The sequence below is a fragment of the Etheostoma spectabile genome, unplaced genomic scaffold (assembly GCF_008692095.1).
Source record: "Etheostoma spectabile isolate EspeVRDwgs_2016 unplaced genomic scaffold, UIUC_Espe_1.0 scaffold00000159, whole genome shotgun sequence".
NCBI lineage: Eukaryota > Metazoa > Chordata > Actinopteri > Perciformes > Percidae > Etheostoma > Etheostoma spectabile.
The window spans coordinates 34,380-106,468 of record NW_022602562.1 but is presented as its reverse complement, the minus strand read 5'-3'; the positions used below and the strand labels follow the sequence as shown (position 1 = coordinate 106,468).

At 42.5% G+C, this 72,089-nt stretch overlaps 3 protein-coding genes across 3 annotated transcripts in view; all 3 read right to left on the bottom strand.

Annotated features, from left to right (window-relative positions):
- Positions 1 to 10,090, bottom strand: part of LOC116674403 (NLR family CARD domain-containing protein 3-like) — a 13,513-nt gene extending 3,423 nt beyond the window's left edge. The window contains exons 1-6 of the mRNA XM_032506887.1: positions 10,024 to 10,090; positions 9,246 to 9,412; positions 8,086 to 8,688; positions 7,605 to 8,047; positions 6,790 to 6,963; positions 6,350 to 6,523 (exon numbers count right to left, since the gene is read on the bottom strand). Coding sequence (XP_032362778.1) covers positions 6,350 to 6,523; positions 6,790 to 6,963; positions 7,605 to 8,047; positions 8,086 to 8,688; positions 9,246 to 9,412; positions 10,024 to 10,090 — 1,628 coding nt within the window. The remainder of the gene's footprint in view (positions 1 to 6,349; positions 6,524 to 6,789; positions 6,964 to 7,604; positions 8,048 to 8,085; positions 8,689 to 9,245; positions 9,413 to 10,023) is intronic.
- An 18,404-nt stretch (positions 10,091 to 28,494) lies between these two features.
- LOC116674400 (NACHT, LRR and PYD domains-containing protein 12-like) lies at positions 28,495 to 35,315 on the bottom strand. Its single transcript, XM_032506885.1, has 3 exons — positions 35,057 to 35,315; positions 28,939 to 28,985; positions 28,495 to 28,817 (listed from the first exon to the last, which is right to left on the bottom strand). The coding sequence occupies exons 1-3, from the start codon at positions 35,281 to 35,283 to the stop codon at positions 28,606 to 28,608; spliced, it is 486 nt and encodes a 161-aa protein (XP_032362776.1). The 5' UTR covers positions 35,284 to 35,315; the 3' UTR covers positions 28,495 to 28,605.
- Positions 35,316 to 49,342: 14,027 nt separating this feature from the next.
- Positions 49,343 to 60,456, bottom strand: LOC116674401 (NLR family CARD domain-containing protein 3-like). Its single transcript, XM_032506886.1, has 7 exons — positions 60,400 to 60,456; positions 60,035 to 60,242; positions 58,133 to 59,900; positions 55,301 to 55,474; positions 54,306 to 54,479; positions 50,238 to 50,284; positions 49,343 to 50,116 (listed from the first exon to the last, which is right to left on the bottom strand). The coding sequence occupies exons 1-7, from the start codon at positions 60,400 to 60,402 to the stop codon at positions 49,587 to 49,589; spliced, it is 2,904 nt and encodes a 967-aa protein (XP_032362777.1). The 5' UTR covers positions 60,403 to 60,456; the 3' UTR covers positions 49,343 to 49,586.
- Between the last annotated feature and the right edge of the window lie 11,633 nt (positions 60,457 to 72,089).

Below are 72,089 nucleotides of genomic sequence, written 5' to 3'. Positions count from 1 at the left end.
GGATAACCAACAGCCAATAAGCAACCAGCTAACCTAACCCTAACCCCCCAGGACAGGATGTATTTACAATAACCTAACTCTAACCCCCCAGGACAGGATCCATCCATCCATCTTCATCCGCTTATCCGGTATCGGGTCGCGGGGGCAGCAGCTCCAGTAGGGGACCCCAAACTTCCCTTTCCCGAGCCACATCAGCCAGCTCCGACTGGGGATCCCGAGGCGTTCCCAGGCCAGGTTGGAGATATCATTTCTCCACCTAGTCCTGGGTCTTCCCCGAGGTCTCCTCCCAGTTGGACGTGCCTGGAACACCTCCCTAGGGAGACGCCCAGGAGGCATCCTTACCAGATGCCCGAACCACCTCAACTGGCTCCTTTCAACGCGAAGGAGCAGCGGCTCTACTCCGAGCTCCTCTCGGATGACTGAGCTTCTCACCCTATCTCTAAGGGAGACGCCAGCCACCCTCCTGAGGAAACCCATTTCGGCAGCTTATACCCTGGATCTCGTTCTTTCGGTCATGACCCGGCCTTCATGACCATAGGTGAGGGTAGGAACGAAAATTGCCCGTTAGATCGAGAACTTTGCCTTCTGGCTCAGCTCTCTTTTCGTCACAACGGTGCGATAAACAGAATGTAATACCGCACCGGCTGCTCCGATTCTCCGACCAATCTCACGCTCCATGGTCCCCTCACTCGCGAACAAGACCCCAAGGTACTTAAACTCCTTCACTTGAGGTAAGGACTCAATCCCTACCCGAAGAAAGCACTCCATCGGTTTCCTGCTGAGAACCATGGCCTCAGATTTAGAGGTGCTGATCCTCATCCCAGCCGCTTCACACTCGGCTGCGAACCGATCCAGTGAGTGCTGAAGGTCACAGACCGATGATGCCATCAGGACCACATCATCTGCAAAAAGCAGCGATGAGATCCCGAGCCCACCGAACTGCAACCCCTCCCCGCCCCGACTACGCCTCGATATCCTGTCCATATATATTACAAACAGGATTGGTGACAAAGCGCAGCCCTGGCGGAGGCCAACCCTCACCTGGAACGAGTCCGACTTACTGCCGAGAACCCGGACCCAGCTCTCGCTTTGGTCATACAGAGATTGGATGGCCCTGAGAAGGGACCCCCTCACCCCATACTCCCGCAGCACCTCCCACAATTTCTCCCTGGGAACCCGGTCATACGCCTTCTCCAGATCCACAAAACACATGTAGACTGGTTGGGCATACTCCCAGGCCCCCTCCAGGATCCTTGCGAGAGTAAAGATCCTATCCGTTGTTCCACGACCAGGACGGAATCCGCATTGTTCCTCTTCAATCCGAGGTTCGACTATCGGCCGAACCGAGTAGACTTTACCAGGGAGGCTGAGAAGTGTGATACCCCTGTAGTTGGCACATACCCTCTGGTCCCCCTTTTTGAAGAGGGGAACCACCACCCCGGTGTGCCACTCCGTAGGCACCGTCCCAGACTTCCACGCAATGTTGAAGAGGCGTGTCAACCAAGACAGCCCCTCCACACCCAGAGCCTTCAGCATTTCTGGACGGATCTCATCAATCCCTGGGGCTTTGCCGCTGTGGAGTTGTTTGACTACCTCAGCGACTTCCACCAGGGAAATTGACGACAATCCCCCATCATCCTCCTGCTCTGCCTCCACCACAGAGGGCGTGTCAGCTGGATTTAGGAGTTCCTCAAAGTGCTCCTTCCACCAATCTATTACCTCCCCACTTGAGGTCAACAACGTCCCATCCTTACTGTATACAGCTTGGATGATCCCTCGCTTCCCCCTCCTGAGGTGGCGAACGGTTTTCCAGAAGCACCTTGGTGCCGACCGAAAGTCCTTCTCCATGTCTTCTCCGAACTTCTCCCACGCCCGCTGCTTTGCCTCTGTCACGGCAGAGGCTGCAGCCCTTCGGGCCCGTCGGTACCCTGCAACTGCCTCCGGAGTCCTCCGGGATAACATATCCCGGAAAGACTCCTTCTTCAGTCGGACGGCTTCCCTGACCACCGGTGTCCACCAGGGTGTTCGTGGGTTACCGCCCCTTGAGGCACCTAAGACCCTAAGACCACAGCTCGCTGCCGCAGCTTTAGCAATGGAAACTTTGAACATTGTCCACTCAGGTTCAATGCCCCCAGCCTCCACAGGGATTCACGAAAAGCTCCGCCGGAGGTGCGAGTTGAAAGTCCGTCGAACAGGGGCCTCTTCCAGGCGTTCCCAGTTTACCCGCACTACACGTTTGGGCCCGAGTGTCCAAAACATACGGCCTCAGATCAGATGAAACGATTATAAAATCGATCATTGACCTTTGGCCTAGGGTGCTCTGGTACCACGTACACGTATGAACATCCCTATGTTCGAACGTGGTGTTTGTGATGGACAATCCATGACTAGCACAGAAGTCCAACAACAGACAACCGCTCTGGTTTAGATCAGGGAGGCCGTTCCTCCCAATCACGCCTCTCCAAGTATCTCCATCATTGCCCACGTGTGCGTTGAGTCCCCCAGGAGAACAATGGAGTCCCCCACTGGAGCCCCATACAGGACTCCATTCAAGGTCTCCAAGAAGGCCGAATACTCCGAACTCTTGTTTGGTGCATACGCACAAACAACAGTCAGAGTTTTCCCCCCCATCACCCGCAGGCGTAGGGAGGCGACCCTCTCGTCCACCGGGGTAAACTCCAACGCAGCGGCGCTTAGCTGGGGGCTTATGAGTATCACCACACCCGCCCGGCGCCTCACACCCTGGGCAACTCCAGAGTAGGACAGAGTCCAACCCCTATCCAGGAGTACGGTTCCAGAACCGAGACTGTGCGTAGAGGTAAGCCCCACCAGATCTAACTGATAGCGCTCCACCTCCCGCACAAGTTCCGGCTCCTTCCCCCACAGAGAGGTGACATTCCACGTCCCGTGAGCCAGCCACTGCCGCCCGGGTCTGGTCCGTCGAAGCCCCTGACCTTCGCCGCCACCCATGTGGCAGCGCACTCGACCCCTTTGGATCCTCCCACAGGTGGTGGGCCCATGGGCTGGAGGGAGAAGTGCCACGTTGCTTCTTCGGGCTGTGCCCGACCGGGCTCCGTGGTAAACCCGGCCACCAGGCACTCGCTCACGAGCCCACCGTCTGGGCCTGGCTCCAGACGGGGGCCCCGGGCTTCCATTAGAGTTTTTGAAGGGACATCCAGGACAGGATGTATTTACAATAACCTAACCCCACAGGACAGGATGTATTTACAATAACCTAACCTGGGGGCGGCTGTGGCTCAGTGGTAGAGCGGTTGCCTGCCAATCGGAAGGTTGGTGGTTCGATGAATGTTTCCTGTAGATGTAAAAGCGCATTGAGTAGTCGTTAAGACTAGAAAAGCGCTATATAAATACAGCACATTTACATTTAAACCTAACCCCCCAGGACAGGAAGTATTTACAATAACCTAACCCTGACCCCATAGGACAGGATATATTTACAGTAACCTAACCCCCCAGGAAAGGATGTATTTACAATAACCTAACCTTGACCCCCAGGGCAGGATGTATTTACAATAACCTAACCCTAACCCCCAGGACAGGATGTATTTACAATAACCTAACCCCCCAGGACAGGAGGTATTTACAATAACCTAAACCTAACCCCCCAGGACAGGATGTATTTACAGTAACCTAACCCCCCAGGACAGGATGTATTTACAATAACCTAACCCAACAGGTCAGGATCTATTTACAATAACCTAAACCTAACCCACCAGGACAGGATGTATTTACAATAACCTAACCCTAACCCTAACCCCCCAGGACAGGATGTATTTACAATAACCTAACCTTGACCCAGACAGGATGTATTTACAATAACCTAACCCTAACCCCCCAGGACAGGATGTATTTACAATAACCTAAACCTCTAGGAAAGGATGTATTTACAATAACCTAACCCTAACCCTAACCCCCCAGGACAGGATGTATTTACAATAACCTAACCTTGAACACCCAGGACAGGATGTATTTACAATAACCTAACCCTAACCCCCCAGGACAGGATGTATTTACAATAACCTAACCCCCCAGGACAGGATGTATTTACAATAACCTAAACCTAACCCCCCAGGACAGGATGTATTTACAGTAACCAACCCCCCAGGACAGGATGTATTTACAATAACCTAACCCCCAGGACAGGATGTATTTACAATAACCTAAACCTAACCCCCCAGGACAGGATGTATTTAAAATAACCTAACCTTGACCCCGACAGGATGTATTTACAATAACCTAACCCTATCCCCCAGGACAGGATGTATTTACAATAACCTAACCCCCCAGGACAGGATGTATTTACAATAACCTGACCCTAACCCCCCAGGACAGGATGAATTTACAGTAACCTAACCCCCAGGACAGGATGTATTTACAAATACCTAACCCTAACCCTAACCCCCCAGGACAGGATTTATTTACAATAACCTAACCTTGACCCCGACATGATGTATTTACAATAACCTAACCCTAACCCCCCAGGACAGGATGTATTTACAATAACCTAACCCCCCAGGACAGGATGTATTTACAATAACCTAACCCCCCAGGACAGGATGTATTTACTATAACCTAACCACCCAGGACAGGATGTATTTACAATAACCTAACCCTAACCACCCAGGACAGGATGTATTTACAATAACCTAACCCTAACGCCCTAGGACAGGATGTATTTACAATAACCTAACCCTAACCCCCCCAGGACAGGATGTATTTACAATAACCTAACCCTAACCCCCTAGGACAGGATGTATTTACAATAACCTAACCTTGACCCCCCAGGACAGGATGTATTTACAATAACCTAACCCTAACCCCCAGGACAGGATGTATTTACAATAACCTAAATCCCCAGGACAGGATGTATTTACAATAACCTAAACCTAACCCCCCAGGACAGGATGTATTTACAGTAACATAACACCCCAGGACAGGATGTATTTACAATAATCCAACCTAACCCTAACCCCCCAGGACAGGATGTATTTACAATAACCTAACCTTGACCCCGACAGGATGTATTTACAATAACATAACCCTAACCCCCCAGGACAGGATGTATTTACAATAACCTAACCCTAACCCCCAGGACAGGATGTATTTACAATAACCTAAACCTAACCCCCCAAGACAGGATGTATTTACAGTAACCTAACCCCCCAGGAAAGGATGTATTTACATTAACCTAACCTTGACCCCCCAGGACAGGATGTATTTACAATAACATAACCCTAACCCCCAGGACAGGATGTATTACAATAACCTAACCCTAACCCCCCAGGACAGGATGTATTTACAATAACCTAAACCTAACCCCCCAAGACAGGATGTATTTACAGTAACCTAACCCCCCAGGACAGGATGTATTTACAATAACCTAACCCTAACCCCCCAGGACAGGATGTATTTACAATAACCTAACACTAACCCCCCAGGACAGGATGTATTTACAATAACCTAACCCCCCAGGACAGGATTTATTTACAATAACCTAACCCTAACCCTCCAGGATAGGATGTATTTACAAAAACCTAACCCTGACCCCCCAGGACAGGATGTATTTACAATAACCTAACCCCCCAGGACAGGATCTGTTTACAATAACCTAACCCTAACCCCCTAGGACAGGATGTATTTACAATAACCTAACTCTAACCCCCCAGGACAGGATCTATTCACAATAACCTAACCCTGACCCCTCAGGAAAGGATATATTTTCAGTAACCTAACCCCCCAGGACAGGATGTATTTACAATAACATAACCTTGACCCCCCCAGGACAGGATGTATTTACAATAACATAACCCTAACCCCCCAGGACAGGATGTATTTACAATAACCTAACCTTGACCCCCCAGGACAGGATGTATTTACAATAACCTAACCCTAACCCCCCAGGACAGGATGTATTTACAATAAACTAACCCCCCAGACAGGATGTATTTACAATAACCTAACCCTGACCCCCCAAGCCATGAAGCAGGCAATTACATTGTATTATTATTATAGTCATGTGTATTTATATATTAATGTGTATTATATTAATGTGTCTTATTATATTAGTGTGTATTAGATTAGTGTATTATTATATTAGTGTGTATTTAGGAACGGCAAGATCATGTTTGTTTAACATTTCTCTCTTTGTGTAGTTGAAACTGATTTGATCCCAGGAAAGAGGAAAAAGATGTTTCTTAAATCCACAGACAGATATCTGTCCAAACTCCATCAACTATTAACAAAGGGAGTTATGATTTTAGTTTCTGAAGATGTTCTCCTTTAAAACGTCCTACACTAATATCTCCTTCTTGTTGATCAGTGTGTGTACCTGAGAGTGTCCAGTCTCCAGAGAGGATCCTTCAGTACCGCTGACAGCAGCTTCACTTCTGAGTCTCCCGGATGATTGTAGCTCAGGTCCAGCTCTCTCAGATGGGAGGGGTTGGAGCTCAGAGCTGAGACCAGAGAAGAACAGCCTTCCTCTGAGATCAGACAGCCTGACAGACTGGAAACACACAGAACAACACACAGGAAGCCTCTGTCAACACGTGGAGCCATGTGCTAGTTCTTTCTTTGCTTGTTGTCCAGGTACATTTTAGTCCAGATTTTGAATAATCTTTAGAATCATCTGCAGGATTTAATTATTGAGTCTCAAAACTACTGCTAAAGTTCATCACATCAACAGACACAAAGCTCCACGTCAGCTGTTTATGAACTAAAGTTAGTCAGAGTTTAAATGGTCATCAGTTGAACGGGTTAATGAAGCCTGACCTGAGAGTCTCCAGAGTGCAGTGTGGACTCTTCAGTCCATCAGAGACCAGCTTCCCTCCTGAATCCTGCAGGTTGTTGTGACTCAGGTCCAGCTCTCTCAGACTAGAGGACTGGGAGCTGAGAACTGAGGACAGAGCTTCACAGCTTCTCTCTGACAGGTTACAGCCACTCAGCCTGAAGAGACAACAGGAAACAAGACAGATAACATCTGTAGGTTTAAATGTTGAGTCTGGAATTTATAGATTTATTATATTAAATCCTCTTTCAGTTCAAGTCCTTTCTGTTTAATTCTAAACAAGTTGCAGATAACTAATCAAGACTGAACCAGGTATCAAAGTCACATGATAATAAAATAAAAAAAATATTTCTAGAACTCAGCCACAATTCATATTTCAGGCTTTATGACATATGATTATAAATAAAAACAAAATACTTAGGAAACATTCAAAGACTATCTGAAATTAGTCCTGACATGAGAAGGGTTGTTTAAATGAAATTATCTAAAGAAACAACTACACAAACATCTCAAATTAAAGACAAAGAGTAAGTTGGTCTAACCTGAGAGTCTCCAGTGTACAGTGTGGACTCTTCAGTCCATCAGAGACCAGCTCCACTCCTGAATCCTGCAGGTTGTTGTTACTCAGGTCCAGCTCTCTCAGACTAGAGGACTGGGAGCTGAGAACTGAGGACAGAGTGTCACAGCTTCTCTCTGACAGGTTACAGCCACTCAGCCTGGAGAGACAACAGGAAGTTATTTATTATTAACTCCTGTTGTAAAAAGATAGAGTATTTATTGATGAATAAATCCCACGTACAGAGCTTTTTTGGAGGCTTTGACCACTGGCAGCAGCCTCAGAAGAGCCTCCTCTGAAGCAGAGTATTTCTTCAGGTCAAACACGTCCAGATCTTCTTCTGATGACAGTAAGATGAAGACCAGAGCTGACCACTGAGCAGGAGACAGTTTATCTGTGGAGAGACTTCCTGAACTCAGGTACCGTTGGATCTGCTCCACTAGAGAACGATCATTCAGTTCATTCAGACAGTGGAACAGATTGATGCTTCTCTCTGCAGACTGATTCTTATCCATCTTCTTCTTGATGTACTTCACTGTTTCCTGATTGGTCTCTGAGCTACTTCCTGTCTGTGTCATCAGACCTCGTAGGAGACTCTGATTGGTCTGCAGTGAAAGACCCAGGAGGAAGCGAAGGAACAAGTCCAGGTGTCCATTTAGACTCTGTAAGGCCTTGTCCACAGCTCTCTGGTAGAAACGTGCTGATGATGTTTGTTTAGTCTGACTCTGAAGAATTTAGAAAGCTTGGATGTTGTTTGTTCTTCAGCCAGAAGGTTGACTCCAGAGTCGGTGAAGGTCAGATGGACATGAAGAGCAGCAAGGAACTCCTGAACACTCAGATGGATGAAGCAGAACACCTTGTCCTGGTACAGTCCACTCTCCTCTTTAAAGATCTGTGTGAACACTCCTGAGACCACTGAGGCTGCGTTGATATCGATGCCACACTCTGTCAGGTCTGATTCATAGAAGATCAGGTTGCCTTTTTGCAACTGCTCAAAAGCCAGTTTTCCCAGGGACTCAATCATCTTCCTGGTTTTTGGACTCCAGGTTTGATCTGTCTCAGTTATTCCATCATACTTGACATTCTTCTGTTTGGACTGAACCACCAGGAAGTGGATGTACATCTCAGTCAAGGTCTTGGGCAGTTCTCCTCCCTCTCTGATCTTCAACACCTTCTCCAGAACTGTAGCAGTGATCCAGCAGAAGACTGGGATGTGGCACATGATGTGGAGGCTTCGGGATCTCTTGATGTGGGAGATGATTCTGCTGGCCTGCTCCTCATCTCTGAATCTCTTCCTGAAGTACTCCTCCTTCTGGGTGTCAGTGAACCCTCTGACCTCTGTCACCATGTCAACACACCCAGGAGGGATCTGATTGGCTGCTGCAGTCGTGTGGTTATCCAGAGGCGAGCAGAGGGAAGCAGATTCCCCCTGATGAGGTTTGTCAGCAGCACACCCACTGAGGTGGACTCTGTAACATCAGTCAGGATCTCAGTGTTGGGGAAGTCCAGAGGAGGTCGACACTCATCCAGACCGTCAAAGATGAAGACCACCGGGACCTCTTCAAACCTGCTGAGTCCTGCTTCTTTGGTTTCACTAAAGAAGAGATCAACAAGTTCCACCAAGCTGAACTTTCTCTCTTTCAGCACATTCAGCTCTCTGAAGGTGAATGGGAATAAGAACTGGATGTCCTGGTTGGCTTTGCCTTCAGCCCAGTCCAGAGTGAACTTCTGTGTTAAGACTGTTTTCCCGATGCCAGCCACTCCCGTTGTCATCACTGCTCTGATTAGTTCATCTCTTCCAGGTGGGGTTTTAAAGATGTCTTCTTGTCTGATTATTGTTTCTGGTCTGTCTGGTTTCCAGGATGCTGTTTCAATCTGTCTGACCTCATGTTGATCATTGACCTCTGCAGCCCCTCCCTTCATGAGGTAGATCTCTGTGAACATCTGATCCAGAACAGTTTGGTCTCCTTCTTTAGCAATCCCCTCAAACACACGCTGGAACTTCCTGTCTAGCTTAGATTTGAGTTTTCGATGACACGCAGCACGAATCTCTGAATGAATAAAACAATGATGTCAATGAGGGTTTGTTCTGGTGAATGTGAGTGTGCACATTTCTGTATTCATCAAATCTATTCACAAAAACAACCGATATGTTGGGTGTCTCAGTCAAAAAGTATAGAAGTAACAAGAGGCCAAACTCTAGAGAAGGTTGTGTGGGTTCAGTCCAAGATGGCGGAGCTGCAGCTCGGTCATGGGTGCGTTCTGTTGAGTTTCTCCTCTTGTTACTGCTATACTGTGTCTCAGTCATACGTCTAGGAACTCTTCATTTCCAAATAAACCAGAAGGTATATGACTTAATAACAGAGGGAATTAATATTGCCCAAGCAGTTTCTTCCAGTGACATCAGAGTGTGCCGACTCTAACCAGCAGTTACCAAAACAGTCTGACTGGGTTTCATCATGTTTTGTTGTCAGAGACCCTTTAAATGTAGTTCCTCTGGTGGAGGATTGGGAGCTTGTTCTCTTCTTGTCAACACAACATATGTATCTTTGTAGATAATAGGGAGACATAGGTAACGCAGCTTTGGTTGTTGAAGACTGGGATATACAAGTTTGATCTTTGTTACATCCACTTTTTTAAATTGATAATGAATATGACTTACCTTCAACTTCTGGGGTGTTGACTTCTCCATGACGCGGTAACTTCTTCACCAGATCATATCGATTCATCTTCACTAAAACTATTCTGGTCACATCAATAATGTTTTACTGTAGGTCTGGAGCATCATATCCACGGTGTTAAGCCGGGTTTCTTTCTCCAGTTTACACCTTGGGATTGCTGGGAAGTCGTTGAGGGCTCCTTCCTGCTGCAGGTGCCAATTAAACGTTTCAAAGTCCTCAGCTCCCAAGGCTTGTAAGATTCTTAAGACGACTTCCTGAGGCGTCTCCATCTTTTGTTCCTGCAAACGTCCAAAACATCCAAAAAGAACAAGGCCACTTAACAGAAACGTTTTGGGATATTAAGTTACAGACCAGTTTTGTAGATTATGTTATGATCATAATTCAAGATTCATTCATGGATCATTACATAATGGTAATTATTAAACCAAAGTAAGGGTTCTGCATTCATTAAGTCGACAGCAGTGTTTTATCTGAGAGGCTCAGGCAGGAGATGACATGATTGGATCAGCTTCTCACCTTTCAGACAGGAGCTTCTCAGGTATTGGTCATTACTGAGCTCCTCATCTAAATCTACGTCTCAAGGTTCTGGTCTGAGTCCGATGCTGTCAGCTTCATACACTCAGCTCTGGTTTCTCTGGGTCAAATAAGAAGGATTCAACAGAAATCTCCACAGAACCAGACTTGACTTTAGTGTCACTCTAAGTAGATAGAACAAACATGTGAGCTACACCATGGTGCAACATAAAAACATGAAATAATAACTGATGTGTTCATTTCCTCTTGTCTTAACTACTGCAGTTCTCTGTTGCTCTGCCTCAGTAAGACCTCCCTGAGTTACTTGTAAGGGGTCCAAATGCTGACACCAAACCTTGGACCAAGTCCTTTAAAGAGTCTCATGTTATACGGTTACTACGCTCCTTAACCCTACCAGTCAGATTACCATGAAGAGGGGGACCTGGGTGTCATTTTTACCAGATGATCATCATATACCTGATCCACGTTATTTAACCCTCCATCATCCTCCTCAGCATTACCACACATACACACACATACACACACACAGACACACAATTATGGTTACACACACACAGGTTTGAGACAGCGGAGACTGTGTAGGCGTTAACACGTGACCAGGTGTGCTGGGTCCCCTGATCAGACAGGTTGGTCCTGTTAGCTGATCACACACACACACACACACACACACACACACACACACACACACACACACACACACACACACACAGACACACAATTATGGTTACACACACACAGGTTTGAGACAGCGGAGACTGTGTAGTAGTCTAACACGTGACCAGGTGTGCTGGGTCCCCTGATCAGACAGGTTGGTCCTGTTAGCTGATCCACACACACACACACACATACACACACTCACACTCACACACACACACACACACACACACACACACACACACACCACCACACACACACGTTTGAGACAGCTGAGACTGTGTAGGCGTCTAACACGTGACCAGGTGTTCTGGGTCCCCTGATCAGACAGGTTGGTCCTGTTAGCTGATCTCACACACACACACACCACACACACACACACACCACATACACACACACACACACACACACACACACAAAACACACACATTAAGAAGAAGACTTCTAGCTAAAATACCAAATATAAATAAGGCCTATCTTCCTTCCAAGACCTTGATAAAGTCCTCCATGCTATAAAATGAGAGTGTATCTTACCTCCTAACCCCCCCCCCCCCCCCCATTAAAATGAGAGTGGATCTTACCTCCTAACCCTTCATCTGGAGCTCCACTCCGAGAGGAGAACTGCGTCTCAGCCTCACTCGACGTTTCTTCAACCAGTCCAAAATATCCCGATCAACAACTCAGGTGAGTTATTTCCTGATGAGTCACAGCCCCACCTGGCAGGAAGTACTTTCACAATAAGAGCTTTAAGGTTCACTTTTAAATGAAGGAGGAACAACAGTCTAGAAAATCATGACAGCAAACTAAAACCTAGAGTGGCCCAGACACTGTCAGACCTCCACAGAGTCCAACCTGCAGGACCCTGCAGACCACCAAAGAGTCCAACCTGCAGGACCCTGCAGACCTCCACAGAGTCCAACCTGCAGGACCCTGGAGAGCTCCACAGAGTCCAACCTAGAGGACCCTGCAGACCTCCACAGAGTCCAACCTGCAGGACCCTGGAGACCTCCACAGAGTCCAACCTGCAGGACCCTGCCAGACCTCCACAGAGTCCAACCTGCAGGACCCTGCCAGACCTCCACAGAGTCCACCTGCAGGACCCTGCAGACCTTCACAAAGTGTCAATGTCCATGGAAACAAATTACATTTAACATTTAAAATCAATTTATATATTATATTAAAAAACAACAGATTTCTTTGTATAAATTACATTTAGAGCACAAACCCAAAAGAAATGAGAGAAGTTAGGAGCAACACTTTGACTCTCTGTTGAACTCTTTAGAAGCTCAGTGAGTGAAGAGGGGAGACTGTCCAGATCTCTGACCCTCTGGAGAATAATACTATAATATATACATATAACATAATCATAATATAATGTTATCTATACAATACACTGAACTGGGTTTGAGTCGTACCAGAGTGGGGGGGCCTAATAAGACCACTACGAGTCGGATACTGATGAAACTCATTATTAAAAGTAAAAATATCACAAAGGTGCTGGAAATAACTTCTTTATAGAGCTATAAACAAATGAAGCAGTTTGAAGTTGATTCACTTGATAAACACTAAGAATACTAGCCTGAGTAAACAATAATTCAGGGGGGGGGTCTACGATTAACACTAAATATTATTCTTATTTTTAATTTTTAATTTTCATTTATTTGTTTATTTGAAAAGGGGACAATGTACACTGATCAACATTCGAAGCAAATGTAAGCGTACCCGAGTTAGCCATAGGCTAGTTTTCATCGGCAGTCCCCTAGCCAGATGTTATTAGGCATCCTAAAATAATAAACATCCTAAAATAATAAACAGTTATAATGCAATGAAGATATTTATACAATAGACAAAAGGTTAAAAATTACAATGTTAAATCCCAACAATCGAATAAACCAGATAAGCAAATAAAATCTAAAATGGAGGATCCAGTTAATGTTGGACCAGCGTCAGTGTGATTTTCAATCATCCATTTCTTAACATTACTCTTAAATGAGGGTTAGGGTGAGTCGCGTTGAAAATGACATCATCACGCATAGCTATGGTTACCAGCCACGCTGAGGCATTACTCAATCTGCAATGGAAAACGGACGCAGAATGCGTCGAGTCGAGTAGAGGCGAGTCGAGGCGAGTTGAGTCGGGCTGTTACCAGCAGTGGAAAAACGCCATAAGTGCATTCCTAAATACTTGTATTCTGAGACCACCATTAGTCTGTGTCCTGAAATGGAAATGTCTTGCTCTGCGTCTATGCGGGAGCCGTTGGTAATGAACATACAGACTGTTTTTGGTAATGAACATACAGACTGTTTTTGGTAATGAACATACAAACTGTTTTTGGTAATGAACATACAAACTGTTTTTGGTAATGAACATACAGACTGTTTTTGGTAATGAACATACAGACTGTTTTTGGTAATGAACATACAAACTGTTTTTGGTAATGAACATACAGACTGTTTTTGGTAATGAACATACAGACTGTTTTTGGTAATGAACATACAAACTGTTTTTGGTAATGAACATACAAACTGTTTTTGGTAATGAACATACAAACTGTTTTTGGTAATGAACATACAAACTGTTTTTGGTAATGAACATACAGACTGTTTTTGGTAATGAACATACAGACTGTTTTTGGTAATAAACATACAGACTGTTTTTGGTAATGAACATACAAACTGTTTTTGGTAATGAACATACAGACTGTTTTGGTAATGAACATACAAACTGTTTTTGGTAATGAACATACAGACTGTTTTTTGGTAATGGACATACAGACTGTTTTTGGTAATGAACATACAGACTGTTTTGGTAATGAACATACAGACTGTTTTTGGTAATGAACACACAAACTGTTTTTGGTAATGAACATACAGACTGTTTTTGGTAATGAACATACAAACTGTTTTGGTAATGAACACACAAACTGTTTTTGGTAATGAACATACAGACTGTTTTTGGTAATGGACATACAAACTGTTTTTGGTAATGAACATACAGACAGTTTTTGGTAATGAAAATACAAACTGTTTTTGGTAATGAACATACAGACTGTTTTTGGTAATGAACACACAAACTGTTTTTGGTAATGAACATACAGACTGTTTTTGGTAATGAACATACAAACTATTTTTGGTAATGAACATACAGACTGTTTTTGGTAATGAACATACAAACTGTTTTTGGTAATGAACATACAGACTGTTTTGGTAATGAACATACAAACTGTTTTTGGTAATGAACATACAAACTGTTTTTGGTAATGAACATACAGACTGTTTTTGGTAATGAACATACAGACTGTTTTTGGTAATGAACACACAAACTGTTTTTGGTAATGAACATACAGACTGTTTTTGGTAATGGACATACAAACTGTTTTGGTAATGAACATACAGACTGTTTGTGGTAATGAACATACAAACTGTTTTTGGTAATGAAATACAAACTGTTTTGGTAATGAACATATAGACTGTTTTTGGTAATGAACATACAAACTGTTTTTGGTAATGAACATACAGACTGTTTTTGGTAATGAACATACAGACTGTTTTTGGTAATGAACATACAAACTGTTTTTGGTAATGAACATACAAACTGTTTTTGGTAATGAACATACAGACTGTTTTTGGTAATGAACATACAAACTGTTTTGGTAATGAACATACAGACTGTTTTGGTAATGACATACAGACTGTTTTTGGTAATGAACTACAGACTGTTTTTGGTAATGAACATACAGACTGTTTTTGGTAATGAACATAAAAACTGTTTTTGGTAATGAACATACAAACTGTTTTTGGTAATGAACACTACAAACTGTTTTGGTAATGAACATACAGACTGTTTTTGGTAATGAACATACAGACTGTTTTTGGTAATGAACATACAGACTGTTTTTGAAAGATTCAGTTGCAAACAACAGTGGTTAAGCCAGATGTGACCTTCACTAGCACATCTGTTAGCTTGATTGCAACCTCTTCAGCAGTCTTACCATGAGTAAAAATATCTGTATCATCAGCATACATTAAAATATCACACTTTCCACAAACAGAGGGTAGATCATTAATTATACACTGTAAACCCTAATAAGTTCACAGATTTCAAAGATTATTTGTAACAGATTACAAATAATATTTAAGTGATGTTATTAAAACTTTTAAGTATACTAAAATAAAAATTATATTTACAGTTGCCTTAAAAGAACTTAAATTTTATCTTATAAATATTGATATTCCTCAACTTATAATTATGGAGTACTTCACTGAAAATGTTTAATATTTTTAACTTATAATTAGGGAATAATGCACTCAAAATTTTCAATATTTTTCAACTTAAAAGTAGGGAGTAATTTACTCAAAACTTTTTATATTTTTCAACTCATAATGTAGGACATGCTCTTAAAATATATTCTAAACTGCAATACTGATGGCCCTTACATAATTATAATCAGCTAATAATGTTAGATACATGAAAGACACCACAGTGACAATTTAACAATGTTTTTGGTAATGAACACACAAACTGTTTTGGTAATGAACATACAAACTGTTTTTGGTAATGAACACACAAACTCTTTTTGGTAATGGACATACAAACTGGTTTTGGTAATGAACATACAAACTGTTTTTGGTAATGAACATACAGAATGTTTTTGGTAATGAACATACAGACTGTTTTGGTAATGAACACACAAACTGTTTTGGTAATGAACATACAGACTGTTTTGGTAATGAACATACAGACTGTTTTTGGTAATGAACATACAGACTGTTTTTGGTAATGAACATACAGACTGTTTTGGTAATGAACATACAAACTGTTTTTGGTAATGAACATACAAACTGTTTTGGTAATGAACATACAGACTGTTTTTGGTAATGAACATACAAACTGTTTTTGGTAATGAACATATAGACTGTTTTGGTAATGAACATACAAACTGTTTTGGTAATGAACATACAGACGTTTTTGGTAATGAACATACAAACTGTTTTGGTAATGAACATACAAACTGTTTTTGGTAATGAACATACAAACTGTTTTTGGTAATGAACATACAGACTGTTTTGGTAATGAACATACAAACTGTTTTTGGTAATGAACATACAGACTGTTTTTGGTAATGAACATACAGACTGTTTTGGTAATGAACATACAGACTGTTTTTGGTAATGAACATACAGACTGTTTTTGGTAATGAACACACAAACTGTTTTTGGTAATGAAATACAGACGGTTTTGGTAATGAACATACAAACTGTTTTTGGTATGAACATACAGACTGTTTTTGGTAATGACATACAGACTGTTTTTGGTAATGAACATACAGACTGTTTTTGGTAATGAACATACAGACTGTTTTTGGTAATGAACATAAAAACTGTTTTTGGTAATGAAACATACAAACTGTTTTTGGTAATGAACATACAAACTGTTTTTGGTAATGAACATACAGACTGTTTTTGAAAGATTCAGTTGCAAACACACAGTGGTTAAGCCAGATGTGACCTTCACTAGCACATCGTTAGCTCGATTGCAACCTCTTCAGCAGTCTTACCATGAGTAAAAATAACTGTATCATCAGCATACATTAAAATATCACACTTTCCACAAACAGAGGGTAGATCATTAATATATACACTGTAAACCCTAATAAGTTCACAGATTTCAAAGATTATTTTGTAACAGATTACACAATAATATTTAAGTGATGTTATTAAAACTTTTAAGTATACATAAAATAAAAATTATATTTACAGTTGCCTTAAAAGAAATTAAATTTTATCTTATAAATATTGATATCCTCAACTTATAATTATGGAGTAATTCACTGAAAATGTTTAATATTTTTCAACTTATAATTAGGGAATAATGCACTCAAAATTTTCAATATTTTTCAACTTAAAAGTAGGGAGTAATTTACTCAAAACTTTTATATTTTTTCAACTCATAATGTAGGACATGCTCTAAAATATATTCTAAACTGCAATACTGATGGCCCTTACATAATTATAATCAGCTAATAATGTTAGAATACATGAAAGTGACACCACAGTGACAATTAACAATGTTTTTGGTAATGAACACACAAATGTTTTTGGTAATGAACATACAGACTCTTTTTGGTAATGGACATACAAACTGTTTTTGGTAATGAACATACAAACTGTTTTGGTAATGAACATACAGAATGTTTTGGTAATGAACATACAGACTGTTTTTGGTAATGAACACACAAACTGTTTTTGGTAATGAACATACAGACTGTTTTTGGTAATGAACATACAGACTGTTTTTGGTAATGAACATACAGCCTGTTTTTGGTAATGAACATACAGACTGTTTTTGGTAATGAACATACAAACTGTTTTTGGTAATGAACATACAAACTGTTTTTGGTAATGAACATACAAACTGTTTTTGGTAATGAACATACAGACTGTTTTTGGTAATGAACATACAAACTGTTTTTGGTAAGAACATACAGACTGTTTTTGGTAATGAACATACAAACTGTTTTTGGTAATGAACATACAAACTGTTTTTGGTAATGAACATACAGACTGTTTTTGTAATGAACATACAAACTGTTTTTGGTAATGAACATACAGACTGTTTTTGGTAATGAACATACAAACTGTTTTTGGTAATGAACATACAAACTGTTTTTGATAATGAACATACAGACTGTTTTTGGTAATGAACCTACAGACTGTTTTTGGTAATGAACACACAAACTGTTTTTGGTAATGAACATACAGACTGTTTTTGGTAATGGACATACAAACGGTTTTTGGTAATGAACATACAGACTGTTTTTGGTAATGAACATACAAACTGTTTTTGGTAATGACATACAGACTGTTTTTGGTAATGAACATACAGACTGTTTTTGGTAATGAACATACAGACTGTTTTTGGTAATGAACATAAAAACTGTTTTTGAAAGATTCAGTTGCAAACAACAGTGGTTAAGCCAGATGTGACCTTCACTAGCACATCTGTTAGCTTGATTGCAACCTCTTCAGCAGTCTTACCATGAGTAAAAATAACTGTATCATCAGCATACATTAAAATATCACACTTTCCACAAACAGAGGGTAGATCATTAATATATACACTGTAAACCCTAATAAGTTCACAGATTTCAAAGATTATTTTGTAACAGATTACACAATAATATTTAAGTGATGTTATTAAAACTTTTAAGTATACATAAAATAAAAATTATATTTACAGTTGCCTTAAAAGAAATTAAATTTGATCTTATAAATATTGATATTCCTCAACTTATAATTATGGAGTAATTCACTGAAAATGTTTAATATTTTTCAACTTATAATTAGGGAATAATGCACTCAAAATTTTCAATATTTTTCAACTTAAAAGTAGGGAGTAATTTACTCAAAACTTTTTATATTTTTCAACTCATAATGTAGGACATGCTCTTAAAATATATTCTAAACTGCAATACTGATGGCCCTTACATAATTATAATCAGCTAATAATGTTAGAATACATGAAAGTGACACCACAGTGACAATTTAACAATTTTTATTATTCAACTTTTAAAAAGGTACAAATCAAAGGAGCTCATTTAAAATAAAGTGCTTGTCCTAAAATAAAACAAAAGGAAATGACCACATAAAAACAAAATGAGTTTAAAGTGCATTAAGTGTTAATAGTTCCATATTCTGATAGTGGTCATTGCTACAGTGGGTAGATTCAGTATTTTGGGTCTCCATCTAACATTAATCAGTAAACATTATGCTAAAAACTCACAAAGGATTAATGATAAATTTCAAAAAGATTCTAAGTGAATCCACCCTCCACAGCAATAACAACTATTAGAATGTAGAGCCATTTACCACGGTTAAAAAATGTTGCGACACATACTGTAACTTAAAGGCTGCAAGTAAATAAAACATTCAAGATCATAAAGATCTGGTTTTGACTGTGCCGTACTTCAAGTGGCAACATCAAGGTAGTGCATCAAGGTAGGCATTAGGCAACAGAACATGTATAGTGCATGAATTGAACAGTCATTTCCCACAAATTATTCAGAACAAAAACTTGTGCTGGGCAATACATCAATGTTGTGATATTTTTCTATTAACAATCAATGTATTTAAATCTGAAGTAGAAGAGGCAAATGATTTGTAAATAGGGAAAAAAAAAAAAAAAAACATTCCAATACTCAGCTCAACAAATAGTCCGTTCTGAGTGATTCAGTCATTGAACAAATCATTATTCAGCGTCAGTAGACGCCCTTTCAGTGGTTTGTTGTCCTCAAGAAATGTGAATGTAAGCTCGAGATTCTTTGGGTACTGTAGGTCTAGTGCACAGACGTACCCAAAGAGCAGGAGAAATGAGTCAGCCAGATTTGTGGGACCACTCACAGGTATTTCATCCTCCACGACAATACAGATGCTCTCTGGGCTGAAGAGGTGTGTCAGTGGGCATCAGTAGTGTCACCGTGACGACTGTCAGGCCACCAGAGTGTCAGTGAGGTCTGGACCATCTGCTGACTATAAAACACAAATAATACAAGAATGAGTTCAGCCCCTCAACGATACAAATCATGCTAATGATTTATAGACATTATGGTCACTTAGCACTTAGACTGCAACCAAGCTACACTTTTTTACTATTTTCTTTAGTTAGTTTTAAACTTATCTATTAGCATACGTTTTGCTTATACTTACCTTTTCATTTATGATATGACGTGATATGTCAATTTGCAGAATAAACACTGAAGTAAACTTCATAAACAGGTCCTGGGGGCTATTTGAGAAAGGAAGTTCAACAAACTGAGCCTGAACTCTGAGTTGACTTACCTTGTTAAATGAAACAGAGTTTTCAGTTCCTGAACAGCTGATCTGAGTTAGGTGAGTTGAAACATTCAACCACTTCCTCAAAGGCTAATATAAAGAAAGAGATATTAAATTCAAAATGAAAAGACGACCGCATCTAAAACTCTGTCAGTGATTTTTATTACGTTCGCAGCCAGAAAATGTCTGCTACCTGTTTTCTCCCGTTGGCATGGTGAATCCCAGTATTGTAGCTCCATTGATGATGGCTTTTTACTAGTTGTCAGGCACAACCTCAACTCAGAGTTAACATACTCAGAGTCGACTCACCTAACTCAGCTGTTCTGGAACTGAAAACTCTGTTTCGCTTCACAAGGTAAGTCAACTCAAAGTTCAGGCTCAGTTTGTTGAACTTCCTTTCTGGAATAGCACTCTGGAATGGATAACTGAGTTTCCCTCATGTCAGGGTTCACTATGAGTTTTCACATAAACTGCTTTCTGGAATACACTCTGGTTCTCCTAGGGTTCTTTGAGTTATGTCAAATGTTTAAGCTGACTGAATAGCTAGGCAAAGGGATTCATAGTGAGGCCAGTACACTTACCATTACAGGTCCTGAAGATCTTGGAGGCATCTTCACGCAGGTACACAGGAAGTGCACAAAGGACAAAGGCCCGTCTCATATTTACATCACGTTGTTCCTAGATGGACAACAAAATAGCCATTACAATAGCAATTACAGAAAGGCAGAGCAAAAACCAATGTGTTAAATAGCTCCATATTGTGATGGTGGTCATTGCTATAGATGATCATTGCTATAGATGATAGATTCTGTATTTTTGGGTCACCATTTCTATCTATTCTATATTTCAAATTAATAACTTTCTATTGTAAATACTTATATAACTCATAAAAGGAAAAAACTTGAAATTGTAAATCAAATTTTACGAAAACAGTAGTTATTTGGACTTCTTCAAATTGAACATGATAAAGAATCCTTTTAAGGTACCTCTTTCTGATAAAATACATCTTGTCAAGACGTCTATCTCTCTAAAGTTAAAAATTCACCTGAAAGTCATAAATCCTCACAAGCTTGGCTAGCTCCTTCGCTATCTTGCCAATGCAATCAAAAACATTCACTGTACACTAATATAAAATGTACACTAATCATAGTAAAAATGTAAATGTTAAATGACAAGCAAGTTAGTTATTAACAAGCAAAGCATCCAAGTTTTGTACTTAAAGATCTGTTATTTCTGATGTGGATGTTTTTGTTTTTAACAAAGTATTAATAAAGTGTTCAAGGGATGGACCTCGCAGTTATAGCAAAAGAATGACTGTGACATGAAATAAAACCAATTGTTACAACAGTTAGCAATAGTTCATAAAACGTCCTACCTGAAGTGTTAAAACGATTTCGAGACAATCTCCCAACCACACACACTTGTGCCTACGAAGAAAATCAAACACAGGCCAGGTTAGCATCATGACAACACTCTCACTTTGCTTGTCTCACTCACTCTCACACAAACACACACTCACACTCACTCACCCTCACACACACTCACTCACTCTCACACACAAACACACACTCACAAACACACACTCACTCACTCTCACACACAAACACACACACACGCTCACACACACGCTCACACACTCTCACGCTCACTCACAAACACACACTCACTCACTCACACAAACCACACACACACACACACAACAGCGTAAAATATTGACTGTAACGCGGACACTTATTGTAATAAGTAAGCTATACTCACAGTACGCACGTGCATTACCGGCAAACAGCTAAAACAACAACCCGCAGAAAGAAGGAAGCATGGACCTTCCTCCCGGGCAAACATGCATTTTATGAAACGTAGCTAGTTCATCCGGGAAACCCGCCAATAACGTTACACCATTGCAAGATGAATTAACATAACGTATTTGTTACGTTCAACAACTTCTAAAGTTACAATTACTTGGATTTGTAAAATATTTACAACAAATATTCACTGTGCACTTTGAATAAATGTATTCCCAGTTTCAAATTTAAAACTATTTATCTCTCTATCGAAATTCAATAAAAATAAATAAAAACAGACAAAAAACCGTTAGCGTTACTTACCAAATTAGGGCTGATGAGAAGACGGTGCTTGAGAAAACGAGGGCAATAAGACCAATTAAAAAAGTTGAGGTGGTGGTGGTTTGAAGCGGGGTGATAAAAGTGCGCATTGCAAACAAATAAAAACAAATAAAACTGTGTTCCACGTCCACACGGGATAGCCAAAACTTCCCAGCATCAAGGCAAATTCAAGATGGCTGAGTCAGCTTTCCCGAGACAGAGATAAGACCCGCCCACAAGAACGTCATGACGTCGATAACGCCAGGACGCAATTGTAAGGTTCTTAAACATTTTGAGCGTTCCACAGAAATTAGCCATAAAATATTGAGCGTTATTCGATTAAAGTGGCATAAATGTCAACAGAGCTCAATACTTTATAGTTTGGTCAACTGCAAAACGACTTTTGACTGTGATGAGCTTATTAGTTATGAGCTAGTACAACTGTTAGGGTTTACAGTGTATGCTAAAAAGGGTTGGGCCAAGTATGGATCCCTGCGGGACCCCGGTGGAAAGACCAAGTAAGTTAGATTTATGGGGACCAATTTTGACATGTTGAGAGCGGGGTGAGAGATAAGATTTGATAAGATTGACCAAGCTTGAAGAGAAATTGAAATTCAGTAATTTATACAATAGGATGTTATGATTAACTGTGTCAAATGCTTTCTTTAAGTCAAGGAACACAGCCCCAACAACCCCGCCTTATCCAGTGATGCCGGAACTTTTTCTATAAAGTAACATGGAGCCGTTTCAGTCGAGTAGTTGGCCCTGAATCCAAATTGCATTGGGTGCAGTGGAAAGGAGCTGTTGTTGAGATGGTCGATGATTTGTTTGTAAATTAGTTTTTCAGATACCTTGGATACTTCAGGTACAACACTGATGGGCCTATAGTTGGAGGTCAGTAGCGGGTTACCACCTTTGAATACACGGGCCACAACAGCAGGCTTCAATGAATCTGGAAACCATCCTTGGGCCAGTGAAGTATTGATTATCTGTGTTAGTGGGGTAACTATTGAAGAGCTGATCCCTTTCAGAATAAGTGTACCCATACCATAGACATCCTTAGCCCTTGATGGTTTAGAGAGATGTAACTGTTTTTATAACCTCGTCCTCTGATACTGGTCTCAGTGTTAGTGCTGGCTCTGTAGTATTAGCTGTACATGGATTGTTTTGTTGTATTGCAAAACTTTGGGCGATAGTGTCTACTGACTCAACAAAGTCTTGATTGAAGGCCTGTGCCACATTGGTCGGACACTTCAAGATTGTGTCATTTGCTTTTAGTACAATTGGCTTAGTCATACTAATGTTTTGACCGGTTCATTTTTGAATCTGACTCCATATGGCTTTTGAGTTACCATTTGAATTTTCAATAATTATGACGAAAAAGTCTGCCTTTGCTTTTCTCAGTTCACTAGTTACTTGTTTCTTAGCCTAACGAAGTTATGCCTATTGTGGGACATCTTTGACTTTATGGCTATTTTTAAAGCATTGTCCCGCTCCTTCATTAATTTTAGGACTTTCTCATTCACCCAGGGAAGACCCTGTTTCTTGTTTTTATATTTAATTCTAATAGAAAATTCATTAACTGTAGATTGCAATTTTTCAGTAACGATTTGACTGGTAATTACTAAATCATTTTCAGGAAGTAGCTCCTCCCAGTTTATGTTTTTCATGGCTGCTTTGAAGTCCTCTTGTTTGTTTTTCGGGATACCTAAGAATCCTTATCGCCAGTGTTTGTAAACCGCCTGCAAGTGAGTTTGCTTGATACGAGCACCATATTATGATCCGATTGAATGATTTTGTGATCCTTTCTGGTCTGTTACTAAATATGAGGTCGATTTGGGTACTGGTGCCATTTGTTATGCGTGTTGGACCTTTAACCAACTGAACCAGATTAAAACCATCAGTAATTTGCTTGAGCTTCATTCTTGAGGACTTATCTTCCCAGTTTAAGTTGAAGTCACCCATTATGGATTATTTATTTCTTAAAATCAAGTTAACATAATACCGTCTTGATTTTTTATAGAAGCTAATGTTTGAGGAAGGTGGTCGGTAAATGACTACAAGGGTGTAGAACATCTGTGGTGAAAGAATCATATTCAAGGCTACACCTTCTAAATCACATGGATTTTGCAATTGAATCTCATTGCAACGGATGGTGTTTCTTACATATATCATAACTCCACCCCCTTTTGCATCAGTTTGGTCCCTTCGGTAAATATCATAACCCTGTAATGGGTCGTCTACGATTAACACTAAATATTATTCTTAAAGCTTCTGAAAGCGAAAAATAGATTCCAGTTAGTTGAGGGGGGTGCTAGCCCAAGCAAGATTGCAGTAATTGATATATGGATACAACATTGAGTAATACAACATGATCGCAACTTGTCTGTTAATCAGGTGCCGAGTTTTTCCGACCACTTTGGCTAATTTAGTACTTGTGGCTCTAATGTGAGGTTTCCAGGATAAAGAGTCATCTAATAACGCCGAGGAAACGAGCAGTTAAACATTATTAATGGAGATATCATCAGTTTGAATTTTTATTGAAGATTTAAATGTATCCGACTTAATACCAAAAAAATATAACTTGTTGTTTTTTAGATGTTGAGAGACAGTTTGTTGGACTTGAACCAAGTAGATAACTGGTCAAGTTCTTCGTTAACTACTTTTATTACAATTTCAGGGTTTTTATGGAAGTAAAAAACACATTATTATCATCTGCAAATAAAATGTTAGAAAGTTTATCTGAGACATTAGGAAGGTCATTAACATATAATAAAAATAAACAAGGGACTCAAGATGGAGCCCTGTGGTACGCCACAACGAAGGGAAAGGGGGGGGATCTGTCCCATTATAGCTGACAGTTTGAAAACGGTCTGAAAGATACCTGGTGAATCAGAGTAGGGACTTGTTACGTAACAATAATGTGAGAGTTTTTTTAATAGAATGAAGTGATTAACGGTATCAAATGCTTTGAAAGATCCAGAAAAATCTTTTGCTTTATACATTTCAGTCAAAAAATGGACCAGTGCCATGTAAGTAGAGTGTTGTTTCCTAAAAACCATGCTGGTGAGCATATAACATATTATTTTTGTCCAGATGTTGGATTAATCTTGTGTAATCAAGTTTTTCAAGAACCTTGGACAGGGCTGGTAACACAGAAACTGGTCTATAATTGTTAAACATTGCAGGGTCATCACACCACTCCAGTAAAATGATAGGTAAGATAGTTTTGGGGCGGACTTGCCTTTCGCTGTCTGAAGAGCGCGTGAGCAGCTTCGATGTCGGGACTCATGACGCGGTCTTTGTCCCAAGGACTGGAGAGACAACGCTGATTAATGACGTCCTCATACAACTCCGGCCACACAACATGATTTATCATAATGTGTTTCTGAGTTTCCTGCTTCTAGGAAGGAAAAGTCCAAACTGCTCAGCGAACTATGTGGCTGTTTTCAGAGGCCCTGGGACTTAGTGTCTTCAATAATCAGAGGTGCGTTGCTGGTCCCTGGGACTTAGTAATCAGAGGTGCGTTTTGGGCCCTGGGACTTAGTAATCAGAGGTGTGTTTTGGGCCCTGGGACTTAGTAATCAGAGGTGCGTTTGGGCCCTGGGACTTAGTAATCAGTGGTGCGTTGGGGCCCTGGGACTTAGTAATCAGAGGTGTGTTTTGGGCCCTGGGACTTAGTAATCAGAGGTGTGTTTTGGGCCCTGGGACTTAGTAATCAGAGGTGCATTTTGGGCCCTGGGACTTAGTAATCAGAGGTGCGTTTTGGGCCCTGGGACTTAGTAATCAGAGGTGCGTTGCTGGGCCCTGGGATTTAGTAATCTGAGGTGCGTTTTGGGCCCTGGGACTTAGTAATCAGAGGTGCGTTGCTGGGCCCTGGGACTTAGTAATCTGAGTTGCCAACCCTACCTGTCCCTGGCCAGTGTCAGTGTCTCTTTCTACTTCTGTCCGTCATGTCTCCAAGTCTTCTAGCGGTTATTTATCTCAGCTGCCAAAGACAACCTGGTGCCGTTGGTCCCGTCCAGATAGAAGATCTTCTTGACCCTGAACCCTTATCGATAAACATCGCTCGTCACAACTGGGTCCTTCAGACGTTAAGGCCCCGACCTCCAACTGGTGTGATGGTGGTGGTCTCAGCTGGGACTCTTCTTCAGGGAGGACACACACACAATGAATGGAAGGAAGTCAGATAACTGGAAAGCATAGTAAAGATTCATATAAATAATGGAGGAGTAATACACAAGGTTATATGAAATCATGCTTAAATGTAATTTTCCCATTACAATATATAATAAAGTGTGTACATATACACAGAAGTACATGGAAACACATCTATGAAGGTTAATAAACAGTAAGGCAATTACTGCAAATGATCCAGTAGATGGAGTCAATACCAACGTCCTGGTCCAGGTACAACCAGGGATGTAGAAGGGTTGGCCGGTCTTCCTGGCTACCAACCTCCAGGTCCAGGTACGACCAGGGATGTAGAAGGGCTGGCCGGTCTTCCTGGCTACCAACCTCCTGGTCCAGGTACGACCAGGGATGTAGAAGGGTTGGCCGGTCTTCCTGGCTACCAACCTCCTGGTCCAGGTACGACCAGGGATGTAGAAGGTTGGCCGGTCTTCCTGGCTACCAACCTCCTGGTCCAGGTACGACCAGGGATGTAGAAGGGCTGGCCGTCTTCTTGGCTACCAACCTCCTGGTCCAGGTACGACCAGGGATGTAGAAGGGCTGTCCGGTCTTCTTGGCTACCAACCTCCTGGTCAGGTAGGACCAGGGATGTAGAAGGGTTGGCCGGTCTACCTGGCTACCAACCTCCTGGTCCAGGTACGACCAGGGATGTAGAAGGGTTGGCCGTCTTCCTGGCTACCAACCTCCTGGTCCAGATACAACCAGGGATGTAGAAGGGTTGGCCGGTCTCCCTGGCTACCAACCTCCTGGTCCAGGTACGACCAGGGATGTAGAAGGGTTGGCCGGTCTTCCTGGCTACCAACCTCCTGGTCCAGATACAACCAGGGATGTAGAAGGGCTGGCCGGTCTCCCTGGTGTTTAGTTGGGACATTTTGCTTCGAGTTCTCTTGAGTCTCGGATATCTTCTTACTACGTGGTGGGGTACAGGAACCGTTCACACACCAACAGGGTAGCATCGGGGGCAACTCGGGTTCAGTGTCTTGCCCAAGGACACTTTGACAGGAACCACCATCACCACCATCGAAGCACCAACCTTCTGATTGGCAGGTTTACCCATAATGCACCTGCACCCTCCATGTAGTTGTGCTGACTAAGAAAGTGTTCAGATCATAGACTGTAAATATTACTATAATATTCATATATACAGTCTCTGGTCTGGATGTTAAACAAACAAGTACATGATGTCTGGATGTTAAACAAACAGCAAACAAGTCCTCGATGACCCCCACACCCCCACACCCCCCCCTGACTTTAAAAGTTAAACAGAAAGACCACAAACTCTCACAGGAACTTCATGCTTTTATTGTGAAAAGATACAGAACTCAAACTAACATGAGACAAGTCCACGGCGTTTCTACAGTTCCAGCTGTGATACTCATCATATATAGTAACATGTACATGAATATGCAACGTTAAGCAGTACAAATAGATCATTAAAACGTACAATAGGCAAGTAGGAGAAAATGAAGATACTCTAGTAAAAGTACCTCACCGTTGACTGCAGTACTGCGTTGTTGTAAAATGGTAGTAAAGCTCTGGAATAAGAACTTCATGTTTAGTTTCAAACTAAGGTTGTCTAAAGAAGATTATAGTGATTAAAACTCAGTATACAGTATTACAGTACTTGGTTTACAGCTGATATGGAAGAGGTACACAACCTTATATAATATATATATAATATATATATAATATATATATATATATATACAGGAATTTAGTTTTCCTGCAAACCGACACAGGAAGTGCTTTTATTTTGAAGTCTTGTGTTGTGTACTCTGTCTGTGGTTGGGTGTGTGTGTGTGTGTGTGCGTGTGTGTGTGTGTCTGTCTGTGGTTGTGTGTGTGTGGTGTGTGTGTGTGTGTGTGTGTGTGTGTGTGTGATCCTGTCCAGACTCAGCTGATCAGGAGTGAGAGACAGGAGGAGACTCTCCGTCCTACACAGGACTCAGAGACACTGAGGAACCAGGAGACCAGACCCCAAACCCAGGATAGAGGGTCTGAGTGAACGAGGTGTTGAAGGTGTGGAGGTGGATCAGTGAGTCAGAGGAGAATGGTAGAAGGACAGAGAGCCAGCAGGACAGTCCACATACACTGCTACTCTACCAGAGACACGGGGGACGGAGACGAAGGTTAGTATGTTATTGTGACGGACATAGTAACCACCACCATCAGAGCAGATCAGACTCAGGACTGATCATTACATCCAAACACAGAGTCAACACTGTCTCCTCTCCTCCTGATTCCTCTGTAACTCACTGATAAAGAACCCGTCCTCTGGTCTGGACCTCCCAGTAACAGGGACCAGTCAGACCATCTCTACACAGCAGCTGAGACCAGGACTCAAACCTCTCTGGATGACCAGGATATGGCTGATCCTCCTCCACCAGGGTCACCGTCCTGTTGTTGTCAGACAGTTTGAGTCTCCTGTCCACCGTGTTGGTGTCGACTGTGAGTTCACAGGAATCTGACGGAGACAACGAGACACAACACAGCTGCAGTATTAACCAATCAGCTCTTTGGTGATGACATCACAGGTGAATGAGTGATGTCACAGTCTGATGAATGAAATTAAAAAACACACTTACACTTCCTCAGACCTGGTGTCAACCATCTGACTCCAGCAGGCTCCACCCTGAAAGGAGGGGGGGGGGGGGGGGCATTACATCACTCATCACACAGCTGGGTTCAACTTGTCTCTGTCTCTAACCTGTCTCTCTCTCTAACCTGTCTCTCTCTCTCTAACCTGCTCTCTCTCTAACCTGTCTCTCTCTCTCTAACCTGTCTCTCTCTCTAACTGTCTCTCTCTCTAACCTCTCTCTCTCTAACTGTCCTTCTCTAACCTGTCTCTTAACCTGTCTCTCTCTCTCTAACCTGTCCTCTCTCTAACCTGTCTCTCTCTAACCTGTCTCTCTCTAACCGTCTCTCTCTCTCTCTCTCTCTAATCTGTCTCTCTCTCTAACCTGTCTTTCTCTCCAACTGTCTCTCTCTCTCTAAACTGTCTCTCTCACTCTAACCTGTCTCTCTCACTCTAACTGTCTCTCTCTAACCTGTCTCTCTCTTAACCTGTCTCTCTCTAACCTGTCTCTCTCTCTAACCTGTCTCTCTCTAACCTGTCTCTCTTTCTAACCTGTCTCTCTCTCTAACCTGTCTCTCTCTAACCTGTCTCTCTCTCTAACCTGTCTCTATCTCTCTAACCTGTCTCTCTCTAACCTGTCTCTCTCTCTAACCTGTCTCTCTCTCTCTAACCTGTCTCTCTTCTAACCTGTCTCTCTCTCTCTAACCTGTCCTCTCTCTCTCTCTAACCCATCTCTCTCCTAAGCAGTCTCTCTCTCTCTAACCTGTCTCTCTCTCTAACCTGTCTCTCTCTCTACCTGTCTCTCTCTAACCTGTCTCTGTCTCTAACTGTCTCTATCTCTCTAACCTGTCTCTCTCTAACCTGTCTCTCTCTCTAACCTGTCTCTATCTCTCTAACCTGTCTCTCTCTAAACTGTCTCTCTCTACCGGTCTCTCTCTAACTTGTCTCTCTCTCTAACCTGTCTCTCTCTCTCTAACTGTCTCTCTCTAACCTGTCTCTCTCTAACCTGTCTCTCTAACCTGTCTCTCTCTAAACTGTCTCTATCTCTCTAACCTGTCTCTCTCTAACCTGTCTCTCTCTAAACGGTCTCTCTCTAACTTGTCTCTCTCTCTAACCTGTCTCTCTCTAACTTGTCTCTCTCTAAACTGTCTCTCTCTCTAACCTGTCTCTTTCTAACCTGTCTCTCTCTAACCTGTCTCTCTCTAACTAGTCTCTCTCTAACCTGTCTCTCTCTATCTTGTCTCTCTCTCTAACCTGTCTCTCTCTCTAACTGTCTCTTCTGATGCCAGTATCAGAAATGCCTCTGATACTGCTGAAAATGGCATCGGTATCATCGAGTACTGGAGTCCAGGCATCGATCCGACACCACGTAAACTATAGAAATAGGAATCTATTTACTGGTTAGCTCCGTTAGCTCGGACACAGTTCTTCTTTGCTGCTCTTAAAATAGTTGCGCTGCTGTTTTAGAGGGGCGAAGAAGAACTGATCACCTAACGCCTGCTTAAAACAAGCTAAAGAAGCAGTTTCGAGGGGTGGTACGAGAGTTGCAAATTTCAACAGCAGCAACTTAATTAAACATTTGAAGACGCGTCACGCTAAAGAGCTCAACGAATTACGAAAGCTAAAAGGAAGAACTGCAGCAGCAAACTCTGAAAACGGCCCCAAAGGATAACCAACAGCCAATAAGCAACAAGGATAACCAACAGCCAATAAGCAACAAGGATAACCAACAGCCAATAAGCAACTAGGATAACCAACAGCCAGTAAGCAACAAGGATAACAACAGCCAATAAGCAACAAGGATAACCAACAGCCAATAAGCAACATCTAACCTAACCCTACCCCCCATGACAGGATGTATTTACAAAAACCTAACTCTAACCCCCAGAACAGGATCCATCCATCCATCTTCATCCGCTTATCCGGTATCGGGTCGCGGGGGGCAGTAGCTCCAGTAGGGGACCCCAAACTTCCCTTTCCCGAGCCACATCAACCAGCTCCGACTGGGGGATCCCGAGGCGTCCCAGGCCAGGTTGGAAATATAATCTCTCCACCTAGTCCTGGGTCTTCCCCGAGGTCTCCTCCCAGTTGGACGTGCCTGGACACCTCCCTAGGGAGGCGCCCAGGAGGCATCCTTACCAGATGCCCGAACCACTCAACTGGCTCCTTTCAACGCGAAGGAGCAGCGGCTCTACTCCGAGCTCCTCTCGATGACTGAGCTTCTCACCTATCTCTAGGGAGACGCCAGCCTCCCTCCTGAGGAAACCATTTCGGCAGCTTGTACCCTGATCTCGTTCTTTCGGTCATGACCCAGCCTTCATGACCATAGGTGAGGGTAGGAACGAAATTGCCCGTTAGATCGAGAGCTTTGCCTTCTGGCTCAGCTCTCTTTTCGTCACAACGGTGCGATAAACAGAATTTAATACCGCACAGGCTGCTCCGATTCTCCGACCAATCTCACGCTCCATGGTCCCCTCACTCGCGAACAAGACCCCAAGGTACTTAAACTCCTTCACTTGAGGTAAGGACTCAATCCCTACCCGAAGAAAGCACCCATCGGTTTCCTGCTGAGAACCATGGCCTCAGATTTAGAGGTTCTGATCCTCATCCCAGCCGCTTCACACTCGGCTGCGAACCGATCCAGTGAGTGCTGAAGGTCACAGACCGATGATGCCATCAGGACCACATCATCTGCAAAAAGCAGCGATGAGATCCCGAGCCCACCGAACTGCAACCCCTCCCCGCCCCGACTACGCCTCGATATCCTGTCCATATATATTACAAACAGGATTGGTGACAAAGCGCAGCCCTGGCGGAGGCCAACCCTCACCTGGAACGAGTCGACTTACTGCCGAGAACCCGGACCCAGCTCTCGCTTTGGTCAATACAGAGACTGGATGGCCCTGAGAAGGGACCCCTCACCCCATGCTCCCGCAGCACCTCCACAATTTCTCCCTGGGGACCCGGTCATACGCCTTCTCCAGATCCACAAAACACATGTAGACTGGTTGGGCATACTCCCAGGCCCCCTCCAGGATCCTTGCGAGAGTAAAGATCTGATCCGTTGTTCCACGACCAGGACGGAATCCGCATGTTGTTCCTCAATCCGAGGTTCGACTATCGGCCGAACCCTCCTTTCCAGCACCTTGGAGTAGACTTTACCAGGGAGGCTGAGAAGTGTGATACCCCTGTAGTTGGCACAACCCTCTGGTCCCCCTTTTTGAAGAGGGGAACCACCACCCCGGTCTGCACTCCTTAGGCACCGTCCAGACTTCCACGCAATGTTGAAGAGGCGTGTCAACCAAGACAGCCCCTCCACACCCAGGGCTTTCAGCATTTCTGGATGGATCTCATCAATCCTGGGGCTTTGCCGCTGTGGAGTTGTTTGACTACCTCAGCAACTTCCACCAGGGAAATTGACGACAATCCCCCATCTTCTCCCTGCTCTGCCTCCACCACAGAGGGCGTGTCAGCTGGATTTAGGAGTTCCTCAAAGTGTCCTTCCACCGCTCTATTACCTCCCCACTTGAGGTCATCAACGTCCAATCCTTACTGTATACAGGTTGGATGATCCCTCGCTTCCCCCTCCTGAGGTGGCAAACGGTTTTCCAGAAGCACCTTGGTGCCGACGAAAGTCCTTCTCCATGTCTTCTCCGAACTTCTCCCACACCTGCTGCTTTGCCACTGTCACGGCAGAGGGCTGCAGCCTTCGGGCCGTCGGTACCTTGCAACTGCGTCCGGAGTCCTCCGGGAAAACATATCCCGGAAAGACTCCTTCTTCAGTCGGACGGCTTCCCTGACCACCGGTGTCCACCAGGGTGTTCGTGGGTTTCCGCCCTTGAGGCACCTAAGACCCTAAGACCACAGCTTGCTGCCGCAGCTTTAGCAATGGAAACTTGAACATTGTCCACTCAGGTTCAATGCCCCCAGCCTCCACAGGGATGCACGAAAAGCTCCGCCGGAGGTGCGAGTTGAAAGTCCGTCGAACAGGGGCCTCTTCCAGACGTTCCCAGTTTACCCGCACTACACGTTTGGGCCCGAGTGTCCAAAACATACGCACCCGCCCCCTTTGGATCCTCCCACAGGTGGTGGGCCCATGGGCTGGCGGGAGAAGTGCCACGTTGCTTCTTCGGGCTGTGCCCGACCGGGCTCCGTGGCAAACCCGGCTGGGGAGGCTGTGGCTCAGTGGTAGAGCGGTTGCCTGCCAATCAGAAGGTTGGTGGTTCGATCCCTGCCTCTGCAGTCATTGTTGAAGTGTCCTTGGGCAAGACACTGAACCCGAGTTGCCCCAGTGCTGCGCATCGCAGTGTGAATGTGTGTGAATGTTTATCTGATGAGAAGGTGGCACCTTGTACGGCAGCCCCTGTATAAATGTGTCTGAATGGTGAATGTTTCCTGTAGATGTAAAAGCGCTTTGAGTAGTCGTTAAGACTAGAAAAGCGCTATATAAATACAGCACATTACATTAAACCTAACCCCCCAGGACAGGAAGTATTTACAATAACCTAACCCTGACCCCCCAGGACAGGATATATTACAGTAACCTAACCCCCAGGACAGGATGTATTTACAATAACCTAAACCTAACCCCCAGGACAGGATGTATTTACAATAACCTAAACCTAACCCCCAGGACAGGATGTATTTACAATAACCTAACCTTGACCCCCAGGACAGGATGTATTACAATAACCTAACCCCCAGGACAGGATGTATTTACAATAACCTAAACCTAACCCCCCCAGGACAGGATGTATTTACAATAACCTAACCTAACCCTAACCCCCAGGACAGGATGTATTTACAATAACCTAACCCCAAGGACAGGATGTATTTACAATAACCTACCCCCCCAGGACAGGATGTATTTACAATAACCTAACCTTGACCCCGACAGGATGTATTTACAATAACCTAACCCTAACCCCCCAGGACAGGATGTATTTACAATAACCTAAACCTAACCCCCCAAGACAGGATGTATTTACAGTAACCTAACCCCCCAGGACAGGATGTATTTACAATAACCTAACCCTAACCCCCAGGACAGGATGTATTTACAGTAACCTAACCCCCAGGACAGGATGTATTTACAATAACCTAACCCTGACCCCCCAGGACAGGATGTATTTACAATAACCTAACCCTAACCCCCAGGACAGGATGTATTTACAATAACCTAACCACCCAGGACAGGATGTATTACAATAACCTAACCCTAACCCCCCAGGACAGGATGTATTTACAATAACCTAACCCCCAGGACAGGATGTATTTACAATAACCAACCCTAACCCCCCAGGACAGGATGTATTTACAATAACCTAACCCTAACCCCCTAGGACAGGATGTATTTACAATAACCTAACCCTAACCCCCAGGACAGGATCTATTTACAATAACGTAACCCTGACCCCCCAGGAAAGGATATTTACAATAACCTAACCCTGACCCCCAGGACAGGATGTATTTACAATAACCTAACCCTAACCCCAGGACAGGATGTATTTACAATAACCTAACCTAACCCCCCAGGACAGGATGTATTTACAATAACCTAACCTGACCCCCCAGGACAGGATGTATTTACAATAACCTAACCCTAACCCCCCAGGACAGGATGTATTTACAATAACCTAACCTAACCCCCAGGACAGGATGTATTTACAATAACCTAACCCTAACCCCCCAGGACAGGATGTATTTACAATAACCTAACCCCCAAGGACAGGATGTATTTACAATAACCTAACCCCCAGGACAGGATGTTTACAATAACCTAACCCTGAGCCATGAAGCAGGCAATTACATTGTATTATATTATAGTCATGTGTATTTATATATTAATGTGTATTATATTAATGTGTATTATTATATTAGTGTGTATTATTATATTAGTGTGTATGGAGGAACGTCAAGATCATGTTTGTTTAACATTTCTCTCTTTGTGTAGTGAAACTGATTTGATCCCAGGAAAGAGGAAAAAAGATGTTCTTAAAACCACGGACAGATATCTGTCCAAACTCCATCAACTATTAACAAAGGGAGTTATGATTTTAGTTCCTGGAGATGTTCTCCTTTAAAACGTCCTACACTAATATCTCCTTCTTGTTGATCAGTGTGTGTACCTGAGAGTGTCCAGTCTCCAGAGAGGATCCTTCAATCCCGCTGACAGCAGCTTCACTCCTGAGTCTCCTGGATGATTGTAGCTCAGGTCCAGCTCTCTCAGATGGGAGGGGTTGGAGCTCAGAGCTGAGACCAGAGAAGAACAGCCTTTCTCTGAGATCAGACAGCCTGACAGACTGGAAACACACAGAACAACACACAGGAAGCCTCTGTCAACACGTGGAGCCATGTGCTAGTTCTTTTTTGCTTGTTGTCCAGGTACATTTTAGTCCAGATTTTGAATAATCTTTAGAATAATCTGCAGGATTTAATTATTGAGTCTCAAAACTACTGCTAAAGTTCATCACATCAACAGACACAAAGCTCCACGTCAGCTGTTTATCAACTGAAGTTAGTCAGAGTTTAAATGTTCATCAGTTGAACGGGTTAATGAATCCTGACCTGAGAGTCTCCAGTGTGCAGTGTGGACTCTTCAGTCCATCAGAGATCAGCTTCCCTCCTGAATCCTGCAGGTTGTTGTTACTCAGGTCCAGCTCTCTCAGACTAGAGGACTGGGAGCTGAGAACTGAGGACAGAGCTTCACAGCTTCTCTCTGACAGGTTACAGCCACTCAGCCTGGAGAGACAACAGGAAACAAGACAGGTAACATCTGTAGGTTTAAATGTTGAGTCTGGAATTTATAGATTTAGTATATTAAATCCTCTTTCAGTTTAAGTCCTTTCTGTTTAATTCTAAACAAGTTGCAGATAACTAATCAAGACTGAACCAGGTATCAAAGTCCCATGATAATAAAATAAAAAAATATTTCTAGAACTCAGCCACAATTCATATTTCAGGCTTTGTGACATATGATTATGAATACAAAAGAAATACTTAGGAAACATTCAAAGACCTTCTGAAATTAGTCCTGACATGAGAAGGGCTGTTTAAATTAAATGAAGCTTAAAGTAAATAGAAACATCTCAAATTAAAGACAAAGAGTAAGTTGGTCTGACTGAGAGTCTCCAGAGTGCAGTGTGGACTCTTCAGTCCATCAGAGACCAGCTCCACTCCTGAATCCTGCAGGTGTTGTTACTCAGGTCCAGCTCTCTCAGACTAGAGGACTGGGAGCTGAGAACTGAGGACAGAGCTTCACAGCTTCTCTCTGACAGGTTACAGCCACTCAGCCTGGAGAGACAACAGGAAACAAGACAGGTAACATCTGTAGGTTTAAATGTTGAGTCTGGAATTTATAGATTTAGTATATTAAATCCTCTTTCAGTTTAAGTCCTTTCAGTTCAATTCAAGATGGCGCCGCGGATGGCTGCCTCTGGACTACGCTCCGTTGTGCTTTTCATGTTTTTGTTTATTTTGTCTGTTTTCTGCCAACATTCTCTGGTAATATTTACCAGAGATGAGTTCTTAAATATAGGACTTTCAACTCCTCATATTTTTCCACCGCTATTTTCCGAACCTGGAACTTTCTCGGAGTTATTAGTTGGAGGCGCAGCAGCTCTCTATGGGATCCACCGGAGACGCCGGAGGGGGAAACGCGCTGGTGCGCTTGTTAAATTAAGGCAGCGGGGCTTTCGCACCGCGTTCCCCTCCATCCACCTGGCGAATGTCCGCTCTCTGGCCAACAAAATGGACGAACTGCTGCTCCTCAACAAACCAACTCGGACTTTTGCAGATCTGCCGCCCTCTGCTTTACCGAATCCTGGCTCAGTCCGCGCATCCCGGACAGCGCACTTCTTCTCCCGGGATTCAATCTCTACCGGGCGGATCGCGTACTGGAGCTCGGGGGAAAACAAAGGGAGGCGGACTCTGTCTCTACATTAACGAAGGTTGGTGTACAGATGTCACAGTGCTGGACAAATCATGCACCCCACACTTAGAGTCACTATTCATAAACTGCAAACCATTTTATTCACCGCGGGAGTTCTCCTTGTTCATTCTGGTTGCCGTCTACATCCCACCTCAGGCCTGTGTTAGTGAGGCGTTACTGCACCTGGCCGACCAGATTACTAACGTGGAGAAAAAACATCCTGACTCCCTGCTCATTGTTCTTGGGGACTTCAACAGAGCAAACCTCAGCCACGAACTCCCAAAGTATAGACAGCATATTAAGTGTCCCACCAGGGACACTAATATACTGGACCACTGCTATACAACATTAAAGGACTCCTATCGCTCTGTCCCACGTGCAGCCTTGGGACTCTCTGATCACTGTCTGGTTCATCTTGTCCCCACATACAGGCAGAAACTAAAATCTGTTAAACCTGTTGTAAAGAGGGTGAAAAGATGGACCAACGAGTCAAAGCTGGATTTACAGGCCTGCTTTGACTGTACTGATTGGAGTGTTTTTGAGGCTGCAGCCACGGATCTGGACGAACTAACTGACACTGTGACATCTTACATCAGTTTTGTGAGGACATGTGTGTGCCGACAAAAACCTTCTGCACATACTACACAAAAAACCCTGGTTCACACCAAGACTCAGGCAGCTCCGTCAGTCCAAAGAGGAGGCCTTCAGAAGTGGGGACAGAGTCCTGTATAACCAGGCCAGGAACACACTGACCACAGAGATCAAAGCAGCTAAGAGGAGCTATGCTAATAAGCTGGAGAACAGCTTTTCAAACAACGATCCTCGGTCAGTGTGGAGAGGCCTGCAGACTCTCACTAACTACAGGAGACCATCCCCCAACACTGCTGGTTCTCAACGGCTGGCTGACGAGCTGAACAGCTTTTACTGTAGGTTTGAAAAGGCCACAGTCACACCCCTCCCCACACCAACTCACCAATTCACACCTCAGTCAGTCAACTCCCCCTCTCTGACCCCCCACCTGCACCCACGATCTGTGAAGTGGATGTGCGCCAGCTCTTCCAGAGCCAGAAGACCAGAAAGGCTCCTGGCCCAGACGGTGTGTCTCCATCCTGCCTGACAATCTGTGCAGACCAGCTGGCCCCCATCTTCACTCAGATCTTCAACAGATCTCTGGAGCTATCTGAAGTTCCCTCCTGCTTCAAACGCTCCACAGTCATCCCAGTCCCCAAAAAAACCCTCCATCTCTGGACTAAATGACTACAGGCCTGTCGCCCTGACATCTGTAGTCATGAAGTCCTTTGAAAGACTGGTGTTGGCCCACCTGAAGAACATCACAGTCCCCTTGCTGGACCCCCTGCAGTTTGCCTACAGGGCTAAAAGGTCGGTGGATGATGCAGTCAACTTGGGACTGCATTACATCCTGCAACACCTCGACTCCCCAGGGGCATATGCAAGGGTCCTGTTTGTGGACTTCAGCTCGGCGTTCAACACCATCATCCCGGACATCCTCAGCACCAAACTCTCCCAGCTCACTGTGCCAGCCTCCACCTGTCAGTGGATCACAAACTTCCTGACTGACAGGAGTCAGCAGGTGAGGCTGGGGAACATCACATCCAACACACGGACTATTAGCACTGGCGCCCCCCAGGGGTGTGTGCTCTCCCCACTGCTTTTCTCCCTCTACACCAATGACTGCACCTCAGGAGACCCATCTGTTAAACTCCTGAAGTCTCATCCGGGACGGTGATGAGTCAGCCTACAGACGGGAGGTGGATCAGCTGGCTCTCTGGTGCAGTCAGAACAACCTTGAGCTCAACACGCTTAAAACTGTGGAAATGAAAGTGGACTTCAGGAAGAGGCCCCCCACTCTTTCCCCCATCACCATACTCAACAGCCCTGTGTCTGCTGTGGAATCCTTCAGGTTTCTGGGATCCACTATATCCCAGGACCTGAAGTGGGAGCCCAACACAGACTCCATCATTAAAAAGGCCCAGCAGAGACTGTACTTCCTGCGCCAGCTCAGGAAGCTCAACCTGCCTAAGGAGCTGCTGGTCCACTTCTACACAGCCATCATCCAGTCCGTCCTCTGCACGTCCATCACTGTCTGGTTTGGATCTGCCACCAAAAAGGACCGGAGCAGACTACAATGGACAGTTAGGACTGCAGAAAGGATCATCGGTGCCAACCTGCCCTCCGTCCATGACTTATACACCTCCAGAGTCAGGAAGCGGGCAGGAACCATCACTGCAGACCTTCTCACCCCGGACACAACCTGTTCCAGCTTCTGCCCTCTGGTAGGCGCTACAGAGCACTGTTCGCCAAAACCAACAGATTCAGGAACAGTTTCTACCCACAGGCCATCTCTCTGATGAACAGCTGACTCCTGACCCACAGTGTCAGGCTCAGTTCTGGTCAATAACACTGTAACACGGTCTCTACAGCACCTGTATCATTCCCACTCTCACATCTCACTTATTATTATTATTCATCATTCTCATTTTCTCACTGTTCATATGTTCATACTGTTCATACTGTTCATACTGTAATAATAACATAATACTATTTTATCCCAGTACCCTTGCACTACGCACATTTAAATAATTGTATTTCATTGCACTCACGCCTCTATGTTGTTTCTGTTTAGAGTATGTATATTGTGTATATATTAGTGTGTATATTTCTGTTTTGGTTGATATGTATGTGTAAGCACAGTGTGAGCAATGCTCCAAAGACAAATTCCTCGTATGTGTCCTCATACCTGGCGAATAAAGCTGATTCTGATTCTGATTCTAAGTGAATCCACCCTCCACAGCAATGACAACTATTAGAATGTAGAGCCATTTACCACGGTTTAAAATGTTGTGACACATACTGTAACTTAAAGGCTGCAAGTAAATAAAAAAAAATAAAACATTCAAATAAATATCTGGTTTTGACTGTGCCGTACTTCAAGTGGCAACATCAAGGTAGTGCATCAAGGTAGGCATTAGGCAACAGAACATGTATAGTGCATGAATTGAACAGTCATTTCCACAAATTATTCAGAACAAAAACTTGTGCTGGGCAATACATCAATGTTGTGATATTTTTCTATTAACAATCAATGTATTTAAGATGAATGAGATAAAAACACCTGGAATTTTCATCATCAAAAGCTTATTTACAAGGATGTGTGGTTGTATCGTAGTGAACGCTGAGCTAAAATCATAATATAGAATTCTCACACACCGTCCCCCTGCATCCAGGTGAGCATAGACACTGTCCATTTTACAGACAATAGCATCCTCTGCCCCTCTCCCTTTCTGATTGGCCGGGGTCGAGATACTGCTCCACATGAGGCTTCAGACTATTCAACAGGATTTTCTCACATACCTTCATAGCTATGGAGGTTAGAGCCACTGGTCTTACATCATTCATACCCATAATGGATTTGTTTTTAGGTACTGGTATAATGCAAGATTGTTTCCATAGATCAGGCAACACTTTATGAGAGAAACAATAATTAAAATACTTGAAAAAATGTTTGCCAACTGAAAAGCACAGCCTTTTAATACTTTGGAGACAGTCCATCTGGGCCTGCTGCTTTGGTAGCTTTTAGCCCCATAAACATACCATACACCTCCTGATTGGTTGTTTGTAGGGTATAGTCATCATCCTCTGTGCTCTCAATCATTTCCCTAAGTCTTTGTCTTTCATCAGAAAAGTCTATTTTGTCAAATCTATTATAAAAATTATTTAGGTTATGGCATATTCTTGTGCCATTTAGCTGAAAACTATTTACATTCCCTTTCCCTGCATAACCACTCATTAACCGCATTCCTTCCCAGACCTTCTTCATATCATTTACTTTAAAATAATTTTCTATTTCGCATTTATACCGATATTTCTCTTTATTTATCTCCCTTTAAGATCTTATGGATCTTTTTCAGAGTATCCTTGTCTCCCCTAGCAAAGGATTTCCTTTTGTCATTAATTAACCTTTTAATCTCAACATTCATCCAGGGTTTACAATTTGCATATGTCTTAACCCTCTTTTCCTCTACAACCACATCATTACAAAAATTGATATACCCACATACGGACTCAGTAAGTTCATTTATGTCCTTGGCACTATTTTCAAAAACCGCCCAGTCCGTATTTTCGAACGCATCTTTCAGTCTCTCAATCGCGTCACCTGACATCTTTTCACCGTGATCGTCTCCTTTTTGTTCCTCTTTACGAGTGGGAGATATTTGGGACAGAGCAGGATCAGGTTGTGGTCCGCCTTGCCCAGACTTGGCAGACTTCTGGACACATACGCATCCTTAACCTTGGTGTAGCAGTGGTCGAGGACCACTTCCCCCTTGTTTTGCATCTAACATGTTGGTAGTAGTGTGACCCACTTGACTTTATGTTGCAATGGTTAAAATCTCCAGTTATCACAAAACGCGTCCGGCGACGCAGTCTTAATCCTGTGCACGGCGCTTGTATCTCCTCGGCCGCCTCCTTAGACACATTTCTGTGTGGCACATAAACCGCCATCACCACCACATGTGAAAATTCGCAAGGGATATAATATGGGCGAACCCTGACAGTCAGGATCTCAGAGTTTGGGGTACAGGTATGCGTCTTAATGGACATGTTGTTTGGGTGACAATATTCCTCATTCACATACACTATAAGTCCGCCGCCTCCTTTCTTACCCGAATCCTCTGTTCTGTCCCACGAAAAACTTTAAATCCATCCACCGCAACTAGTTCATCAGTGTGGTTGCTGTTGAGCCAAGTTTCGGTAAAAACCATCAAACTTATTGATCTATATTCGTGGAGGACAGAGCATTAGCTCTCAGTTCATCCATTTTGTTCCCAATTGACTGCACATTTCCCATAATCATAGACGGGACGTAAGGCCGACATCTCCGTGATTTAAGTCTCTTTAAAACTCCGCCAGCTTTACCTCTCTTGCGTCTTGTTATCTCTTTTGGGAAGTCTTGGAAATCCACCAAGGTAGTCAGTGACCCCCTCCTCCATTGATCCAAGTCAGCTCCAATCCCTTTCAATTCGGCAAATGAATAACAAAGTCTTGCGGCATAACACCCTCGGTCTTCCAGAGACTGAAAAAGGTACGTAAAAAACAGCAATAGTTGGAGGTCAGTAGCGGGTCACCACCTTTGAATACAGGGGCCACAACAGCAGGCTTCAATGAATCTGGAAACCATCCTTGGGCCAGTGAAGTATTGATTATGTGGTATACGTGGCCCTTAGTTTTATAACCTGTTACTGGTGTCAGGGCTGGCTCTGTAGTATTAGCTGTACATGGATTGTTTTGTTGTATTGCTAAACTTTGGGCGATAATGTCTACTGACTCAACAAAGTATTGATTGAAGGCCTGTGCCACATTGGTCGGACACTTCAAGATTGTGTCATTTGCTTTTAGTACAATTGGCTTAGTTATACTAATGTTTTGACCGGTTAATTTTGAATCTGACTCCATATGGCTTTTGAGTTACCATTTGAATTTTCAATAATTATGATGAAAAAGTCTGCCTTTGCTTTTCTCAGTTCACTAGTTACTTTGTTTCTTAGCCTAACGAAGTTATGCCTATTGTGGGACATCTTTGACTTTATGGCTATTTTTAAAGCATTGTCCCGCTCCTTCATTAATTTTAGGACTTTCTCATTCACCCAGGGAAGACCCTGTTTCTTGTTTTTATATTTAATTCTAATAGAAAATTCATTAACTGTAGATTGCAATTTTCAGTAAAGATTTGACTGGTAATTTCTAAATCATTTTCAGGAAGTAGCTCCTCCCAGTTTATGTTTTTCATGGCTGCTTTGAAGTCCTCTTGTTGTTTTTCGGGATACCTAAAAATTCCTTATCGCCAGTGTTTGTAAACCGCCTGCAAGTGAGTTTGCTTGATACGAGCACCATATTATGATCCGATTGAATGATTTTGTGATCCTTTCTGGTCTGTTACTAAATATGAGGTCGATTTGGGTACTGGTTCCATTTGTTATGCGTGTTGGACCTTTAACCAACTGAACCAGATTAAAACCATCAGTAATTTGCTTGACCTTCATTCTTGAGGACTTATCTTCCCAGTTTAAGTTGAAGTCACCCATTATGATTATTTCTTTCTTAAAATCAAGTTGACATAATACCGTCTTGAGTTTTTTACAGAAGCTAATGTTTGAGGAAGGTGGTCGGTAAATGACTACAAGGGTGTAGGACATCTGTGGTGAAAGAATCATATTCAAGGCTACACCTTCTAAATCACATGGATTATGCAATTGAATCTCATTGCAACGGATGGTGTTTCTTACATATATCATAACTCCACCCCCTTTTGCATCAGTTTGGTCCCTTCGGTAAATATCATAACCCTGTAATGGGTCGTCTACGATTAACACTAAATATTAATCTTAAAGTTTCTGAAGTCGAAAAATAGATTCCAGTTCAGTTGAGGGGGGGGGGGGGGGGGTGCTAGCCCAAGCAACATTGCAGTAATTGATATATGGATACAACATTGAGTAATACAACATGATCGCAACTTCTTTGGTCATCAGGTGCCGAGTTTTTCCGACCACTTTGGCTAATTTAGTATTTGTGGCTCTAATGTGAGGTTTCCAGGATAAAGAGTCATCTAATATAACGCAGAGGAAACGAGCAGTTTAACATTATTAATGGAGATATCATCAGTTTGAATTTTCATTGAAGATTTAAATGTATCAGACTTAATACCAAAAAATATATAACTTTTTTTTTTTTAATGTTGAGAGACAGTTTGTTGGACTTGAACCAAGTAGATAACTGGTCAAGTTCTTCATTAACTACTTTTATTAAAATTTCAGGGTTTTTATGGGAGTAAAACACACTTGTATCATCTGCAAATAAAATGTTAGAAAGTTTATCTGAGACATTAGGAAGGTCATTAACATATAATATAAATAACAAGGGACCCAAGATGGAACCCTGTGGTACGCCACACCGAAGGGAAAGGGGGGGGGGGGGGGGGGGATCTGTCCCATTATAGCTGACAGTTTGAAACAGGTCTGAAAGATACCTGGTGAACCAGAGTAGGGACTTGTTACGTAAACCATAATGTGAGTTTTTAATAGAATGAAGTGATTAACGGTATCAAATGCTTTTGAAAGATCCCGAAAAATACCTCCAGTATTTTCTTTTCTATCTTTTGCTTTATATATTTCAGTCAAAAAATGGACAAGTGCCATGTAAGTAGAGTGTTGTTTCCTAAAACCAGACTGGTGAGCATATAACATATATTTTTGTCCAGATTTTGGATTAATCTTGTGTAAACAAGTTTTTCAAGAACCTCGGACAGGGCTGGTAACACAGAAACTGGTCTAGAATTGTTGAACATTGCAGGGTCATCTTCTTTATGAACTGGTCTAGAATTGTTAAACATTGCAGGGTCATCTTCTTTATAAACTGGTCTATAATTGTTAAACATTGCAGGATCATCTTCTTTATAAACTGGTCTAGAATTGTTAAACATTGCAGGGTCATCTTCTTTATAAACTGGTCTATAATTGTTAAACATTGCAGGGTCATCTTCTTTATAAACTGGTCTATAATTGTTAAACATTGCAGGGTCATCTTCTTTATAAACTGGTCTATAATTGTTAAACATTGCAGGGTCATCTTCTTTATAAACTGGTCTATAATTGTTAAACATTGCAGGGTCATCTTCTTTATAAACTCGTATAATTTTTTGCTATTTTCAACTCTACAGGCACAGTTCCTTGAACTAGTGAAAGATTAAAAATATAACGTAATGGTTTAATGATATCGGGGTAAATAGCTTTTAATATTTTACCATCAATCATATCATGTCCTGGTGAACAGTCTTTTAAATTGACAAATATATCTCTAAATATCTCTAAAGTTAAGATCCTCAGGCGTTGGAAGATTGATGTATCCTAGTGGTCCTAAATGACCAGATGGAGTTTTAGAAGTTAATGTTGGACCTACATCTGGAAAAAAAAGGTCTTTAATCTTTTGGCAATTTGTTGCGGATCCGAGACGATAGAATCGTCCATCTTAAATTCATTTGGTAACTGTTTTTTAAAATGTTTTTTATTAAGAATACAATTGATGGTTCTCCACAAAGAAGATGGATTGTTTTCATATTCAACTAATTTCACATTATAATAGTGGAGCTCCTCTTATGACATGATTTATTCTGTTTCTGTATTTTTTAAATTGCGTCAGATTAACCTCTTGAAATACACTGGAAAATATATGATTTTCTCGCCTAAATTTTTACCCCCTAAAACATGCTGCAGTTTCCACATGCTTTGGCCCTCTGGGATGACCCTGAGTTCATTGTGAAGCTAACACTCTCAGCTTGTTGTTTCTAGTGGCATTGTGACACTAGGCCTTACTGACACAGAGCTACAGAGGTTAGAACACAGAATTTCTATTTCCGTCCAAGTAAATCATCTGAAAAATTAATAAAAAGCACTACTGTAAGCATATTACAACTGCTATATACTAAAATAGTACCCTAGCCACATGTCTCAACTTAGAACAGAAAAAATCCAGAAGAAAATTGCTTATAAAATGGATTTTATATGAATGTTTTTCTACAGATATGTCTGTGCGTTTGTCTTATTTCTTATTTCTAAAAAGCCCAAAAAGTGCTAAATACATAACTTCTGAAATACAAAACACATCCACATCACTCACACATATAGATAAAAGAAGTATATACATAAATTTATAGGAATAAGTAATCATAATTTGATGAAATGGTGAAATGCCATAAAAAGGCAATATTTTTGGTTTGAATGGGCTGGAGACCCTCTCAGGGAAAATCTTTGTTGGCCATGTTTGATATCATTCAACTCGTCTTGCTATTGGCTACACAGGAATGCCAGTTTTATTACCTCTGTCTCTGACTGGTGGGAAATGCTGTCAGTTTTTCCCACGTGGGCCCAATGGGGACTGTGGGATTTCATTGGTTTAGCTTGCGAGTATCTTGAGAAATACTCATGCTATTGGCTGAGAAGACCGTTCATTGGAAACTGCACAAACAACAGATTCCAGGGCTGTGCCGAGTGTGAATGTAGCGCGTACACGGAAAAAGTTACACGCGATCAAAACCGAGAAATGATGCATGATCTTGATTTCTGAACGTCGAAGGTTGGCCAGAAACTACAAGATTGTGAGGGGACCAGATAATTATGGATTACAAGGCTTGGATATTCTAATAGCTTGGCATGTTGGCGAAGTAGGAATACCACGTTTTCGGCGATCTTTCACCGCTGTGATTAAAGACACGAGCAGACAGGTAGGAACACACACTCAATTTAGACTCGAATATGTCTGTCTTGCTGTACTTCAGAACATGATTGTAACCGTTGTGAGTCACCTTATTGCTTGTGTGTGGGCTCGATGGAATCATGAGACTTTAAGCTTTCTAACGATGTATGACTTGAGCGTGTTTATGACGGTTTAATGCTTGCAATTTATGACGGAAGTCAGCACTTCCGAAAAACGGCGAAGATAACTCCCGGTGCCGGGACCGAGACGCTCAACAAAGAAGGTATTTTTTATATAATCTATTTTAGTTTTTAATGACTTTATGATAGCTGGAGTTATCAACGGTTTGGACAACTTGTGTTTCAAAGGCTCTGATTGGACGGGACAACATGAGGTGTAAACCTGCGTCACATATTTTATAACCAATGAAAAGCCTTCTGAGGATCTGTTTGATAGATTTCACTCCATGATCATTGGGTTAAAGCGTGTCTGAAATTTACCACGTTTCATCACTCAAAATTTGTCTATATTTAATATTTTGCAAAGGGGGGCAATTGTTGCTCTTGTTACGAGAGATTAGAAATATGGGACAGTGATCAGCCACATCAATACACAGGACACCTGATTTAATATTCTTGTTATGTACATTAGTAAAGATATTATCTATGTGAGTTGCTGAGGTATTAGTCCCTCTGGGGGGGACTGAAATCAGAGGATTAAAGCTAGAGGAGTACAAAGTGTCAGCAACGGCTGAGGAGGACAAGTTTAACTCTGTGAGCTCTGGACAGAGCCTCAAGGTTCTTAAGGTAATGTGGGAAGAACTGGTGTGGAGGGCAAGGTGTAGAACCTGGTCCCTGCCAGACCCCCTCGTTGAAGCTGCACCCAGCACTTTCCCACTGTAGTCTTTCCTGTGGTGTAGCGTGTGTTTGCATCGCAGCTCCAGAACCTGGAAGTGGAACATCATCAGTGGTGGAAGCTGAAGGTTCATCTCCCGGAAGGGGCAGATGTGCAGCAGCTGTTGCAGCCATGTCAGCACGTGTTACCCCTGGAGACGGCATCAGCTGCCCCAGTGGGTGCAGAACATCTCCATATGCCTACTTGTGATGGAGGTAAGATGGCTGTCAAAAGGTCATTGATCAGTGGATGATGCAACATGGGCGTACCATCATATTTCAGGAGGTTTCGGTGTTTCCACACTGCCACAAAGTCCTGCACTAGTCCAAAAGCCCACCTGGAGTCCGTGTAGATAGTCTGGGATGAGCCTGGCAGTCTACATGCTTCAGTGAGGGCAAGGAGACCAGCAGCCTGCACAGAGAAGGGTTTGGGAAGAGGTTTAGCAATCAAGGTTTCTGCATGGCCCACCACAGCCAACCCTAGCTGTCCCTGGCCAGTGTCCGTGTCTTTTCTACTTATGTCCCTCATGTCTCCAAGTCTTCTAGCGGTTATTTATCTCAACTGCCAAAGACAACCTGGTGCCGTTGGTTCCGTCCAGATAGAAGATCTTCTTGACCCTGAACCCTTATTGATAAACATCGCTCGTCACAACTGGGTCCTTCAGACGTTAAGGCCCCGACCTCCAACTGGTGTGATGGTGGTGGTCTCAGCTGGGACTCTTCTTCAGGGAGGACACACACACAATGAATGGAAGGAAGTCAGATAACTGGAAAGCATAGTAATGATTCATATAAATAATGGAGGAATAATACACAAGGTTATATGAAATCATGCTTAAATGTAATTTTCCCTTTACAATATATAATAAAGTGTGTACATATACACAGAAGTACATGGAAACACATCTATGAAGGTTATTAAACAGTAAGGCAATTACTGCAAATGATCCAGTAGATGGAGTCAATACCAACGTCCTGATCCAGGGATGTAGAAGGGTTGGCCGGTCTCCCTGGCTACCAACCTCCTGGTCCAGGTACGACCAGGGATGTAGAAGGGCTGGCCGGTCTTCCTGGCTACCGACCTCCTGGTCCAGGTACGACCAGGGATGTAGAAGGGCTGGCCGGTCTCCCTGGCTACCAACCTCCTGGTCCAGGTAGGACCAGGGATGTAGAAGGGTTGGCCGGTCTTCCTGGATACCAACCTCCTGGTCCAGGTACGACCAGGGATGTAGAAGGGTTGGCCGGTCTCCCTGGCTACCAACCTCCTGGTCCAGGTAGGACCAGGGATGTAGAAGGGCTGGCCGGTCTCCCTGATGTTTAGTTGGGACATTTTGCTTCGAGTTCTCTTGAGTCTCGGATATCTTCTTACTACGTGGGGGGTACAGGAACCGTTCACACACCAACAGGGCAGCATCGGGGGCAACTCGGGGTTCAGTGTCTTGCCCAAGGACACTTTGACAGGAACCACCATCACCACCATCGAAGCACCAACCTTCTGATTGGCAGGTTTACCATAATGCACCTGCACCCTCCATGTAGTTGTGCTGACTAAGAAAGTGTTAGATCATAGACTGTAAATGTTACTATAATATTCATATATACAGTCTCTGGTCTGGATGTTATTAAAGTAACACTAAAATAATTAGAAATAAATCCTGATCGGCAAACAAGTCCTCGATGACGCCCCCCCCCACTGACTTTAAAAGTTAAACAGAAAGACCACAAACTCTCACAGGAACTTCATGCTTTTATTGTGAAAAGATACAGAACTCAAACTAACATGAGACAAGTCCACGGCGTTTCTACAGTTCCAGTTATGATACTCATCATATATAGTAACATGTACATGAATATGCAAAGTAAAACTATACAAATAGATCATTAAAACGTACAATAGGCAAGTAGGAGAAAATGAAGACACTCTAGTAAAAGTACCTCACCGTTGTACTGCAGTACTGCGTTGTTGTAAAATGGTAGTAAAGCTCTGGAATAAGAACTTCATGTTTAGTTTCAAACTAAAGTTGTCTAAAGAAGATTATAGTGATTAAAACTCAGTATTACAGTATTTACAGTACTTGGTTTACAGCTGATATGTGAAGAGGTACACAACCTTATATATATATATATATATATATATATATATATATAACAGAAATTTAGTTTTCCTGCAAACCGACACAGGAAGTTTTTTTATTTTGAAGTTTTGTGTTGTGTACTCTGTCTGTGTTGTGTGTGTGTATGTGTGTGTCTTTGTGTGTATGTGTGTGTGTGTGGTTGTGTATTTGTGTGTGGTTGTGTATTTGTGTGTGTGTGTCTGTGTCTGAGTGTGTGTGTGTGGTTGTGTGTGTGTGTGTGTGTGTGTGTGTGTGTGTGTGTTGTGTGTGTGTTGATGTGTGTGTGTGTGTGTGTGTGTGGTTTTGTGTGTGTGTGGTTGTGTGTCTGTGTCTGTGTATGTGTGTGTGTGTGTTTTGTGTGTGTGTGTGGTTGTGTGTGTGTATGTGTGTGTGTGTGTGTGTGATCCTGTCCAGACTCAGCTGATCAGCAGTGAGAGACAGGAGGAGACTCTCCGTCCTACACAGGACTCAGAGACACTGAGGATCCAGGAGACCAGAACCCAAACCCAGGATAGAGGGTCTGAGTGAATGAGGTGTTGAAGGTGTGGAGGTGGATCAGTGAGTCAGAGGAGACTGTGTAGAAGGACAGAGAGCCAGCAGGACAGTCCACATACACTGCTACTCTACCAGAGACACGGGGGACGGAGACGGAGGTTACTATGTTATTGTGACGGACATAGTAACCACCATCATAGCAGACCAGACTCCAGGACTGATCATTATGTCCAAACATACAGTCTCTATTGTCTCCTCTCCTCCTGATTCCTCTGTAACTCACTGATATATGAACCCGTCCTCTGGTCTGGACCTCCCAGTAACAGGGACCAGTCAGACCATCTCTACACAGCAGCTGATGATAGGACTTAAACCTCTCTGGATGATCAGGATATGGCTGATCCTCCTCCACCCGGGTCACCGTCCTGTTGTTGTGAGACAGTTTGAGGTTCCTGTCCACCGTGTTGGTGTCGACTGTGAGTTCACAGGAATCTGACGGAGACAACGAGACACAACACAGCTGCAGTTATTAACCAATCAGCTCTTTGGTGATGACATCACAGGGTTGATGAGTGATGTCACAGTCTGATGAATGAAATTAAAACACACTTACACTTCCTCAGACCTGGTGTCAACCATCTGACTCCAGCAGGCTCCACCCTGAAAGGAGGGGGGGGGGTTTACATCACTCTCTCACACAGCTGGGTTCCTCTACCTGTCTCTCTCTCTAACCTGTCTCTCTCTAACCTGTCTCTCTCTAACCTCTCTCTCTCTAACCTGTCTCTCTCTCTAACCTGTCTCTCTCTCTCTCTAACCTGTCTCTCTCTCTTACCTGTCTCTCTCTCTAACCTGTCTCTCTCTCTCTAACCTGTCTCTCTCTAACCTGTCTCTCTCTCTCTAACCTGTCTCTCTCTCTCTAACCTGTCTCTCTCTCTCTATAACCTGTCTCTCTCTCTCTAACCTGTCTCTCTCTCTAACCTGTCTCTCTCTCTCTAAGCTGTCTCTCTCTCTAACCTGTCTCTCTCTCTCTAACCTGTCTCTCTCTAAACTCTCTCTCTAACCTGTCTCTCTCTCTCTAACCTGTCTCTCTCTAACCTGTCTCTCTCTCTCTCTAACCTGTCTCTCTCTCTAACCTCTCTCTCTCTCTAACCTGTCTCTCTCTCTAACCTCTCTCTCTCTATCCTGTCTCTCTCCTCTCTCTCTCTAACCTGTCTCTCTCTCTCTAACCTGTCTCTCTCTCTCTAACCTGTCTCTCTCTCTAACCTATCTCTCTCTAACCTGTCTCTCTCTAACCTGTCTCTCTTTCTCTAACCTGTCTCTCTTTCTCTAACCTGTCTCTCTCTCTAACCTGTCTCTTTCTCTAACCTGTCTCTCTCTCTAACCTGTCTCTCTCTCTCTAACCTGTCCCTCTCTCTCTAACCTGTCTCTCTCTAACCTGTCTCTCTCTCTCTCTAACCTCTCTCCCTCTAACCTCTCTCTTTCTCTAACCTGTCTCTCTCTCTCTCTCTAACCTGTCCCTCTCTCTCTCACCTGTCTCTCTCTCTAACCTGTCTCTCTCTCTAACCTGTCTCTCTCTCTCTCTAACCTGTCTCTCTCTAACCTGTCTCTCTCTCTCTAACCTGTCTCTCTCTAACCTGTCTCCCTCTCTAACCTGTCCCTCTCTCTAACCTGTCTCTCTCTACCTGTCTCTCTCTAACCTGTCTCTCTCTCTCTCTAACCTGTCTCTCTCTAACCTGTCTTTCTCTAACCTGTCTCTGTCTCTCTCTAACCTGTCTCTGTCTCTCTCTAACCTGTCTCTCTCTCTAACCTGTCTCTCTCTCTAACCTGTCTCTCTCTAACTTGTCTCTCTCTCTAACCTGTCTCTCTCTCTCTAACCTGTCTCACTCTCTAACCTGCCTCTCTCTCTCTAACCTCTCTCTTTCTCTAACCTGTCTCTCTCTCTCTCTCTAACCTGTCCTCTCTCTCTCACCTGTCTCTCTCTCTAACCTGTCTCTCTCTCTAACCTGTCTCTCTCTAACCTGTCTCTCTCTCTCTAACCTGTCTCCCTCCCTCACTAACCTGTCCCTCTCTCTAACCTGTCTCTCTCTAACCTGTCTCTCTCTCTCTCTAACCTGTCTCTCTCTCTCTCTCTAACCTGTCTCTCTCTAACCTGTCTTTCTCTAACCTGTCTCTGTCTCTCTCTAACCTGTCTCTCTCTCTCTAACCTGTCTCTCTCTCTAACCTGTCTCTCTCTCTCTCTAATCTGTCTCTCTCTCTAACTTGTCTCTCTCTCTCTCTAATCTGTCTCTCTCTCTCTCTCTAACCTGTCTCTCTCTAACCTGTCTTTCTCTAACCTGTCTCTGTCTCTCTCTAACCTGTCTCTCTCTCTCTAACCTGTCTCTCTCTCTAACCTGTCTCTCTCTCTCTCTAACCTGTCTCTCTCTCTAACCTGTCTCTCTCTCTCTAATCTGTCTCTCTCTCTAACTTGTCTCTCTCTCTAACCTGTCTCTCTCTCTCTAACCTGTCTCACTCTCTAACCTGTCGCTCTCTCTCTAACCTGTCTCTCTCTCTCTAACCTGTCTCTCTCTAACCTGTCTCTCTCTCTAACCTGTCTCTCTCTAACTTGTCTCTCTCTCTAACATGTCTCTCTCTCTCTAACCTGTCTCACTCTCTAACCTGTCGCTCTCTCTCTAACCTGTCTCTCTCTCTCTAACCTCTCTTTCTCTAACCTGTCTCTCTTTCTCTCTCTCTAACCTGTCTCTCTCTCTAACCTGTCTCTCTCTCTCTAACCTGTCTCTCTCTAACCTGTCTCCCTCTCTAAACCTGTCCCTCTCTCTAACCTGTCTCTCTCTCTAACCTGTCTCTCTCTCTCTAACCTGTCTCTCTCTCTGACCTGTCTCTCTCTAACCTGTCTCTCTCTCTAACCTGTCCATCTCTCTCTAACCTGTCTCTCTCTCTCTAACCTGTCTCTCTCACACAGCTTGGTTCTGATCTAATGTAGCGCTGAGATTTACTCATTAATATTCATATTTGGGCCGTCAGTCCATTAAAATATGTAATTAAGACATGAATGACAGATATGTTACAGAGTCCAAATCCAGGGTTCCCGGACCTTTTCCAAGGTCAGATTCAAGCACTTTCCAGGTCCATTGCAGCTTTTTCCAGCACCTTCCAGCCCGGTGAGATCCAGACCAACACATATTGGACATTATGATCAGAGCCGTTGTCTCATTAAAAGACAGAATACTGTAAACAGACACACTGGGTCTGGTAACAGCAGAAGGACCAGGTCTTTAATCTGGATCTACTACATGGATCAGAGTCTAAGGGGACTGGAACCTGTCTCTCTCTCCAACCTGTCTCTCTCTCTAAGGCTTTGGTAACAGCAGAAGGACCAGGTCTTTAATCTGGATCTACTACATGTAGAGATGTTCTGATTCTGATGCCAGTATCAGAAATGCCTCTGATACTGCTGAAAATGGCATCGGTATCATCGAGTACTGGAGTACAGGAACCGATCCGACACCACGTAAACTATTAGAAATAGGAATCTATTTACTGGTTAGCTCCGTTAGCTCGGACACAGTTCTTCTTCGCTGCTCTTAAAATAGTTGCGCTGCTGTTTTAGAGGGGCAAAGAAGAACTGATCCCCTAACGCCTCCTTAAACAAGCTAGCATTAGCGCATCATGTCGGCAGTTTGCTAGGACTCTACGGTGGATGTTCCCACCGGTAAGACGGCGACATGTAACATATCCAGAGAAGCAGTTTAGAGGGGCAGCACGAGAGTTGCAAATTTCAACAGCAGCAACTTAATTAAACATTTGAAGACGCGTCACGCTAAAGAGCTCAACGAATTTAAAAAAGCTAAAAGGAAGAACTGCAGCAGCAAACTCTGGAAACGGCCTTCAGCAACGAGATAAATCCCCCAAAGGATAACCAACAGCCAATAAGCAACAAGGATAACCAACAGACAATAAGCAACAAGGATAACCAACAGCCAATAAGCAACAAGGATAACCAACAGCCAATAAGCAACAAGGATAACCAACAGCCAATAAGCAACGAGGATAACCAACAGCCAATAAGCAACAAGGATAACCAACAGCCAATAAGCAATAAGGATAACCAACAGCCAATAAGCAACAAGGATAACCAACAGCCAATAAGCAACCAGCTAACCTAACCCTGACCCCCCAGGACAGGATGTATTTACAATAACTACTCTGTAGTATTGTATTAATGTGTATTATTATATTAGTGTGTATTATAGTATATTAGTGTGTATTATTATATTAGTGTGGATTATATTAATGTGGATTATTATACTAATGTGGATTATATTAATGTGGATTATTATATTAGTGTGGATTATATTCATGTGGATTATTATATTAGTGTGGATTATATTAATGTGGATTATTATATTAGTGTGGATTATATTAATGTGGATTATTATACTAATGTGGATTATATTAATGTGATTATTATATTAGTGTGTATTATATTAATGTGGATTATTATATTAGTGTGTATTATATTAATGTTGATTATTATATTAGTGTGTATGGAGGAAAGTCAAGATCATGTTTGTCCAAACTCCATCACCTATTAACAAAGGGAGTTATGATTTTAGTTCCTGGAGATGTTCTCCTTTAAAACGTCCTACACTAATATCTCCTTCTTGTTGATCAGTGTGTGTACCTGAGAGTGTCCAGTCTCCAGAGAGGATCCTTCAGTCCCGCTGACAGCAGCTTCACTCCTGAGTCTCCTGGATGATTGTAGCTCAGGTCCAGCTCTCTCAGATGGGAGGGGTTGGAGCTCAGAGCTGAGACCAGAGAAGAACAGCCTTCCTCTGAGATCAGACAGCCTGACACACTGGAAAACACACAGAACAACATACAGGAAGCCTCTGTCAACACGTGGAGCCATGTGCTAGTTCTTTCTTTGCTCATTGTCCAGGTACATTTTAGTCCAGATTTTGAATAATCTTCAAAATTATCTGCAGGATTTAATTATTGAGTCTCAAAACTACTGCTAAAGTTCATCACATCAACAGACACAAAGCTACACGTCAGCTGTTTATCAACTAAAGTTAGTCAGAGTTTAAATGGTCATCAGTTGAACGGGTTAATGAATCCTGACCTGAGAGTCTCCAGAGTGCAGTGTGGACTCTTCAGTCCATCAGAGACCAGCTCCACTCCTGAATCCTGCAGGTTGTTGTTACTCAGGTCCAGCTCTCTCAGACTAGAGGACTGGGAGCTGAGAACTGAGGACAGAGCTTCACAGCTTCTCTCTGACAGGTTACAGACCCTCAGCCTGGAGAGACAACAGGAAACAAGACAGGTAACATCTGTAGGTTTAAATGTTGAGTCTGGAATTTATAGATTTAGTATATTAAATCCTCTTTCAGTTTAAGTCCTTTCTGTTTAATTCTAAACAAGTTGCAGATAACTAATCAAGACTGAACTAGGTATCAAAGTCACATGATAATAAATAAAAAAAATATTCTAGAACTCAGCCACAATTCATATTTCAGGCTTTGTGACATATGATTATGAATACAAAAAAAAAATACTTAGGAAACATTCAAAGACTTTCTGAAATCAGTCCTGACATGAGAAGGGCTGTTTAAATTAATTTAAAAGAACAACTACACAAACATCTCAAATTAAAGACAAAGAGTAAGTTGGTCTGACTTGAGAGTCTCCAGTGTGCAGTGTGGACTCTTCAGTCCATCAGAGATCAGCTTCACTCCTGAATCCTGCAGGTTGTTGTTTCTCAGGTCCAGCTCTCTCAGACTAGAGGACTGGGAGCTGAGAACTGAGGACAGAGCTTCACAGCTTCTCTCTGACAGGTTACAGCCACTCAGCCTGGAGAGACAACAGGAAACAAGACAGGTAACATCTGTAGGTTTAAATGTTGAGTCTGGAATTTATAGATTTAGTATATTAAATCCTCTTTCAGTTTAAGTCCTTTCTGTTTAATTCTAAACAAGTTGCAGATGACTAATCAAGACTGAACAAGGTATCAAATCTTCTTCCTCTATTAAGAAAGCAAAATCTGATTTTTATCTGTCAGCCACTACTAATACTTTAAATGACCCCAGAAAATTTTGGAAGGCTATAAAATTACTCTTTCCTAACAGAGACAGTATTAATGTTCCTTCTTCTATTATGAAAGAGTCTGTAGTAGTTTATGACAAGCTGGAGCTATTGAATCATTTTAATGAGCATTTTATTCAGTCGGGTTCTTTGTTTGACACTGCTTGTCCTTATACTGTGACATCTTGTAGAGATGTACCAGTCACTACAAGTGTCTTCAATCTCGCTCCATTTTCAGTGGATGACGTTCAAAAAGCACTAAAAGGACTGATTCCTGAAAAACCCCCAGGACCTGATCTTATAGAACCCTATTTCTTAAAAATAGCTGCTGATTGTGTAGCACAGCCTCTAACGTACCTTTTTAACCTTACTTTAAAGAGCAACACTATTCCTAAAATATGGAAATCTGCATTTGTTTGCCCATTACTGAAAGGGGTGATCCGTCAAACTTAAATAATTATAGACCAATTTCTAATTTGTCTGTTTTGGCCAAAACGCTTGAATCCCTGGTGAGTGAACAGATGAAAGACTTCTTGCATGGTCAGGATATTTTATCCCCAGTTCAGTCAGGTTTTAGAAAAAAACATAGTACCATCACAGCTGCAATGAAGGTGATAATTATATCTCTGTTGCTCGTGACAAGAAGCAGCACTGTGCATCACTTTTATTGACTTGTCAAAGCTTTTGACACGGTTGATCATGATGTTTTAAAGATTAGGCTTCTTAAATCGGGGTTTTCAAAGAAAACTGTCTCTTGGTTCTCAAACTATCTTAGTGACAGAACTCAGTGCGTTAAGCATGATGGTGTTCACTCTGGTATTTTACCAATCTTTAAAGGGGTTCCACAAGGCTCTGTATTAGGCCCTCTTTTATTTACTATTTATATAAATGATCTTAATCGGCATGTGTCTGATGCAAACTTTCATTTTTATGCAGATGACACAGTTATTTATTGCTGTGCACCCTCTCTTAAACAAGCCATTGCACATTTACAGAATGCTTTCAATGTGGTCCAAAATACTTTGCTACAGCTGAAACTTGTGCTCAATGCAGACAAAACCAAATGTATGCTTTTCACAGACCTTCGGAACAGGCCACTGAATGTTCCCTCAGTGGTTACTCTTGATGGACGTGAAATACTTATAAGTATCTTGGTATTGTTATTGATGACTGCCTATCTTTTAAGCCTCATGTTCACTGTCTAGTGAGAAAGTTGAGACTAAAATTGGGTTTTTACTTTCGAAATAAGCTGTGCTTTTCTTTTAATGTTAAAAAACGGTTAGTGGCATCAACTTTTTTGACTGTGCTGGATTATGGTGATATACTATATATGCATTCATCTGCTCGATGCCTTCAGATGATTGACGCAGCCTATCATGCATCGTTGAGATTTATTACTAATTGTAGAGTTCGCACCCATCACTGTGAGCTGTATTCTCGTGTAGGGTGGTCTGCCTTGGCTACACGGAGGCTTTGTCATTGGTATACATTTATAGATAAAGCTATTCTTGGTGCGCTTCCAACTTATTTATGTTCACTACTTATGAAGAAAAGTACTGGTCATTACTCTCTCCGTTCTCAGGCTGTTGTCTTGTTTTCTGTCCCACGTGTCAGGACTGAGCTGGGTAAAAAGGCCTTTGCTTACTCTGCTCCCTTTACATGGAATTTGCTGCAGAAGAACTTGAAACTTAGTAAATTGGTTCCTTTGAGTATTTTTAAGCTGAAAATGAAAAGCTTTGAGTTGGACTCCCTCACATGTCAATGTTTTAATTGAGATTTTATTGTAAGTGCATATTTGGTTTTCTTGTCTTTGTACGTATGTAATGATGTGATGTAATTTTGATGCCTATCTTGGCCAGGTCTCCCTTGCAAAAGAGATTTTTAATCTCAATGGGTAATACCTGGTTAAATAAAGGATAAATAAAAAAAAATAAATAAATAAAAAAAGTCACATGATAATAAAATAAAAAAAATATTTCTAGAACTCAGCCACAATTCATATTTCAGGCTTTGTGACATATGATTATGAATACAAAAAAAATACTTAGGAAACATTCAAAGACCTTCTGAAATTAGTCCTGACATGAGAAGGGCTGTTTAAATTAAATGAAGCTTAAAGTAAATAGAAACATCATCAAATTAAAGACAAAGAGTAAGTTGGTCTGACCTGAGAGTCTCCAGAGTGCAGTGTGGACTCTTCAGTCCATCGGAGACCAGCTTCCCTCCTGAATCCTGCAGGTTGTTGTTACTCAGGTCCAGCTCTCTCAGACTAGAGGACTGGGAGCTGAGAACTGAGGACAGAGCTTCCCAGCTTCTCTCTGACAGGTTACAGCCACTCAGCCTGGAGAGACAACAGGAAGTTATTTATTATTAACTCCTGTTGTAAAAAGATAGCAGAGTATTTATTGATGAATAAATCACACGTACAGAGCTTTTTTGGAGGCTTTGACCACTGGCAGCAGCCTCAGAAGAGCCTCCTCTGAAGCAGAGTATTTCTTCAGGTCAAACACGTCCAGATCTTCTTCTGATGACAGTAAGATGAAGACCAGAGCTGACCACTGAGCAGGAGACAGTTTATCTGTGGAGAGACGTCCTGAACTCAGGGACCATTGGATCTGCTCCACTAGAGAACGATCATTCAGTTCATTCAGACAGTGGAACAGATTGATGCTTCTCTCTGCAGACAGATCCTCATCCATCTTCTCCTTGATGTACTTCACTGTTTCCTGATTGGTCTCTGAGCTACTTCCTGTCTGTGTCATCAGACCTCGTAGGAGACTCTGATTGGTCTGCAGAGAAAGACCCAGGAAGAAGCGGAGGAACAAGTCCAAGTGTCCATTTAGACTCTGTAAGGCCTTGTCCACAGCATTCTGGTAGAACTGTGCTGATGATGTTTTTGTTCCTGACAGCAGGTTGACTCCAGAGTCGGTGAAGGTCAGATGGACATGAAGAGCAGCCAGAAACTCCTGAACACTCAGATGGACGAAGCAGAACACCTTGTCCTGGTACAGTCCACTCTCCTCTTTAAAGATCTGTGTGAACACTCCTGAGACCACTGAGGCTGCTCTGATATCAATGCCACACTCTGTCAGGTCTGATTCATAGAAGATCAGGTTGCCTTTCTGCAGCTGCTCAAAAGCCAGTTTTCCCAGAGACTCAATCATCTTCCTGGTCTCTGGACTCCAGGTTTGATCCGTCTCAGTTCTTCCATCATACTTGACATTCTTCTGTTTGGACTGAACCACCAGGAAGTGGATGTACATCTCAGTCAGGGTCTTGGGCAGTTCTCCTCCCTCTCTGGTCTTCAACACCTTCTCCAGAACTGTAGCAGTGATCCAGCAGAAGACTGGGATGTGGCACATGATGTGGAGGCTTCGTGATCTCTTGATGTGGGAGATGATTCTGCTGGCCTGCTCCTCATCTTTGAATCTCTTCCTGAAGTACTCCTCCTTCTGGGCGTCAGTGAACCCTCTGACCTCTGTCACCATGTCAACACACCCAGGAGGGATCTGATTGGCTGCTGCAGGTCGTGTGGTTATCCAGAGGCGAGCAGAGGGAAGCAGTTTCCCCCTGATGAGGTTTGTCAGCAGCACACCCACTGAGGTGGACTTTGTAACATCAGTCAGGATTTTAGTGTTGATGAAGTCCAGAGGAAGTCGACACTCATCCAGACCGTCAAAGATGAAGACCACCGGGACCTCTTCAAACCTGCTGAGTCCTGCTTCTTTGGTTTCACTAAAGAAGTAATCAACAAGTTCCACCAAGCTGAACTTTCTCTCTTTCAGCACATTCAGCTCTCTGAAGGTGAATGGGAATAAGAACTGGATGTCCTGGTTGGCTTTGCCTTCAGCCCAGTCCAGAGTGAACTTCTGTGTTAAGACTGTTTTCCCGATGCCAGCCACTCCCGTTGTCATCACTGCTCTGATTGGTTCATCTCTTCCAGGTGGGGTTTTAAAGATGTCTTCTTGTCTGATTGTTGGTTCTGGTCTGTCTGGTTTCCAGGATGCTGTTTCAATCTGTCTGACCTCATGTTCTTCATTGACCCCTGCAGCCCCTCCCTTCAGGAGGTAGATCTCTGTGAACATCTGATCCAGAACAGTTTGTTTTCCTGCTTTAGCAATCCCCTCAAACGCACTCTGGAACTTCCTGTCTAACTTAGATTGGAGTTTACGCTTACAAACTCCTGCTGGACTTCCTGAATGAACACAGAACAAAGAAGATCAGTAGGTGATTTATAAAGAAACAGGAACATACTCTGACCCTTCTCTGGAGACATTAGTAAACGTCCCACTAGTCCAGCAAGTTAAATCTTTAGAGAAATCCTCTTACTGCTCTGCAGACGGTCAGCCAGCTCGTCCTGGTTCATTCTCCTCAGGAAGTGCAGTGTGATCTTCAGAAACGCCTCTCTGCTCCTCCTCTGCTCTTCATCCTCACCCTCACTCTGACTCTCGGGGCATTCTGGGTAATCTGGTCTCAGAAGCTTCTGAATCTTCTTCAGCTCGTTCTTCACAAAAGTGACAATGTTCTCCTCCAGCAGCTGGAGCAGAAGAAGATATGAATCAAATCAGATTGAAATCATGGAAGCAGATCAGATCCATGATGGACAGACTGAGGACCCTCTGGTCTGAACAGGGCAGCATGGAGATGATTGGGAACAGAATAGATGTAAAAGTAGTTGGTGTACATGTACAGACCATAAAGATGGAGTCCAGGTGGGTTTGATGCTGCTGGGCAGGCTGACCACTGGGACCTTCTTCCAGTCTGTGGAGGAATCAGGAAGAATTATCTCCCATCATGTCTGTCCACACAGAGACACACACAAGGTAATAATGGGGGGGGGGGGCTAAGAAGTTAAGAAGAAATGAAGTTGAGAGGCCAGGAGAGATTAAATTCCATAAGCCTCAGTGAAGAGATATGTTTTAAGCTGGGTTTTAAAGGTTATAATAGAGGAGGCAGAGCGAATGTCAAGGGGAAGCTTGTTCCAGAGATGGTGCACTGACACAGAAGGCTCTGTCACCAAATGTCCTGAGCCTGGAATTAGGGACAGCAAGCAGGTCCTTGTCAGAGGACCGCAGGGACCGTGACTGAGTGTATGGGTGGAGCAGATCTGTTAGGTACTGAGGTGCAGGTCCATGGAGAGATTTGTATGTCAGTAGGAGAATACTATCTTAACCCAGTACCCTTGCACTACGCACATTTAAATAATTGTATTTCATTGCACTCATGCCTCTATCTTGTTTCTGTTTAGAGTGTGTATATATTAGTGTGTATGTATTAGTATGTATATATTGTGTATATATTAGTGTGTATATTTCTGTTTTGGTTGATATGTATGTGTAAGCACAGTGTGAGCAATGCTCCAAAGACAAATTCCTCGTATGTGTCCTCATACCTGGCGAATAAAGCTGATTCTGATTCTGATTCTGATTTTGAATTTTATATTTAATCCGGGACTTAATTGGCAGCCAGTGGAGCTTCTTCAGGAGTGATGTGAAGACCAAAATTTGTGTGGGTGAGCAACCTAGCCGCAGAGTTCTGGACATACTGAAGTCTGTCAATAGACTTGCTAGGCAGACCAAAAAGGAGACCGTTGCAGTAGTCAAGACGGGAGGTGATGAAGGAGTGGATGAGGGTCTCAGCTACAGAAGTGGAAAGCCACTTTCTGAGTCTGGAGATGTTCTTGAGATGGTAGAAGGCAGTTTTAGTAGTGTTTTTTGATGTGCTGTTGGAAGGAAAGGGTGGAGTCCATGATGACACCCAGGTTGCGTACTTGAGGGGATGCAGAGATAGAGCAGCCATCCACATCCAATGTGATGTAACCAACCTTTTTGAGGAGTGACTGTGGGGCAAACACCATGAGTTCTGTTTTGTCATTATTGAGTTTGAGGAGGTTACTGTCCATCCAGTTCTTAATGTCCTTCAGGCAGTTGATGAGTGGCACTGGTGGAAGGGGAGTAGATGGCTTAGTGCTGATGTAGAGCTGGGTATCATCCGCATAGCAGTGGAAGAGGAGTCCATGTTTCCGGATGATCATCCCAAGGGGTAGCATGTAGATATTGAAAAGTAGCGGGCCAAGCACCGATCCTTGAGGCACTCCATGTGCGACTGGCGCCAAATCAGAGCGGGTGCCCTTAAGGGTGATGTATTGTTGCCTGTTGGTGAGATAGGATTGAAACCAAGAATACACAGTATCAGTGAGGCCAATGAGTTTGGAGAGGCGAGTGAGAAGAATGGAGTGGGAGACTGTGTCGAAGGCTGCAGAGAGGGCGAGGAGAATTAAGATGCTGACATGGCCAGAGTCAGCTGCCATGAGAAGGTCATTCGTGATTTTGATGAGGGCAGTTTCTGTGCTATAATGTGTCCGGAAGCCAGATTGAAATGGCTCATAGAGGTTGTGATGTAGCATATGATGGTTGAGTTGGGCTGCCACAGCTCTTTCCAATAACTTGCATGTAAAAGGTAGGTTGGAGATAGGGCGATAGTGATTTGGATCTTCTGGGTCCAGGCCAGGTTTTTTGAGTGTAGGGATCACCGCCGCAGTTTTAAAGCTGGTAGGGACCACCCCACAAGACAGCGAGGTGTTGATGATGTTGACCAGTGTGGGACATAGAGTTGGAAGACACGCCTTGACCAAGGCAGTCGGCATTTGATCCTGTATACTGGTCGAGGCTTTAGCTTTTGATACTAGCTCAAGAACTTGAGCTGTATTAAGCAGGGAGAAAGAGGAGAGGCAGTCCTGCGATGTGAAGACAGTTGGAGAGTATATGTCCAGCAACGGAGTAGTTGGGTGGGGGGAGCTGGAGAGATGCAATTGCTGGTGGATGGTAACAACTTTTTTCTGGAAATGTTCCAGGAACTTGGAGCATAGGCCAGCAGCGTCAGATGGTTGAGGAGGGACAGGTGGACAAAGTAGGCGGTTGATAGTGGAAAAAAGCTGTTTAGGTTGATGTTGTTGGTTGCCAATGAGTGTCGAGTAGTAGTTAGTTTTTGCACAGGCCAGAGCATTTTTGTAGCTTTTTACATGGTCGTTGTAGGCTTCCTGGTGGACAGTGAAGCCAGATTTTTTATAGTATCTCTCCAGCCTTACTTTAGTTACTCCGTTTCGTTCATCTGACAGCTTTAGTTACTAGTTCTGTTAGTTCCTAGTTCCTTTAGTTCCTAGTTCCTTTAGTTACTAATTCCTTTAGTTACTTGTTCCTTTAGTTACTAGTTCCTTTAGTTCCTAGTTCCTTTAGTTACTTGTTCCTTTAGTTACTTGTTCCTTTAGTTACTAGTTCCTTTAGTTACTAGTTACTCTAGTTACTCCACTACATTCATCTGACAGCTTTAGTTACTATAGTTACTTTAGGTACTAGTTACTTTGGTTTCTCCACTACATTAATCTGACAGCTTTAGTTACTAGTTCATTTAGTAACTAGTTCCTTTAGTTACTAGTTACTTTAGTTACTAGTTACTTTAGTTACTCCACTACATTCATCTGACGGCTTTAATTACTATTTCCTTTAATCACTAGTTCCTTCAGTCACTAGTTCCTTTAGTTACTAGTTCCTTTAGTTACTAGTTACACATATGTATAACTTGCCCCATTGAAGCCTGCTGGGGGCTAACGTTAGCAGGAGGATAGCTCGGTGTAGGAAGCACCGATTGGTTTCATTTATCTCTCTACTGACAGACCTCCACCTTTAAAAGTAGCAGAGCTACATGTTGAAATGGACCGGACTGCTCCTTTAAGGTGGGGTAGCTGCCCTTTTAGACAATTAACATTCAGGGAACTCAATTCACGCCACTACATTTAAAGGATGGGCCAACTAAACAATATGGATAAAAACCTTACACAGTGTCCAAGTCATGTGAACTTGGCTTTCTTTTTAACATTGGAATGGCATCAATGAGAGTAAAAAACAAACCAGCAAATCCACAAAAATGCGCAAACAATAACATTTAAAACACGCAACGCATGTCCTGTTCTTGCTGTAGAGAGTCATAGATCGTGCGGTCGGGGTCAGGATGCCTACACCCTGACATACATTATCTCGGGACACCTTACAGATGGAGTAGGCCTAGGTGACACTCTGTCCTTTACAGAGACACAACAACATGCTTATATGGGACATTAATGCACACACCACTTCAGCTCTATAAAAACAATAAAGTGAAAATCTTTACCAGATCCATGGGCGTAGACAAAATAGAAGCTTTCACTATTTTCGGATATTTTTTTGGCAAAACACTCAATTCCCTATTGAGAAAATAATCCGCAAAATCAACAACAATGAGAACGATTGTTGGTCGTAGTCCCGATGTTTTATTCTGCAATTCTGCCATTGGTATTTTTCTTACAAGACTTTATGATTAGCATTTTTATTTCATGGTGAACCAAGTAATGACAACAACACTGTCTGCGCATCCACATGATACAAGCCTTCTGTGATCGCGTGCACCCTTCCTCCCTGCGCGCAGTTGCTAGCAGCCAAGGAGGACACGGAGGACAAAAGAAGCATGATGGACTCTTCAGAGGAGGTCCTCGTCTTCACTAGAGAGACATCCAGAGAGAGTAGTGTGTTGTCCTCCTGAGTCAAAACGGACAAAGATTTGACATTTTTTTTCACTTTTTTAGACATATACCTAATGTTTGAGTTAAAAAAGCAGAAATTATGAATTATTTTGACTAATAGTTAAGATTAGAGGAATGAAAGCGATCAGTTATATTTGCAAAGAGCGTTGGAAGGAATACATTTTTTGGGTAATTTGGTTAAAAGGAAACCCATATTTCCAATATAGGCATTTTTTAAAGGGTCAAATTTGAAAAATGGAAAAAAATTGACATTTTTTAAAAGGGTCAAACTTGAAAAAAATTACAAAAATGTGACATTTCTGTCCCTTTTTTAGACATAAACCTAATATTTGAGTTAAAAAAGCAGAAATTATGAATTATTTTGACTAATAGTCAAGATCAGAGGAATGAAAGTGATTAATTTTATTTGCAAAGAGCATTGTAAGGAATCCATTTTTTGGGTAATTTGGTTGAAAAGAAACCCATATTTCCAACATAGACATTTTTTAAAGGGTCAAATTTGAAAATTGACAAAAAATAGACATTTTTTAAAGGGTCAAATTTAAAAAGTTGACAAAAATGTGACATGTTTTAAAGGGTCAAATTTGAAAAGTTGACAAAAAATTGACTTTTTTAAAGGGTCACATTTGAAAAGTGACAATAATTGACATTTTTGTCACTTTTTTAGACATATACCTAATGTTTGAGTTAAAAAAGCAGAAATTATGAATCATTTTGACTAATAGTCAAGATCAGAGGAATGAAAGTGATTAATTTTATCTGCAAAGAGCGTTGTAAGGAATCCATTTTTTTGGTAATTTGGTTGAAAAGAAACCCATATTTCCAACATAGACATTTTTTAAAGGGTCAAATTTGAAAAATTGACAAAGATTTGACATATTTTAAAGGTTCAAATTTGAAAAATTGACAAAGATTTGACATTTTTTATAGGGTCAAATTTGAAAAGTGGACAAATATTTGACATTTTTTAAAGGGTCAAATTTGAAAAATGGACAAAAATTTGAAATTTTTTTAAGGGTCAAATTTAAAAAATGGACAAAAATTTGACATTTTATAAAGGGTCAAATTTGAAAAATTGACAAAAAATTGACATTTTTAAAAGGTCAATTTTAAAAGTTGACAAAAAAATTGACATTTTTTAAAGGGTCAAATTTGAAAAATTGACAAAGATTTGACATTTTTTAAAGGGTCAAATTTAAAAAGTTGACAAAAATGTGACATTTTTTAAAGGGTCAAATTTGAAAAGTTGACAAAAAATTGAGATTTTTTAAAGGGTCAAATTTGAAAAGTGACAATAATTTGACATTTTGTCACTTTTTTAGACATTTACCTAATGGTTGAGTTAAAAAAGCAGAAATTATGAATTATTTTGACTAATAGTCAAGATCAGAGGAATGAAAGTGATTAATTTATCTGCAAAGAGCGTTGTAAGGAATCCATTTTTTTGGTAATTGGTTGAAAATAAACCCATATTTCCAATGGCGGTTTTCCACTGCATGGTATCTACTCGACTCGACTCGCCTCGCCTCGCCTTTTTCGGTTTTCCATTACGAAAAAAAGTCCCTGGGACCTGCTACCAGGTACTTTTTGTAGTACTACCTCAGTCGAGGTTCCAAGCGAGCCGAGGCGATACTAAATGGTGACGTGAAAACCTGCAGACTGCTGGTTGGCCAGAGAGAATCGTCACTTCTGACTGCGTCATCAGCAAACAAGAGTGCGGAGTGTGTGTACAACAAACGCGCCATTTTTAAAATATTCTAGCCAGCCACCGAGTATCTAGCTACTCTCTGCACTAGTCATACTTTTCAAAAGTTCAACATGGACAGCCGCAAAACCACGCCGTGGTCAACAGAGGAAGTGAAGACGTTTTTGTTTTTGGTTGCGGATCAGCGGATCCAGCGAGAGCTAGATGGGGCGACTCGTAATGAAAAAGTGTACAAACAGGTCGCTGAACTCATGTCCTCGCATGGCTACAGTCGCACTTTTCAGCAGTGCAGAGAAAAGCTGAAAAAGCTAAAAAGCGACTACCGTGCCATTAAGGATCACAACGGCCGAAGTGGTTCCAATAGAAAAACCTGGAAGTGGTTTGAGCAAATGGACGGGATATACGGACAAAGACCGTCGAGTAATGGGAGGGAGTGCGGGCTTGACTCGGCCACCACTCTGTTGGAGTCCATGATAGAGGATGGTAAGTGTTTTTAAACTTTAACGTTTGCAGGCACACTGCTTGAAAGTTTTGTTGAAGTTAGTTAGTTATTGTTAAGCTCGCCATCAACCATGATAGTTTAGGCTACTTGTAAACTTGTGTAAAACATGAGCAGATAACAATAAGCTAATGCTATCACTGCTAGCTCTAGCTCGCTGCTAGTGCTAACGTTATTTCCCAATGAGCTTGAGATGAAAACGTTGGTAATAATACAGCCTGCAGTTACACATGTGCTACATGAGGGTTAACAGGCAACTGATCTTTCTATTCAAGATTCCTTTTCAACAATCTTGGAGCATTCAGAGACTCCTGTCGATGACTCTTGGGCACCAGCAACTCCAGCACGGGCAGGAGAAGCGTCGAGCCCGGCGACTCCAGCACGGGCAGCACCATCGTCACCTGCAACTCCGGCTACCGGTTAGTATATAATGATTTACAACCTGAGAGGAACGTGACTTTTCATACACGCTAAATGTAATGTAATGTGCAGTCAAATGGACATGGCACATGAAGCTCCCAAAGAACGCAATGACCTCACATGTAAAACTGAATGTTGTGAAGATATCCCAAACATGCTGATTTAACTTTCTGTGGGCAAAGGCAACCGGTTTAGCATAATATTGACAGAAAAAGTCAACTAATCTAGTCCTTAGTCTGGGAATATATACCCTGTGCTTAAATGAATACACTTACACATATTTGAGTTGTTGCAAGCTCCATTATGAAAACAAATTTTTGTTTTTAATTAAGGCCGGAGGAGGAAACAACCTAGGGGCCAGGAGCAGCTGGCTCTCCTGAGGGAGATGCACGAGTCAGAACAAGAGCAGCGGGAGCGCCATTTCCAGATGGTGTTTGATGATGCTGCCCAGACAAGAGTGCAGGAAGCAGCCTTTAGGAGGGAAGAAATGGCAGTAACTGCAGCCTTTAATCAGGCCTTCCTGGGGACACTGAGCCAGCTTGTGCAGGCCCTGCACAGCCAGCGGGACTAGACAGTATCCCGTTACGGATAAGCCCACCCCCAGACTTTGTCCCATATATTGTGCAATATTTAAAATGTTACGGCACTGCTACCTCTTTTGTATGTAGACTGTTTTAAAATTGTTACGCCGCTGCTACCTTTTTTTTTTTTAAGTATAGACTGTTTTGAAATTGTTACGGCACTGCTACCTCTTTTTTATGTAGACTGTTTTAAAATTGTTACGCCGCTGCTACCTTTTTTTTTTTAAGTATAGACTGTTTTGAAATTGTTACGGCACTGCTACCTCTTTTTATGTAGACTGTTTTAAAATTGTTACGCCGCTGCTACCTTTTTTTTTTTAAGTATAGACTGTTTTGAAATTGTTACGGCACTGCTACCTCTTTTTTATGTAGACTGTTTTAAAATTGTTACGCCGCTGCTACCTTTTTTTTTTTAAGTATAGACTGTTTTGAAATTGTTACGGCACTGCTACCTCTTTTTTATGTATAGACTGTTTTAAAATTGTTACAGCGCTGCTACCTCTCTTTAGTATGTATAGACTGTTTAAACATTGTGCACCTTACCACCCCACCCATTTTCTTTGCACTATTCAATATATATATATATTACAGATTTGGCACTAAAAAGGATTTACTTTTAATCTGGACACTTTATTTTTCCATATGTACATAATATTTGTTCTCTGCATTCTTGCACATCTGTTAAATAAACCTTTTAAGTAATTGAATGTTTCTTTCATTGTGGTTCTATATTAAGAACTTGCATGTCAACAAAACAAGACAATATATAGGAGAAAGGTTTTTATTTAGTTAAGAAGCGCATCAAACCCTCACGTACATCCCTGCCTTCCTCCTCTGCACCCTGTGACAGTGTCACCACCGGCTCTGCTGGCCCAGATGCATCCCAGTCAATGTCATAGGCCTCTCCATGACTCTCACAAAGATTATGCAAAGCACAGCAGGTCAGAACCATACATTTCACCAGTTGTACATAACAGTCATTTCGTTTCATAAGGCAACGCCACCTTCCCTTCAGTCTACCAAACGCATTTTCAACAACAACCCGTGCCCTGCAGATTTTCTTGTTGTAAATCTGCTGTTCTGCTGAGAGGCGTCCAGTGTCATGGAATGGTTTTAAGAGCCAGTTCTGCAAGGGATAGGCAGAATCCCCCAGGATGTAGTAGCCAGCATTAACCCCACCAATGTTCCTGTTGGCAGCAGGAGAAAAGTTGCCACGGCTTGCTAACTCCCACAATTGGGACAGTCTCAAAACACGAGCATCATGGATGCTGCCAGGCAGTCCTGCAAACACGTTCCAGAACAGTCCCTTTCCATCAACAACACCTTGAAGGATGATGGAGTGCCACCCTTTACGGTTGAAATACTCACAGTGATACTCTTGTGGTGCTATGATGGGGATGTGTGATCCATCAATAGCACCAACACATTGTGGGATCCCCCATCTGCTCTCAGTGTAGGCAGCCATTTCTGCAAACTTCTCCTGGTCTGGGAAAGAAATCAGTTCTGGCACCAACAACGTCTCTGCAGCAGCAACAAACTCTTGAAGACACCGGCACACAGTTGTGACGCTTACTCCGAAAAGATGGCCGACAGTTCTGTATTCGGAGCCGGTCGCGAGCTTCCACAATGCCACGGCCACTCTCTTCTTTAGCGACACACATTTGCGGAAGGTTGTGTCCCGTCTCTCCATCACTGGACGCATTTTGTTGCACAGGTAGGTGAATGTTTCTTCGGACATCCTGAAGTTCTGAACCCACTGAGCTTGTGTGAAACCAGGAACAATAACATCCCACCACTCGGCAGATCGGTTGAACGCCCAAACAGACGGTCTGCGGCGGCGAATTTGCAATACTTGAATGATCTGAAACACAAACAGTACACAGCATACATATTTTAATGTGTGTAGTTTACATATCGTAAAGTAAATACTGATTGTGACCCTGAACACATGCAAATGTTAGCTAACGTTACCAGGAAACTTAACTTACCCTTTGGTGTCGGCGAATTTTAGACATCTCGTCTGAACTCCGTAGAAATTCCAAAACTTTTCTGTTTTTTTCAGCAGTGATTTTCTTTAATGCCGTTAGCTTCTTTTGAAACACAAATTTTCTTCTGGCTGTGGCAAGTAGCCACATGTCGAGAATCAAATACAACACACCTTCAACGTGCTCCATTGTGTGTCGCGTTAACAGTGAAAAAAAGAAAGTGTGTAGCTGTTGTGAGTCGCGTTGAAAATGACGTCATGGCAGTTTCCGACTGCGTAGCTATGGTGACCAGCCACGCTGAGGCATTACGCAATCTGCAATGGAAAACGAACACGGAAAGAGCCGAGCCGAGCCGAGCCGAGCCGAGGCGAGCCGTTACCAGCAATGGAAAAACGCCACAACATAGACATTTTTTAAAGGGTCAAATTTGAAAAAGTGACAAAATTTGACATTTTTTAAAGGTTCAAATTTGAAAAATTGACAAATATTTGACATTTTTTAAAGGGTCAAATTTGAAAAATGGACAAAATTTGACATTTTTTAAAGGGTCAAATTTGAAAAATTGACAAAAAATCGACATTTTTTAAAGGGTCAAATTTGAAAAATTGACAAAAAATTGACATTTTTTAAAAGGTCAAATTTTAAAAGTTGACAAAAAATTTGACATTTTTTAAAGGGTCAAATTTGAAAAATTGACAAGGATTTGACATTTTTTATAGGGTCAAATTTGAAAAATTTACAAAATATTTGACATTTTTTAAAGGGTCAAATTTGAAAATGGACAATAATTTGACATTTTTGTCACTTTTTTAGTCATATACCTAATGTTTGAGTTAAAAAAGCAGAAATTATGAATTCTTTTGACTAAATAGTCAAGATCAGAGAAATGAAAGTGATCAATTGTATCAATTTTTGGGGTAATTTGGTTAAAAGGAAAGCCATATTTTCAGATTTAGACATAGATATACATTTTAAAAAGGGGTCTAATTTGACCTGAATTAGCTTTGTAGCAACTGCAATAATGGCTCGACTGTAACAGACGAAGCTCTAACGATCCATTTCAACAGTGTCCGAAACCAAGACTCTGATTCACCCGTCCTCCGTGGACTCCCTGTCCACCAGCAGAGTGACAGAGGACCACGTGTCCATGGGGGGCTGGGCCGCGCTCAAAGCCCTGGAGGTGGTGGACCACGTGGAGCAAGGTGACGGACACAGGTCCACAGCATGCGCCTGTCCCAGGAACTGAACCCGGGTCTCGTTGTGTTGCAGTGCTGGCCATAGACCTGCCGGCTGCCTGCCAGGCTCTGGAGTTCCTGGGTCCCCTGAAGACCAGCGCCCCTCTGGAGAAGGACCACGAGCTGCTGCGCTCCGTGGTCAGGTACAGAAAACATTCACATAAGACATGACATCAAAAGAGAAGATGCAGATCAGACATTGATGGAATAAATCGATGTTTCCCAAACTTAGGGTCGGGACCCAAAATGGGTCACAGACCCGTTTTGTCGCCAATTGGCAGAGTAACATGCATATTGATCTCTGGCTTTTCGACTCTAGCATACCTGAAAAACAAATACAGAAACAGACTAAATGCTCAGAATGACCTCAGCATGACCTCAGAATGACCTCAGCATGACCTCAGCAAGACCTCAGCATGACCTCAGCATGACCTCAGAATTACCTCAGAATGACCTCAGAATGACCTCAGAATGACCTCAGCATGACCTCAGAATGACCTCAGCATGACCTCAGAATGACCTCGGATTGACCGCAGAATGACCTCAGCATGACCTCAGCATGACCTCAGAATTACCTCAGCATGACCTCAGCATGACCTCAGAATGACCTCAGAATGACCTCAGCATGACCTCAGAATGACCTCAGTATGACCTCAGAATGACCTCGGATTGACCTCAGAATGACCTCAGCATGACCTCAGCATGACCTCAGCATGACCTCAGAATTACCTCAGAATAACCTCAGCATGACCTCAGCATGACCTCAGCATGACCTCAGCATGACCTCAGCATGACCTCGGATTGACCTCGGATTGACCTCAGAATGACCTCAGCATGACCTCAGAATGGGGCACTTTCAAAAACCGATCCTGGACTAGATCAGCTGGTTGATATCTCTAACCAGACACACACATCTCATTAAATTCAAGTCAGCATTATTTAAATTTAAATTATTTTAAAATGTTGGTGTTGGTCCTGAGGGACGATGGGAGGGGACAGACACACAAGAAGGACAATAGAGACCTTTTCTGTTTTTGTTTACTTTTATAATGGAATAAATATACTTCATACACATTTAAATTCATGGTTTGTTCCGTCTTTTGTCCACAGTTTAAAAATGTAGATGCTACAATGATTCACTGTGTACTTTTGTAAATTTGGGTCCCGGGGAGACACCAAATTTCTCTTTTGGGTCTTGAGCTGAAAAAGGTTTGGGAACAAGTGGAATAAATCAGACGTGTTATTGTTCTTAGCACAAGTTGGCTGAGAAAAGACGCAGGTTTCTGTGTTTTTAGATTATTGTTTGGGGCTTTTTCCCTTTATTATTTAGTAGTATTTCGTGGCCACAAGTTAGTATATTCTGGCCACAATTTATTTGTTATTT

Bases quoted from the DNA above. Each gene is read 5' to 3' on its own strand.
- LOC116674400 (XM_032506885.1), bottom strand. From the start codon at position 35,283: ATGGCTCCACGTGTTGACAGAGGCTTCCTGTGTGTTGTTCTGTGTGTT. The intron at 28,986-35,056 runs GTACACACACTG...CCCTCCTTTCAG, and splicing joins TGGAGACTGGACACTCTCAG to GGTGGAGCCTGCTGGAGTCA. The intron at 28,818-28,938 runs GTAAGTGTGTTT...TGTCTCCGTCAG, and splicing joins GACACCAGGTCTGAGGAAGT to ATTCCTGTGAACTCACAGTC.
- LOC116674401 (XM_032506886.1), bottom strand. The intron at 59,901-60,034 runs GTAAGAGGATTT...GTGTTCATTCAG, and splicing joins GGCTGACCGTCTGCAGAGCA to GAAGTCCAGCAGGAGTTTGT. The intron at 50,117-50,237 runs GTAAGTGTGTTT...TGTCTCCGTCAG, and splicing joins GACACCAGGTCTGAGGAAGT to ATTCCTGTGAACTCACAGTC.